The 72,089-nt window shown below is 40.1% G+C and overlaps 1 protein-coding gene and 2 long non-coding RNA genes across 9 annotated transcripts; 2 read left to right on the top strand and 1 right to left on the bottom strand.

Moving 5' to 3' along the window:
* The first annotated feature begins 22,079 nt into the window (after positions 1 to 22,079).
* Positions 22,080 to 42,083, top strand: LOC120323015. The gene is made up of 3 exons (XR_005563059.1): positions 22,080 to 22,172; positions 38,476 to 38,612; positions 39,796 to 42,083. It is a non-coding gene; the product is annotated as an uncharacterized LOC120323015 (long non-coding RNA).
* Positions 42,084 to 47,379: 5,296 nt separating this feature from the next.
* Positions 47,380 to 52,538, top strand: MYCN (MYCN proto-oncogene, bHLH transcription factor). 7 transcript variants are annotated; one of them, XM_027750760.2, is made up of 3 exons: positions 47,380 to 47,511; positions 49,893 to 50,716; positions 51,904 to 52,538. In XM_027750760.2, exons 2-3 carry the CDS (start codon positions 50,002 to 50,004, stop codon positions 52,503 to 52,505), a joined length of 1,317 nt encoding a protein of 438 aa, XP_027606561.1. In that variant the 5' UTR covers positions 47,380 to 47,511; positions 49,893 to 50,001; the 3' UTR covers positions 52,506 to 52,538. The 7 variants fall into 7 exon arrangements, with proteins under 7 accessions (XP_027606561.1, XP_027606562.1, XP_027606564.1 ...); XM_027750761.2 differs by lacking the exon at positions 47,380 to 47,511 and adding an exon at positions 47,523 to 48,431; XM_027750763.2 differs by lacking the exon at positions 47,380 to 47,511 and adding an exon at positions 48,441 to 48,650.
* A 14,591-nt stretch (positions 52,539 to 67,129) lies between these two features.
* On the bottom strand, positions 67,130 to 70,542 carry LOC120323016. The gene is made up of 2 exons (XR_005563060.1): positions 68,585 to 70,542; positions 67,130 to 68,075 (listed from the first exon to the last, which is right to left on the bottom strand). It is a non-coding gene; the product is annotated as an uncharacterized LOC120323016 (long non-coding RNA).
* Between the last annotated feature and the right edge of the window lie 1,547 nt (positions 70,543 to 72,089).

Below are 72,089 nucleotides of genomic sequence, written 5' to 3'. Positions count from 1 at the left end.
TAGTGTGGGAGGGGGACAGATATGTGGATCAGAAACTCAGAGCACCCAGGTGGCACAGAAGGAGAAACGTGACTCACATCAGCAGTACCACAACTGAAAGAGTAACTAATAAAACTTGGGGAGTTGATATACTTAGAATAGCAGAACTATCATGGGATCATTGCACCGTTCATTGCCAGTTCAACCCCCTAATGATTCCCATTTCCATCCACCTCCTGCTTCTGCCTCACTTTACACCTAAGTGCAGGGAAGAAAAAACTGGATTCATGGAAACCAGTTCCCATCCAAGGCAATGCATCTGCAAATCCCTTCAAATAGAAAAGAGTTATGGGGCCGTATGGACACCCAGGGGTCATCTAGCCTGCTGTTCCTAAAGTTTTTTAAACCCTTCTTCCAGACAACTTTTTTGAAATTATGCCAAATATCATCTAGTACAGCATTGCCATGATGGTTTTCCTTTATATCCAAATAAAATTTGGCTAGCCTGGGAAAGATCTACAATGACATTTATTTTTTCCCCATTTTGTTTTCCTGCTTTCATGCCTGAAAATATATGTGTGTGCATTTATATTTAAAAGCTTTTGACATAATTTCAAAACACTTGTGAAATCACCTTGTGATGTCTTACAGATCACCAAATGGTTCACAGATCACAGCTTGAGAAAATTGATCTACATTTAATGTCTGTATTGGGAGGAGATGAATTGCACCTTAAGGCTACCTCTACACTAACAAATTAAACATGGCCAAGAAACAGTGCTGGGCACTGGAATTCAGTCATCCCTACCAAAAAAATTGCTAAAGCAGTGTGTGGCGCAGCCTTGGCCTGCACCAGCTATCACTTTACTGCTAACTGCTGGACATAGCTCAGAGGTCAGTATGTGGGAGGAACCATTCCCAATACAACTTTTCTGCATGGCCATTCTGTTTAAGATGGTGAGAGAAACTGCAGGCAGACACTTAGTCAAGATAACCCATGCTGGTCTCACTGTCAGAGAACAAACGTGGTACCATTTGTACCACATTATATATTTTAGTTGATGCCATAAACACTTAAATGTGGTCAGATGTAATACAGACTCTCCTCCATATCAGAAGCTGTCACCACATTTTATCCTGTCACCTGTCACTACAGTGTCAGAATATTTCCTAATAGCTCAGTAGAAGTGATAGAATCTCCACCAGATTTCATAGTCTCTAGGATCAAACTGTTTAGCATAGTGTTTTCAGAAGGAATGGTCTTACCTTTAATGAGTTTAACTGAGCATTTATTTAATGAGATTTAGGAGTTGAAAGGTGTACCAGAAATGAAAATTAATTTGCTTTGATTTTAGGTTTCCAGAAATAAGTGTTATGGTCCAGGCTAGTAATATAGGCTTTTGCTTTACTTATGAACCATGATAACTTCCTCCAGAGGGTGATTCCTCCCAGACAAAGTAGACATTTCGGAGATGTACAAATACTCTAGGGAGTATTTACAGACACTTCCCATGATCATAATAAGACATGAGACCAAATTTCCATGTGAAAGAGATTTCAATCATATAGTGTGCATTTTAAACAAAAATAGTGAAAAAGAGTTTCAGAAATGAAGTGAATAACTGGAACAGAAGTGAATAACTGAAACAGAACAGACTAGTTAGGAAGGCAAAGTTATCAATGCTAAAGTGATTTTCCCCCATAAGTTGCTTTGAATTAAGGTAAAAACTGTACAGTTGTATCTCCATAGCAATGAAAGATAAACTTATATAAAAGATTGAGAAACAATGGATTTGAATCTTGACTGTGCTGCAGCATTCTACATAAAAAATGTACAATTTTATCCTTCTATACTTTGTGTTCTTCATTCTTTCAAGCATTAGTTGTTTACAGCAAGGAGTCTGTCTATATATTTGTTCAGTGAACAGTGCAATAGTGTCTCTGTGGTCAGTTCTTCCTCAAGGTGCTACAAATAAATAGCTACAAATAAATAATAACCTGTGTCTTTTCTCCCTCTGTTTTGCCTAGCTAGTGTTGCAGTCACTCCTTAACTTGGATCTTTCATCAGAAGGATTTTCTTGGATCATGCAAGACACATGGGAGAAGAAAAAAAGACAGTCTGTAACTCACTAGTTGCACAGATTTCCATCTGCTCCCAAATCACTGGTTTATGTCTTGAATACATCTCCTCTGTTGTCTTTATTTTGCAATTGGGCAGAAAACGAGATTTATCCAATTGCCAGATTAGCATGAACACAGTTCAAAAGCCCTATCAAGTTTTAGAGCAGATTATCTCAGAAAGTTCAAATGGTTACCATGCATTGTGCTGCACCTGTATTCTCCTAGAATACAAAGAACTCATGAGTTTCAGTACAAACCAACACATGATCTTGGTAAGGAAAACCCCAATTTCTACTGATATTTCCCAATGGAACTTAATGAGGAAAAGAAAACAGGACTTGGGCAGATGGTGGGGACAGGCTGAACACTGCTTATTCTGCTTCAGAATATCCATCAGACTCACTGCCAGGAGAAGTGCTCAATAAAAAAAATAGTGTTTCTGGGCTATTTTTCAAACCTTAGAATTCTTGATCTAAGCCTTCTCGCTCACAGTTATGTTCACTGGCTGGAGGCTGGGCTGCCTCATGATGGAGAAGGGGAGCAGAGACCACCACAGCCAAGAACAGATGCTCCCATTAGCAGGGGACAAATCCAAAGAGATGCCAAATGCCCTGTTGAGTTCAGTGGTAGTCAAGGTCATTCAGCATCTCAGCTGATCAAGTCCTGGGAATTTTCAGCCTTTATTTTGCACATCACCCAAAAGCAGTTAGTCTTGTTCCTTTCAGCAGGACTGCATGCCTGAGTGAGCTCTGCTCCAGCCAGGAGGGTTCTTAAAATGGCCTCAGCTGTGAAGGACTGACTCTCTGTTATTGCAATGAATGTCACCGGTGGGAAATCATGTTGTAGGAGTCTGTAAGCCATGTTCCTCCACTATATCTGGTTTGCACATATTTGAATAAATTTAGGAAGCAATTAATTTCAGCAGTAGACAGCACAACATAGACAATAAACAATAACACTCAGACATAGTAATTGTACTTGAAGACTGAAGTGAAACATGAGGATTTCCAGTCCTAGCAGTGTGGTTTCCATTTCCACAGGGCCAGCCCATGGGTTTGAAGGTGATGGTCATACTCTCTTGAACCCAGCACATATCTCTTTTCCCTCAGTTTCTTTCTGAATTCAGTTGCTTGTTTTTTTTCTTTTTGCCTTCCCACTCTGTGGTGGGGGGAAACAGTTTTCCGCTGAAGTTATAAAATTGTAAAACCCCAGGGGGTGGTGACCCTGGAAGTTTTGATGTTTTAATCAATGAGTGCTTCTGTGAAATATAAACATACCACAAGCAAACGGAAGAGAAGCTTGGTTGTAGTTTGGTAGTAGAAGTGGTAGCCATGTTGTGAATGCCATGAGGAAGGGGCTCGGAGCCCCTTGGGGCCTCTGGGCCCCCCCCAGCCCCGGCGGGGGGCTACAGAGACTTGGAACAGTGTTAAGCTGGACTATGTGTCTGTAGCTATGAGCTGGGGGTTGTATCTCCACTGTGAGCCGCAACGAGAGATGCTGAAAAGCAGCGGCAGAGACAGCAGTGAACAGAGGTTATGGCTAAAAGCCAACAGATAAGAACTGAACAGAGAAGCAGCAGAAACATCATGCAGCTGAGCAAGGAAGACACCGAGTTGTCTGAGAGAGCAGAGAGAGAGGAAGTTGGGGTAAGAACTGGAATAAAACCTCCATACCCCTCTGAGACCTCCAAAAAATGAGGGAGATGGACTCCGGCTTGAGAGGAGTCGTAGAGTGCAACATGCACCAAAGAGAAGAGTTGAAAAGCTCAAAGCGTCCTGGAAAGCTAGACCGAGACAGAGAAGGAATGCAGAGGGGGTGACCTTGGCTCCCCCCTCGCTGCTGCTGCCAAGCCTAGCAGCCTGAGACAGAGCACAGGAGCTCTGGTAGAACTCTTGAGGCAAAGGCTTTCAACTGAAAGCTGCCCAAGATGTTCTGACTCAGGGGTGAACCCTCTGAGGAAGGGACTTTCACGAAGATGCCCCCTGCACTTTGTGATATGACCGTGGTGAAGTGAGTTTTGTCCCTGCTACGCAGCCCACGGAGGAAGACCCTCGTTCGAAGACGGGTGGCTGAGGGGCTTGGATACCCCTCGTGCGTGCTGGCAGAGATCCAGCTGCTGCATGAGAAGAAGAGTGAAACAGATAAATCTGCTGCCTCAGAGACATTGCTGCTCTGAAGAAGGGATCTTTCCTTCTTCCCTCCTGGACTTTTATTTGGAGGGGAGAAGAGATTTGATCCATTGTAAATACTTATGTCATGGTAGAGATAATTAAGACTGTATATAATGTATTGTAGTATTTATTTGTATAGTCATTGTAATATATTCCCTTTCCCCCATTTAAGTCTCGTGTGGTTGTCTGGCAAACCCATCTCACATTAGGTTGAGATGTGAGAGGGGGCTTAGACTAGGGAATTGGGTTTTTTAGAGCTCTCAAACCATGACACACTCTTTCTTTGATGCCTGCTGGAGGCTGTCAGTGAGGCACTTGACCTTCCTTTGAGGGTCCAAGTATACTTGATTTCCTGTGCAGCTGGTGCCAACACTGCTTCACGGATCACTTGACAGGAGAAATCCTGAGAGCCAGCCAGCTGGCACCGTCTTTGCCAAAACCTAAAAATGTTGTCTCAAACTTTTAAGCCCCTATCTGGAGACTCATAAATCCTATGCCCATGCTTGCCCATCATGTGTAACAACATGCAGCATGCTTAATTGTGCTGGTGAGTGAAGGGGTGAGTGCTTTCCAGGGAAGTGTGCCATGGGTGCAAGAGGCCATGCACAATGTATTTTCATTGAAGCAACCTGGGAGTTACCAGTAACGTTTGTGTCTGAGCTATTTTTCCATATGGTTGTTAGGAGAGAAGATTTACTTTAAAAGAAGAGATTTGAGAAAAGTAAATGTTGTTTTTCTGTTTATTTGAGCCTGTTTACTTCCTGAATCTGGCAGCATTTTCTCTATAGTCAGCAGTGCAGTTTCCTAAGTCCTGGAAGAAATATTTTACCCTATTGTCTGATTGAGTCTTTCACACAGAGACAGGAAAGAGAATTTTCTTTTTTTTAAGTTTTTCAAAGCCTATGAAATACAAACAACAAATTATTGTTGTTATTCTTGTCTTTCCTCCTCTCCATCTTATAGCTTATTACATTTTTATCACAGTACATCTGCAGACTTTGTCTACATACAGCTGTCTAGGTGAAGCTATGCTGGTATAATCCCCAATGTAAACAGCTTTGCTCTGCTATAAGCATAGCTGTTCAATTTAACTTAAACCTCTTCTTAAGAGGTATAAACAGACCAAAAAATCAACTCTGATATTAGATTAAGGCTGATCAGTTTGAGGTTTATTTGTCTCCTACCCTCAAAATCTTTTGCATAAAGACCAGACCATATCTGAAGTTCTTTTGAGAGAAACTGTGTAAGCTTATACCACATTCTTTGGGCAAGTATAAGCTTGCCTTTGTCCACTTCCAGACTGAGAAGAAACTATCTGACTTTATAACGCGACATTTAGCCCAAGATAATAAACCTCTTTGAGGCTCAGCTCTTAATTCATTATAAGTGTGGAAGTGTCTTTTTGATATTACACTCTGAGTAGACACAATGAATTAATGCTCTTCACGGTATAAAATGTAGACATCTTTGAAATATCTTTAATTGTATCAGGATCTACTATAACAATCCTTTACAGGAACACCATCAGACCAGACAACTCCATTAGTTACGGCAGAAGATTCTTATGTCTAGCAGTAATTTATCGCTATATTCCTGTGGATGTTGACCAACTGGAACTCAAGGACAAAAAGCCACCACATACAAGTACAGTATTGTACCTGATTTGAGCTCAGTGCATGTGGGATGCTTCTGACTTCTTGAATTTGCTATGCTCAAGTGCATCCAATAAATCCAGCATCAAATACAACAGACCTGATGCTTTTGAAGTAGCTAATGCTGTAATTCATGCTGCACATAGCTGCTTCTGGGATGCTGGCAACTTTGGGTAACCGAGCAAAGTATCAGTCTGACTCGTGTCCACTCTGCACTCTTACTTCACTCAAATGTAAATCATGGAGTATCTTGAGTTGGAAGGGAACCACAAGGATCATCGAGTCCAAGTCCTGGCCCTGCACAGGACCATCCCCATGAATCACATCAGGTGCCCGAGAGCACTGTCCAAACACTTCTTGAACTCTGGCAGACTTGGTGTTATGACACTTCCCTGGAGAGCCTGTTCCAGCACCCAACCACCCTCTGGGTGAAAAATATTTCCTAATGATGATATAAACATAAAGACTTGCTGGCCAGATTCACCAGCAAACTGCACCTACTTTGTGCTGTTCTGGAATAAAACTATACAGCACACACCCATGAAAACTGAGGTACAGTTCTGTGCAGTGGTGAAAAAGGATTCAGAAAACAGTGGATGCATGTGTGTGTGTATATATATATCTTTTGTATCCTAGTAGCATTATTACACCATTCTTTCAATAACTTCTTAAGCTACCACATATTTTTCCTTTTTTTTTCCCTGCAGATGACAGGACATTGTGTTAGTAACTATGTAGCAGTTAACAGTAGATTTTGACAGACCTGGTTGCTTTCTGTCTCCTGCAAACTTATTTAATTGCTAACGGCTTACCTCTGGCTTTGCTATGACATCCCTTTTAGAGTGAGACAACAACTCTTGCAAGAGAAGAGGACCAGTGAAAATATTCCAAACATTAAAGAAGGAAGAATTTCTATTTCTCCTCACTCAAGCCTAGTAATGACTTGAACACATCAATTAAAATGTATTCAAGATCACAGTTTCTCTGCATGTGACAAAGATTGGAAATTGAAACACAGACAGTGCCTAGCTGTAAAGATATACATTCATATATATCCTATACTTTATATATGTATGTCTATATAAATGTGTGTGTGTGTGTATTCTCGAATATGGTTTGTAGTTAGAGATGCAACTGGCTTTTGTAGTTGGGTTTGGAGCTGGCTAGATTAAAAGTGTGTTAATTCAATGGCTAGTTGATGGCTAATTCAATGGCTAATTCAATGACTAGTTAATTCAATGTATATCGTGCTTCTACAAAAGGTCTCTTGTCTAATAGTGCTATCCTGCTAGTGCAGATGGTTTAACCTTGATGCCTCAGAAGAAATATGTCCTTGAGTGGATTCCTTGTCCTGTGCAGAGCAGAGGAAGCATTTTTTGGTTAATTCAAGGCTGCTTCCTCAGCTGGGATTTAACAAACAGGTACATTCATCCCAGCCTGGGTGGCTAATCTGGCTTTTGACCTATACATTTCATTGTATGCGAGGAGAATTCTCATTCAGTGATCTGCTTCTGTTTTCATTCATAGGAAACTTTCATAAATTTCAACAAGACTGGGCTCCAATTTCAGTCCTGTGTTATACCAAAAATGAGAATAAAGCAGCTTTAATCATATCTACGACAAACTTTTCTTAGCATATGACCTGGCACACCATATTTTGGGACTTGAAACAAAAGAGTGATCAGTTCTTTATAATGCACTATCTAATAGGGAATAGAGATATGACGGATTTTAGGTACCAATGCTGTGGAGAGGTAATAACCTTTATCTAATTAATCCCTTTGTTCACCTCATGTCTAATGAAGCAGCAAATTCACAGTTCAGTAGTAAATGAGAGCTAATCGAAGGCAAAATATTAATTTGTTTAACTTGTGGTAATGTCTTTTTAAGACAAAAACCTTTTATTATTGTTTGTTTTTCACTTCTTTCACAGGAAGAACAGAACTTGTAGTTAAAAACGCCCCAAAACAGGTATTCAGAACTGGCACCCTGTTAAAACTTCCTGGTTGAGCAAATCTCATAAAATCTTGGAACCTGTTTGGTATTCATTTTCTCTAGGAAAAACAAAGGTTCTTTACCTTCTCCCAGTATACATCAACTGTTTGATTCCTGTAAGACAACTGGTTTGTATGCCATCTCCAGTGAGAGGTGAGGGAATACCACTTCACACGGCCAAGTGTAATCTCTGCATGTTATGAACCCAGTTGAGAGAAAGTGTAGGTGGCACTGTTAGGGGAAAGAAGGTTGTCACCTTTTCCTTCAGGAAAGACAACCTCCTTGCACCCTGGAAATATCCAGATACTTTTAAGGCCCTCTAAGGGTAACAGCAAGCCTACCAGAGCACTGCGTACAGCACTCAAACCATTCTGGAGATTTCTTGGCATTCAGATGGTACTAAACTTAGCTACAAACCAATCTTATCCCTATTTACCTCAATAGCTAAAATTCACGTTAATTTCCAACTTTAGGATGTTGTACTTAACCCTCTTGATGTGTGGTAAATAGCCTGCCAAACTATGTCCTTGTGTATGCAAAACCATGGTAAATCATGGCAAATCTGCAGAGTTTATGATGTTACAAATGAAAGCAGGATCTATTCCTTTATACATGCAATATTATTAATAATGTTAGTAATATTAGTAATGTTATTGAAAAAACCCACACCCTCATAGAAATTGCTTTCTAGATGAAATATCTGCTGCAGAGTTGCCTCTTGTTCAGTAATGAAAGGTTCAGGGTATAATGGAAATGAATGAGAAGAAAACAGAATAGAAGAGTGGTAGTTGTCTTAGAGGAGCTGCTCTCAAAGTAGTCCCTACTACGTGTATCACCAGTGCAAATTGTTGCTTTGAGCCAGCCCTGCAGACCTTTAAGTGATGATTGTATAGTTTCTGAGCTCCATAGGTCTCTTTGAGCATAAATATTCTTTCTGAAGGACTAAACATGTGCCTCTGCTCTTCTTGGCTCGTTAGGCATAGTTCCTGACTGGGGAAAAATATTCACTGATGGGATCATTTAAATACCGTAGGCTGTAGAGCTTCAAAAAGAGAATTCATTCACAGGAGATGACACAGATTTGTAACCTTTCTTATGCCTTTTTTATGAAAATGAAATGCAAGTCTAATTTAAAATAATTAACACTCAAAAGTGAGAGTTCACTTCCAGTTAAGAATGTTCTGTTTCAGTCCTACCTTTTTTTTTTTTTTTTTTACTATTTCAGGAGCTCCTAGATTCACCTTTATATTGCTATCACCAACACGAGTATGAGCTGACCATACTAGCTTCAAATATTAGTTAAGTAAGTTTTGAAAAAAAAAGCTTAAGTTAATACATATACTACAAAGAAATTTCCAACGGTAGTTGGTTTAATTTGTTTTAATGCCACAGTCTAAAAGGAAACACTCAGCACTACCACCATGCCCTGCCAAACACTGAGACTGATTTTCTGTTGTATTTTATGCCCTTTGTGTTGCTTCAGCGCTTTTTTTTTTGTAAGAAACTAGTGAGACAATATGTTTGTAGTTAGTAACTTTCCGTTGCTACAACCTGCCTGACCCGTCAACCTGGGTGTAAGGAGTAGGACGAGCAAGTCAGGATATGGCAGAGTTCCTGCTGCTTGTTAAGAGACACAAAACAGACACTTGAGCAGTGTAATACAAAATAGAGGGTCCATAGCTAATGTTCTCACATCTCTTTTGCATCCAAGGTGCAATGGAGCTACAGTTCAAACTGTGGTAAACATAAAAACTGGAATGAACAAGATCTATCTTATTTATAAAATATTCAAGCATAATCTAAGCTGAAAGTGTGACATAAAGGTAGAGAGCAGAGTCTGGTTGATCCTGTGCATATGCAAAAGTGTAATTCAGAGGAGAGACAGTGTTGTTCTTTAGCAACATTAGATTAGACTACAGTATAAATATTTATTTCTTTATTTTGTCCAGCAGAAGAAGATTCAGTGAAGACAGGAAAAGCCAATGACAGAGGTCTGTCTAAGCCCCTCATAAGCACTCTCCTGCACCCAGGTACTTCTGTGGAATGTTTTTTCCCCATCCACAAAGCCAACTTTGGTAATCCCTCTTCCTATCAGTACTCTTAGAGCATCAGTATAAACATGCAGCCTAGCCCTAAATAACACTGCTAGCACAGCTTACTGCAGATAATAACAAAATCATCTAGTCCTAGACAAAGAATTACACTGGACTGATTTTCCTACCTCGTACACCCAAACTACACCCTTTTCCCCTAGATCTGAGATAAAATTGCCTTGAAACAGCAGCCTGACTTGGAAGGGTTAGCTGCTTTATCAACTGCACCTTACTTTGTCACACCTCTGGTTCTGCAATAGAATCATCATACCAGGCCCTGTCACAACAAGTAGAGTTTGAAATGTGAGGTTTCTTCTAGGCCAGGTGTGTAGCTAAAGAGATGTTTGCCCTGGGGACAAATCTGAAGAGGGAAAGGGAAAAAGTCAATGAAGCAGATCCATTTTCTTAGGAATTAGTAATTTTAAAAATAATTTATTAATTAATGCAATGAAAAAATCAATTTTAAATCTGGTTGTTTCTTATTTCAACCTATTTTACAATTAAAAAGGTAAAAATAGTAATTATATGGGTATTTTATTTCTTAACTAAATATATGCAGCTCATGCCAATCATCCATCCCTGCTTAACTCTTGATAGTGCAAATCATGTTTGACAGCCCTTTGTAACCAAGTTGTCTTTATTTGCAATTCCACACACACTGTCGTGGAATTAGCCAAACTGTAGAATTTCCACACTTAAATTTCAGCAATTAAAGACATAGGCTTTATCTTAATCTACTTAGCTTCTACATTTAAATTTCTTTTATTGGAGAAATCATAAATTGATTCCATCAATACAATTTTTTGCTTAGAAACCTTTTGTCCTAAGACTGGCCCGATGTGGCCCCAGTTACCTCACACATTTTCATGGTGCCATCAACAGAGTTTAGCACATTTTACTGGCGCAGGGGCTCACTGCAAAAGTGCTGTCAGACCCTTTTAGAGAACTATCCACACAACACAGTGTTATGTTAGCCTGTATCCAAAAGCAGTATGTGGTGGCAGTAACTGCATAAATAACTTTTTTACTGAAACAAAACCTTAAAAAAGATTATACCAATTTCTACTAATTAAGCTGAAAGGAAAACCTCTTGGTGTGTTTATTGCATGACACCTGCTCACAGCAAAAGGACATTGATCATATTTCCCCAACCAAAAGTGTATATTTCCATGTAAGCTTTTAGCATATCAAAAGTACATCATGTTACATAAACACAGGGTCATGTGCTCAGCCATTGACTGAAATGAAAGGAGTTACAGAGAGATGTGACTCAGTTCACAAGAGAAATGCCTTTGCTTTCATCATCACTAATGTAATAACACAACTCTCTACTTTTTTAAAATACAGAAAACAAGCAACACAAACCGCACATTTGAGGCATAAGGAAATGATTTGTCTCATAAAATATTTAATCTTCACACATCAAAGTACATGCATGCATTGCACTCCTTGTCTTCTCCAGTCATTTACAGACTCCTAAAACTGGCATTTAGAAAATAACTAACCTCTGTTATCCAGCTACAGGCACTTCACTAATCATGAAAGAAGGAAGTTCAATTAAGATTGAAATTATTGAGATTGGGAGTGATAGATGTGACAGGAAGTTTATTAAAGAAGAAGAACAAAGTTTCCTTCACCCGGCTGCAATGCAGATCTCTTATCTGTGGTACGAATCGTCACAACATTTGTATGATGTGGAGATACTTTGCCTTTTAATGTCCTAGTGACATCAGCAGGAATCCCACAAACACAATTTAATCATGACAGGAGTTTCAACTTGGAAAAAATTATACTTCTTCCTTCGAACGAGTCTTACATGAATAAGAAAAGCAATAAAATGCACAACATCCTTTTGCAGCTTTACATTTTTTAAAGTGTCAAGCTTTATGTCATGAATAACATTTCCGTCTTTCCAACGGACACTTTTGCATTACGTTTACTTGGGTAACGCAAATAAATCCCATCTCCAACATTATTCACACTTGGATTCTTGTTCTATGGCTTGGCATTTGTTTTGGAGTAGATGCATTTCAGTTCCTCTGCCGCTTGTTAACTTCACTGGAGAAAACTCTTTGCACTAGACTTGTCCCTTGCAGAGGCAGGTCTATCTGTCACAACAAGCATTCTTTGACTTCATTTAGTTTGAAGAGTTCAATCTTTAACTATGGAGCTGTTGGCGCTTTAGTTCTCAAGATCCAGCTTTATCATTTCTCTTTCTAATAGGAGTTGTTGTCATTTGCAGGTTAATGGCTTATGATTTTTTTTTCCTATACTTGCTTTTTCTTTCTACTCTTACTCTCTGTAGAATGGACTATATATCTCAAGGTCTGACATAAGAAACACAGTAATATTTCTTTGTGTCACTGCTTGATTACAAAATACTTAGAAAGTATTATAATAATACAAAAAGTAAATTTAGGAATCTAAATAAATTGAAGGTAATAAAAGAGTGAAAAGGACAACACATTCAAAGTCAGCTGACATTCTATAAAGCAGTGTTGTTCTGATTGAGAATATATATAACTGGTTTTTTTTAATTCATAATTTTTTCATTCTCCTGTTATTTGTGGGTAAGTTAGTGATCATATATCTGATCTTCAGCATTTCACTCTCATAGATTTCAAGGATAAGAATTTGCAGACTGAGTTACTTGACTTAAATAATGTCCCTAGTCAACCCTACAAGTTATCATTGTGACAATTTCTGCCTGTCTGAATAAATTCCTGACTAGCTGCAGATTATTCTATGCTCTGTGTTATGCTAAAGCAGAAGAGAGACCTAATTTCCACTCCTTTCCCTCCACAGCTGTCCTATCTATATAAAAAAAAGTAGCTAGTTGCCGTCTTCACATGTTGTGACCAGCAATGCTGGTAGAAAGAAAATCCAGAGCACGGAACCAATTGACAGAGGGTACAATTTGTTTTGTAATATGGCCAATTTGCTGTCAGCCTTTGCATTAGGAATCTGTTTATGAATATCTGGGTACAGTTGCCTGCTTGTCAGAAACTAAAAATAATTACTTTAAGAAAGGGGACAGAATTTGCAAATATTTCTCTTTGACATCTGTGGTCTCAGATGCTACTTTAGCCAAATGGGGGCTGTCAATCAATATTTGAAAAGATCCAGAGAATAGCCGAGTTAAAACAATTCCTTTTTTTTCTTTCTGAAAAGCAGGATCATAGCCGGCTAAATAAGGTCTATACTGGAGGAGAAGGGAGGGGAAGGGGGAGCATGTGCTTGTGTTGTAACATGACTCCTTACTCATCAGATGGCACTCATCATCATCACAACCACAGCCTTTCAGTGTGCTGGAATAAACTAATTATCTCACTGACAGCTCAGGTTTTAATCCCCATTTGTAAGCATTTGTCATGAGCCTTGGTCAGCCAGTTTTTAAAGATTGCCATGAATTATATATTTCTCCCTTTTTAAGACTGCCTAAATAAGGACAATTACAATGTCTTGGAATGGGTTTCAATAAACACATTTGTGCTTGCTGTCGCTGCCAGACTATGTGAATAGGACAAAGCTTTTTACAGTGCTGATTGTAAGTTAGAGTCCTAATATTCCGTTCTTCTAGAGCTGAAGACTATTCAATCCCCATGACAATATGCAGGGAGAGATCCTTCTCGTGCTGTGAATCAATGGAGCCATGCTTTTAAAAGGGTAAGATACTGGACCCACAGAATTTATTGACTTCAGTAGAGTGAATCCAAGTTCACATTTCCCTTCATTCTTCCAGTCTGAACGTACATTACATACACTTATTGGGGAACAAATAAAAGTCAGGCTTCACCTCCTTATGTCTAGGTACTTAATTGGGATGTTGAGACCCTGCCTACCCTTCGTCTAGTCTCAGTAAGGAAATTGGGGATATTTGTGTCTCAAAGGCAAGTGGCACAAAGGGCAGATCCAATGGACAAAATTTATTTTTTTTTAAGAGGGAAAACAACCTTGTAGTGAAATTTATTGTGGAATGCAATACACCTGATGGTGTGATGATTATGTGGTATTTTTCAGTAGTCACTAATATTGCACTCATTAGCATAATGCAGGGCCTTTTTCAAGGAAAAAAAATCATACTGAATAACTAAACTAAACAGCTAAAATTCCTTCATTTTTGCAGTGTCTGCTCACAGTGTACTGTTCTATAAGGTCTTACTGAATCAGTGAGGCAATCTTCTGTATGGTGTAGGTTGATATTTAATATATAGCTTCAGGAGACACTTTCAGAAAAAGTGCTATTTATTTCTTTCTTCGTGTTGTTTAGTAAATTAACAACTTGAGCCAAATTAATCACTGGTGAAATTTTGTTCACTTAAGTTGCATTAAAAATTTTGTTCACTTAAGTTGCATTAAATGTAGTTACAGTACACAGGAATTGGCTTAGGGGCTTTACATTCTAGATCTTCAGCAATCTTTCCACATAGTGTATGCTTTCCATGTGTTTTACACCCATTTTTGGACACCTGAAAGGATAACAAATAGTAGAAACAAGCTGCAGGTAGAGGTAATGTACCACATTAAAGTTGTATTAGTTATTTAGGCACCACTCCCAACAACTCATCAATAGTCAGAAACAAAGGCTGTTCTGTATCTATGAAGTAATTTTGCATTACTATTTCAGTGATAAAAGTACCATTGCTTTTCTGGTTGCCTACACAAACAACCTATGTGACACTAAGTACTTTGAGTAGAAATATATTCTAGTATATAAATGCAGTAACACTTAAAAAAAAAAGAAGAAAATATCTTAACATTCTTTTCCATTCAAACATTTTTTCAGGTTGGAACAGGTTCTTTCTATTCACATCTCAGCTGTTGTCAAGGGTAAGAGCACTTTTCATTCATTACAGGGTAAGAAGAAGGTATTTACATGTTTTTGTCAGTCAGCTTTGATAAACAGACTGTTTTATGGTATTCTCTTCAGTCCTTGAATATTATTATGAATTTTTGCTATACTGCTTCCAATTGTTCACCATCTCTTTTGCAAATGTGAACATCAAAAGCATGTCTACATTAATTTTTTTCTCAAGCTGAAAAGAAATGGGTGGGTGGTTACATACAATGAGCAGGGTCACTTGCAAAGAGAAAATCAATTCTCTGCCTATATTCTTTAGCTGTCTATCCACATATCTTTCTAGAAGTTTAGTTGTATGTTAGTAATGGTTTATAAATCATGTGTTCTATTATATGACTTTTCCTGTGCTCCAAATCTCTTCCCCACTTTGAAGGTGCTCTTCAAATTCCCTGCTTCCAGATAATTTTATGCTTATTATTATTCATTATTTATTTTGTTAATTTTTGAACTATGAGTGTAAGCTGTGTAGGAATATTGATGGACCAAGGCAGGATACAAGTCTTGAGGAGAGTCTAGGGTTGAAGGTGATGTTCAGGTTATCATTCTACATGAAGGGCGGTAGAGATCAGGAAAAGTGGTAGCTGTGAGGGTGTATTTGTTAGAAGTGGTGATCACAGGCAGGGAAATATGTTTCACTTCATCTGCACTGAATTTGATTTGTCAGATGAGGGTACACTAAAAGATGTCAGAGAGAGAAGGCAGGACATTGATTTGCACAGAAAGGTTGTATCCACACTAATACATAGAGCAGATTCAGGCACAGGTTCTGTCCCTGGAACTCACCTACCCACATTGTCAGAACATTCAGCAGTTCCTGCCAGCATTTTGACCTTGCTTTTTGACCAGAAAACAGGCTGGGAACTAGCAAAGATCAGGAACCACTCCCAAAGGGCAAATTAGATGAGACCATCCTAATGTGAAAGGAAAGAAAATGTAACACTGTGGAAGTGGTCAGACTTGGATAGTTGCCCTCAAAATGAGAGAGTGTTGAGTTTCTTTTTTTTGTGCCGATGTAGCCAAGTAATGATGTCTGGAATAGACTGGAGTATTTTTGAACACAGAGAACTCATAAGACATCTAGTAGACAATTGAACCACTCTGTGTCAATGAGAGTACCCAAGGATGCGATGCAGAAGCACTGGAGAAGCTGAAGAAGAAAGATGAAAAAACCTTCAGAGATCTTTAAACTGAGTACTTGGCACTAAAAACATTTTGGCACAGGCCAGCTTCCTTAGAAGTTTCAATTTCCCTTTCTGAGTGTACTGTTCACCTCAGTAGTTTGCAGGGCACCCTTTATTATATTTTTCAGAAATTTCATTGGTAGTGATTTACCAACTTTCTTGACATTGATGAAAATACTGAAAAAAATTATATCTAATGCAGAAATACAGACACCTGCATGAGGATTCTCTGTTGACAGCTATTTTTATGATTTGTCAATTAGCCATCTCTTAATCTGGTATTATGCTTTATTGTTAGTGTACTGTGCTGATCAATATGGCCAAGGCTGAGATGTTGTTTCAGGGAGTCCTTGTATCTTTTCTTCAGGGCTCCTCATTAGCCACCAGCATGCCTGTAATAAATGTGGATAGAACCTTCCTTAATCTTCGTTCGTGAAGCCTAGCCATGATGAGTGTATTGTGCTAGCATTAGCACAGTATTTTGAATAGCATAGTATTTTGAATAATACTATGACACAATGTGAAGGCATTCACCCTACAGGAGTCCAAATATAGCTACACAACTGTTTTCTCAAACAATCATAACCTTGTCAAAGGATCACATCAAATTCTTAGAGAAAAACTAATTTTCAGAAAATGATCTTGATCAATTATGCTCCTCATCCTTCACTCCTTTTTAGCTGAGTTCCACGTGAGTCCTCTTGCTCCCTCCCTCCTAGGATTTGTACCACATGATCTAGCCTGTGATTACTCTAATATTCTTATTCCCCTTTGATGAATAGTGGTACTACACAAACACTTTAGCAGTTTCATGAAGCTGTCATATTTTCTCTGGAAAGTTACAAGTAAATAACGTCAGGCAAGATATAGGAGGAACCAATTATTTAAGAACTCTTTGACGTAAGAAAATGATTTAAAAAATACCTTAAGGAGATGTTTATTCAAATCCTTTTTATATTCAGTTGGCTGGTGGATGGATGATGATACAAACTCTTAGATCATCATTCCAAATGCAGAAACCCCCCCCATATATATACTGAGCAATTCTGTATTTTCCTTCTAATTAATGCCTTGATCATGTCCAAGAGCTTCAACATTAGAAATTCCAATACTTTCTGCTGTTCATCTGGGTTCCTAGCATTAAGATGCAGCTCTTTGACTTCTCATTTTCCTTATCAAGTATCAATTGAGTTTGTTCATATCTCCTTCAGTTTGATTGTACATTGTATTTGCATTCTAGGGAGGATATTTGATCCCTTAGCTGTGAGTCACATAGCATCCTATTTTTACATCTCTCTCCCACTGGAAAATAGCCCAACACTCTGCTATAATAAAACTTCTACTGGACAAAGTTTTCTGCCTCCTCCCTGTCCTTGCTCATTTTCCAAAGTCCCAGCAGTCTTCCATTGTACTCTCTATAGATTAAAAACCTTGACACAATCCACATGTCAAAACCACATGAAAAGTGTAGAAGTATTAGAAAGGTAACTAAGTGATGTTTTGAAGCAAAAGAAAAGACTAGATGGTCTACATCAGTAAAGACCTTAAAATTTAAATATTAGACATTTAAATAGGGGCTCTAAATCATACTCATTACACAATTAGATTGCATGCAGAGTATCTGAACAGAAATATGTGTAATCTAATCAGGACACACCAGAAATACAATTACAATTGCTCTTTCATGTTTAAGCATCATGCCAGGTAAGCAGAAGACATTGCATCCTTTTCTCCCTTTATATTGGTTAGTAGAAATTTTGACATTGTCCTAAATGGGAAATGGAGCAGAGTCATATCCTAATACATGGTTCCCCTCTGGGGTTCAGAGTGCTATTGCCATGACTAAGCTCATTCAGCTGCATGCAGCTGTGAGAAAATCATAAAGAAGCATTTCTCCCAGAGAAAAAAGATGAAGGAGATGGCTGCTGAACAGCAAGCAAGGAGATTGATCTACATGCTAAGGTAATGTGACATCCCCTGTATCTGAAAATGTTCTGAAAATGTTTTCAGGAATCTGACATGAGGTGCCAGCAAAACTGGCTCTGCTGGCAGTTAAATGTTTATAATTGACGAAGGTCAGCTAGATTGCATGACTTTCAGTGACAGAAGAGTAAAACTCAACATATATATTAAGAGTGTTCAGAAGTAGAACATTTAAAATCCATTAGCTAAAATAATCTTTCCAGATAATTTCAACAGGCATAAACAGTAAGTGCACACTTTTAAGAGAATTTGTGCTTTCAAATTGTCTTAATGTTACAAATTTTAAAAAGCTGTAATTGTTGGGAGGGTGCTGATACATTGCAAATTGTGAACTGTTGGTACCCCTGAAGGTACTATAAAGGCACCATGATTCATAAACTTTAGCATCTTTAGGATTTTTTTTTCCACACACACAAATGCCAGGGACATCAAAGAAAGATTTTGTAAAGATGACAAATGTGATGTTATCTGAATTACTAGGAAACTGTGTTAAGAATGCACAATCTATGCTGTATCAGTATAGCTTTACATTGCTCTATTTTTGTGCAAATTTTTAGGATATAAGATGATAATAAGCACTTACTAATTTAAAATCTAATCCAAACACAATATCTTCATCCTGAAAGCTAGGTGGTTGTCTCATCAAATTTCCTTTGCTGTTTGTTCCAAAGTTTTTGAAATGAGAGCAGTATTTTGTGATGTGTTGGATATCTGATCACAGCAGTTTACCTAATGTTAAGACAAGCAGAAAACAAGGGTGTTTTTTTTTCTGTTTGTGGGGCTTTTCAACACTTGTATTGTGCTTAGGGGCAAGAAGGACTCAGATCTGGAAAAGAGAGTTCATATTTTCCTTTAATTATGCCCATGCTACCCATCTCCATTTTCCTGCCTCCTCCCCCCCATCATAGGAATACCCATGGTGATCCGAATAGTCATTTTGCATGTCTGCAAAAAACTGAAGTCACTCACAGCCACACAACTCTATTCCCAATGCCGGACAGCAGGGTGAGTGCAAGCATTTGGCATGTAAACAAGACCTCTCTGTGTATACACATATTGTAAGTATTAGGTGCTAGTGAGTTGTTTCTAGCAGACGTAAAACATCCGGATACCATTATAAGTGGGGAAAAAAAGGGTTGATGACTTACTTGGAATTAAAGTTCACCCTTTTTCCTCATCTATACAGGAGAATGCAAATCTTCTGTAGCCTGGTACAGGTTGCTAAGACTGCTTCAAAGTTGTAAGAAAGATAGTACAACTTCACAAATGCAAGAAAAGGCAGCCAAGAAGATCCATTGACCAAACACACCTCAGTTAGGCTTCATATTGTGTAGCACAGCCGCACATTTCTACGCATAGTCAGAATACAAATGCTGTCTTTGAAATGCGTGGACAAAGTCAGGCACTCCTCTGAACTTTGGAAGTGTCAACGCTGCCTTAAAAATGGCAGTTGAGTGAGATTATAAAATAATTATTCAGACCCTTTGAACACAAAATTAATTAAAACATCCAGCACTTGCATTCTCAGTCTTGTCTTATGTGGCTTTTACTGGCCACTGTGAAAGAAAGGCTGTTGACTGATCTAGAAATGCACTGAGGACCTTCTCTTAAAAACCAGAGAAAATGGTCCTTATTAGTAACTGAATTAAGCACCAGAAGTTTATCAATTGGAACATCTTTAGAGCCTGGCAGAAAACAAAAGCCAAGAAAGACGTAACAAGGAGACACTTTTAAAATTCTTAGAAAGTGAAGCTTCTATCTACTAGCTTCTGTTTGCCTATAACGGAGTGTGTAAAAATTTCTATTATAACTTCTTGTCTACATTCATCTACCTAACTTCTAATTTGAAAAGGCTATAAAAAGCAACAGATTGTATGTCTTTTCACCATCACTTTATTTGGATGAAGCTATCCTGTTTTTACTACATTTTAAATGACTTTTTTTTTTTTAGTCAGGATGATCACTACCATCAAAATTTCAGAATAATCACCCCTGTAACTTCAATGGCTCTTTGTTGCTAAAACACAGGTAAACTGCAGTCATCTTCAACACAGAAAAGGCCAGCCATCTTCCAAAGAAATGTCTGCTGAGAGTGTCCAGACCAATCTGTACAGTAGCTCCAACAGCAGCCAGCAAATTTAGAATAAAACCAGGCAAGACAGCTGGAAACCAGCCAGGTGGCAGTCCTAATTTACACATAAGCAGCAGCTCTTACATTTAATAAACCCGCATAGCTACATGGCACTGTGCCGAGATACATTAGCTGAAAGCCCACATAGCCATTTTTTTCAGTGCTAACTCTCTTTTTCGTGTCTGCTGCCTTCCAAAAAGCATATGCAGTGTTCACCAGCCTGACAGAAGCATGCCTCTTCCATAAGCAGAACTGCCATACTTGCTGCAGAGCAATGCACAGCATTACCAGCGGGATGACCTGGTTTCTCCACACTGTAATGACAGCTTTCATTGTGGTACTGCAAAGCTCCTCTGCTCTCTGAGGGAGCAAACATTTAGGAACTAATGTTTCTAATCCCAAACTCACCCACAGTTTAGGCAACTAAACTTTTTTTCAGACTGGCCTCAGACTTATAGTTTTATGTTCAAAAAGGGTGAAGAACTATAGTGGAAATAGATATTACTGCTCAAAGTCGTCACAGACAAAATAAGCACATAGAAAATGGCATGAATAGTACACTAAGAAGATATGCAAAGCTATGGCTTGGATTTTTCCTGGAGTAAGAATACAAGACTTTTACATGATTTCTATTGCCTTCCAGGATTCTGCTTATATGCATCTTACACCTTCATTTGTTCTCTGTTTTCTCTTTTTGCTGCTCTCAAAACCCCCACAGCAATGAAGAAAAAACCCAAACAAATTATTTTATGAAAAAACCCAAACAAATTATTTTATGAACACCTACGACATCAAATAATCACTTTCAAAATTATTTTCTTGGTAAAAGCAAAAACTTCTCTGAAAGACTCAGAAGCATAATGGTAAAGAGTACAGCAGACAGTAGTTCATCATTTGTAAAGGTATCTCTCACGGCTACACCACATTTATTTAGCTATACAAAGGAGAAATTTAGGCTAGAAGATCAACAACAATTTCTTTGTCTCTGGCAGGAAATAGTAATGAAACAATTTGCCAAAAGACAATTACAGGGTGATGGTAACTGCCTTCTTGTTGTCTAAGAGAAGAGATAAGAAAACAAGAGATACATTTTATGGATTTTTTCTAAGCATTCTTCACATTCCTCTATCTGCCACTGACAGTGACTTTAGGAGCTGACCAACATTCCTTTAAGGAGCAAACAGATGGCTGGCATTTAAAAGTCTCCACCCTTCTGTGTTTGGATCAGGACCAGGTTCAGTGCTGGCACAGTAAGTTATACATTGAGTAGAAAGAACACAGTGGTCAACAGGATAATGGAAACAGAAAGAATGCTTTCTAATAATATAATTTCTTCTCTGAAAGGCCGTTCTTCTTTAAGTAGTTACAATGTTTGATATCAGAAGTTGCTGTGTGATGACAGTGAGCTTAGATTTAGCTATCATTAAAGTGACACTGCTCTGAGAAATGTCTCTTGCATTGGTCTGCTTTCTTGGAACATCAAAAGTTGTATGAGACTGTGCCATGCTTCACTCACATATAGTAGGATCATACCTTGTGACTGCCCCAATCACTGTATTTGCTTTTATTCACAGGGTAAAACACTACCATTCATTCATCATACCTGTGCACATGGGTACTGACACCAAGAAATAGCAACAGTATGTAGTATGTGTATGATTTATCAGTGATATTGTAATCAGTGAAAAGAGCATGAGGACATACTCTATTAACTTGGATGGCTAAAATTACACATTTAAATGCTGCTTCAAGACATGACCACTGTTCCCACTTCCCTCTTTTAATCTAGCTGAGCTGAAGTCCACACACACAGGGGAGTACTGGTGTATAGATCTCCTGGATCAAAATGCTTATAAGGTCAATATAATAAACTTCAATATTTCTTTAGGTTGAGTGAAGATTGAATGGATGAAGAATATGCTATTTTAGTATCTGAACTCACCAAGGGATGGTTTGAGGCATCTGACTGATGACCTTTATGACCCAAAGCCATACATATATAGAGGTGAGTGTAAAGTTAAATGGCTCAATTATTGTCTTTAATATTGTTTATTTTAAAAATACATGTAGCTATGTGACAATCATAATTAAGTAATCATGGTCTCTTCTGGCTGTGGCATGACACTTTTTACATGCCAAAGTTCAGACGAATAAGTAAACAAAACATCAGCAAAATTCTGCATGGTCTATTGAATAAGATACACTATTATGACAAGTATGCTAACACTTATATTAGTATGCTTTTTTTATTTGCAAGTGCAAATAATTTTTGTGCTGGTTAACATCAAATGGAAATAGAAAAAAATTGTTAGAACACTCAAACAATTTTAGCATCGTGTAATTTTACAATATATCCTTGGGCTCACTCCTCTTGAGCTTTTTCAGACAAAATGTTACTGTAATAAAAATAGCCTAAATAAAAGATTATGAAATCAGACCCCAAATGTCAGTTCATTTCATGAGAAAAAGTGAGTAAAAAGTCCTGGACACCATAAAATATGAATTAGCTATGCAAGTAGTACTAATGACTTTGACGAAAGCCTTTTAGTCTCCCAAGTCAATATATAATTAGGCTGTTTTTATTTACTCAGGAGATAAGAACAGGTTGAAGAAACTGCTAAGGCTCTTTGGTAACTTAGACAAACTTTTGTCTACAGCCTGTCTACTTCAGAAATAGCTTTTTATGTAGTGCAGGGAAAGGCACTACATAACAGCAACTGCAGCTACAGTGGTATGTGGATCAAAAGGTAACCTGAAAGGGTTTTTGATCTGCCAAAATCTCACCTAAACTTGATATGCCCTGATTTAACAATCCGCTATACATGTGGTCTTATGGTTCTTTTTGTTGTTCACAGCCTACTATTTTCCAAGACAGGTAGATAATACAGACTGTCATGGCTGTAAAGACTGAGGCGGTGCTCTTGTAACTCTGGTTCGATTCCACAATAAATTCTGCAAGTTCAGTTTGAGCTGCACTGTGAGAAGTACAAGAGCCCTTAACTAAGCTCAGTGATACTCTGGGACACTATATCTCTCTAACAAATCAATGTTTTCCCAGGGTGTACAGTTCATCCTAAATATCATCTTGTAATTAAGATGCTCGTTGAGTTGCAAGTCCATTGATCACTTGCAATTTAGGATTTCTTGTCTTTTGTTTATATTTATAGTTCAAATTGGCTAGAAGAGAGTTTGTGTTTCATTCTATCGGTCCTACAGAACCTATTTTGGTCAGGTTGTGGGCTACATCTAGGACTTCCACAATCTTTGAGAACAGAAAAAATGACTATTAGCACAAATTATCTCAGCCTTTAGTACCTGTGATGTATCTACCAGCTGGTTATTTCAAACTATAAACCAAATGTTATTAAAAATAATCCAGATGATGGATTCTACTGGACGCAGCCTGTCAGGTAGCAGCAAGAGCAGGACGGGTGCACAAGGGAGATGAGCCAGGAGCCGGCAGTGATCACAGTACAGGCAGGGCAGTGACCATCCCGACCAGGGCACAGTCCCACAGTGTCTGAACTAGACCAGGTTGGTCGGTAACTGGTCCCATCAGCAGTCCCAGGCATAGTGAGGAAATAAGTCATGCTTGGGGTCCATCCAGTCAGGAATAGCAAGAGGCAGGACCCAAGACTGCACTGGAGACAGAGAAAACTACAGTGCAGGTCATCCAGGGTTCATCCAGTAAGTCGCGAACAGGACTGGCTAGGCACAGGCTGTCCTGAAAATTTACTGTTGCTAACTGTGTTGGGTCTGGCTGAGATGGAGTTCATTTCCCCACAGCAGCCCTCACAGTGCTGTGCTTTGCACTGAGAGCAAGAAAGGTGTTGATAACGCACCACCGTTTGGGCTATTGCTGAGCAGTGCTGGCACAGCATCGGTACTGTAACATTACTTGCCCAGTTGAGGGCAAGATCTTGTGAGTGGACACAAGTAGGCCAGCTGACCCAAACTAACCAAAAGGATATTCCATACCATACATCAGCTCAGATATAAAAGCTAAGGAAAGGAGGAGGAAAGGGGGAACATTCCTTGTTCACAGTTGCTGCCTGTTGAGAAACCACTATGTGTGCTGAAGCCCTGTTTCCTGGGACATGGCCAGATATCACTGCTGATAGGGAGTAGAGAATAAACCTTGTTATTTTCCTCTTTGCTTTTGCACATGCAAACTTTCGCCTTTGCTCTGGCAAACTGCCTTATCTCAACCCATGAGTCATTTTCCATCTTCTTCTCTCTCCCCTGTCTGGCTGGGAAGGGGAGTGATAGAGCAGCTTGGTGGGCACCTGGTGTCCAGCCAAGGTCAACCCACTACACTAACAAAAAACAGCTATTTATGCCCTTGCTCCCCAGCTGACATCTTTCAACCTACAACCTGCCCTTAGGATGTCTCTGACTCTGTCAGCATGAATACTCATAGCTGTACCTATTCATGGATATGACATCAATCCTGTGAATAACCCAAGTACCAATCATTGCTTTTTTAAGACTTACTGTACTTGTCCAGCACATACTCTGACATATAGAGCTTTCAAATCAGCTCAGAATAAGTGAGTAAATTTAGATGCCAGATTGTGATGAGCATCTTTTCTAACCATTTATCACCAGCACAGGAGTAAAACAATCCCTCTCTTTTACCTGTCATGAACTTTCTGCCTTAGATACACCACTCTTTGCAGACTAACTTCCCCTGAGATTCTGAACCAGCAACTAGTCTCAGAAGTATTATAATATGCTGGGTTAACATAACTTTTTTTAGTCTCAGCATCTGAAAATGCTGACATATTGATGGAGAAATCATACAAACATTTTTGGCCCCAGGCATGACGTCTTCAAACAGTATGACCATCTCCTGTTCTCTGGGCGGCTTTCAGGAGCATATTCAGGCAATCCATTACTTAACTACATTCCAAATTAGTTCTTCAATTAAGTGTTCTACTGTTACCCATCAATATTGTATCTGATGACTTTCCAGGGACAATAAAAACCTTTAGCAAGGTCCTTGATGTATATCAGGAAATATCTAGCAGCATTCAAGTGTTCCTAGAAGTGAGACAGGAGAGCATGGAATCTCTGGAAACTGACACAGAGACAAGTTCATCAAGGTGCAAAACACAGAAGAGAATTAAAATGTTTAAGCATGTTGTCAACATGCTTAACATCTATTAGTAGATGTTTTCAATGGTTAAAACAAAGATGGAAATTAAAAATAACAACAGTAAGAATGGTAAAAATGGTAAAATAAGGATAATTTTTTTTCTTTTTACTTCTAAATGTTTCTAAAGATAAATTATGTTTCTAGCTCACAAATTATACTTGGAAAACTGCACTTATTTGATTCAGTAGACTGTAACCGCAAATGCAGCTGTTGAAAACTGAATTGTTTATTCTATTGCTGTGCTTTCCCAGCTGTGACCAGATGTAACCGGCTGTTAACCAGTTGCTTCTCTCTGCTCATCTCCTGGCAACGTGGTGATCAACCAGCACTATAAAATGCTTATAGCTAACTAGAAATAGGAAACAGTTTAGACATTTACTTTAAATCAAATGATCTAGGGATTCAATATTTATTTATTTAAGATTATGAATCTGTTCATAGGTTGATTTTAGTACAACTAAATTGGCATTTAAAAGTATCTTATGCTTAATAATGAGCTGAAACATGTGCTCAACTGAGCACCTGTAAAATCAAAACAGGCAAAAGATACAGACAGGATGTTTTGGTGTATACACTGGTCTTGCAGTAAATGCTTTAGTATATGACCAAAAACACTCAAGGTACTGATTAAATTCCCACAGGTAATTCAATATTTGTTTCTCTGCTCTCTCCCATGTGGCACACAACTGAGTTTCCCTAGCCCATATTTAATATGCAGGCCATTTAAACATTGGATTATTATGGGCTCCTCCTAAGTTTTTCAATATCATGATAGCACCTCAGAACTTTACAAATGCCAATGAATTTATCTCACACCCCTTCTGTGAGTAAGATTTACCATTCCCTCTTTTGATGGAAGAAAGCCAAAACCATCAAAATACCATTAATTCTGGATGCACACTCTTTTTTATATTTTACATGGTAAAAATACGGACTCCAGTTAGAGCTGCAGTGCTTAGCATTTTTTTAAGTCTAGGTCCAAAAACATTGTGATTACTTGAAAATAAAGAACACAAAATTCCCTCCCTAACTTTGAAAATCTGTTTAAAAGTGACTTGCCAAGCAGAAGGAGGACTAGTGTAAAATCAATTTTTTACAGGGCACTTTCTGACTTGATCTTGAGATCTTTCTTTCTCTTCCAGCAATATTCTGCCTCTTTCAACTTTTGCAATCTGATCAGTTTTATAAAGTGCAAAATATTATTCAGAATGATTCTGTAGGAGGACATCCTTTGCTCTGTGTAAACCTGTAACTCTAGTGTAAAAATAGGACGTGTTGCCATCAAGAGAGAGCATGACATAAACAGGCAACAGCTGAACTAGGAATGTACAGTTATTTTAAAACGTGAAGTTTTCTTGTAAATTTAACGTTTCTTTAAGATGGATTTTTGGGCATAACGAGAGATCAAATCCTCAATTATCATTCATCACTGACACTGACATAGTTTATCACTTGGAGGAACTGCAATTACTACAAATAAAAGATGTGCATGCCAGCAGAATAATAGATTCTGGACCAACTGGGGAACTCCAAAGATAATTCCACATGACCCCTCTAAAGTTCACACCTCATGGTGAGGTTATTTGCTTTTGCAAATTAAACTTAGATATTACCAGCCTAAACCATCTGTATTTAGTTGTGTTATTACTGATTCTTGAAAGAATTATGAACAGAAGGCCTTTTCCACAGAAATTACAAATATGGATTTCAAAGAAAGAAACTAATTTTGTCTTTCAAGCCCAAACTAGTTTGACTAGCAATGAAGAAGGTTGACTCTTTGCAATCCTTAATGATTTCAAACCAGCCAAAAAGCATACCAAATCTCTCTCCTTCCTGAACAAGCTCATTCGGAAGCCAGCCAAAATCCATGAACGTTCATCTATGTGAAGCTAGGAAAGCAGACCTGGCATTTGCAGGATTCACACCCATATCCAGAACTGAACATACCTTAGTTGTGCTGGAAATGGTCTACTAAATATGCACAGGAAGCAGATACTCAGTTCTCATTTTAGATCTCTTTCCAGCTTAACTTTGGCAACCATAAAATCTTATTGCCTTATGGGGAAGAAATGGTATATTACTAACTCCGTGTGCAAGAGGCTTCTGGTCTTCTCTGGAATGACATATCCAACCATAATAAAAATTTCTCTCATTGCTAGAATCACATATTTTTCTGCTTGTTCCAGGATTTTACATGCAATATCAATTGAACAAATTCAATGTTAGCAAAAAAGCGCATAAAGAACAGCTGTATCTTTTCCTCTATTAACATTTTACTTCCTCATTATTATCAGCACTTAAATAAAATCTGTTGCTAAGTAAAGAATAGGAGATTGAAACAACCTCAAGAAGGCAAGAGTTATAATAATAAAATGCATTTAATTTCAGTGAAAAACATTTCAAAAGTTTTTAGCTAAGATAGAGGGGCTTTAATGGTAATGTAGATGTCCAATTAATCATTAAACCTGCAGCACGAATAATGCTTGCTATCATCTCAGATTGGACAGGACAATCTTTTTTCAGATTATTATAAGCTTTCTCAGTGATTTCATTTCCCACCAATAACCCCAGGTATCTTAGGAGCCTTTTTTGTGGTTTTGGTTAGTTGGTTGGTTTTGGGTTTTTTTGAGTTGTTCTGATTTTTTTCCCTAATGATCACAAGAAGCATGATCATGGGCATGAACTAAAGCTCACTCATAATACTCAAAAGTTTAGAAGCAGCAACTGTGATGTGGCAACGCATGTGCCACATCTGTATCATCATTAGTTGCTTTCGTCTAGACTCCACGTTCATAACTCATTTGCAATGAGCAAAGGGTCTGCATGGGTCTCCAGATTGGTTCCTACAGAATACTCTTCTCATTCCTACAGAATACCTTGTAAAGTCATGTGCTCTTTTTTTAACTCAAGGCAATCAAAGCATTCATTTCCTGGATGTATAAAATATTTTGGGTTAAGAATGTGATTAGCAAATATCCTCTTACACAGTGAATTCTCACAACAGGAAAGCACTTATCTCCATAGCAAATTCTATTCTGTGAGAACTTCCACGGAAGATGGACTGAACATGGTCAACCTACTTTAGGAAGTAACTTCTCAGTGTTCTTACATAGTGCTTTTTGAGACGTCTTTTGTAGTATAAAAATAAATCAAAATACGTATTAAAAAATAAATATATCCTTAAAGCTTACAAACCCAGGACATTTAATTGTTTGTGAATTTTCTCAGTGTAGAATTTCAGTTTCCAAACCCAGCCAAAAGCCACTTCAGATACTAAAACTTGCATCTCAGAACAGCGCTTTATCACAGTATTATGAACTTTCACAGGTCTATGGATTTTCATGATACTTCAAAATCTGATTAAAATTCATATGTTTGACAACTTGTGACTATTTGAAAAATCTTAGCATGGGATTCTTGATCTCACAGTTATGACAAAAAACTCAGAAAGTGACCTCAAAGAATAAAATCAGTGGGCAACCAAAAACTAACCCAAAGTATATTTAAACAGTTTTAGGATATCTCAGAACCATGTTGGGACTTGATTCATATTTAAATGGCTGGCACTACCAACAGTGATATTCCTTTGCATAGCAGTTCAGTTAACTGCTTTCATCTCCATCCCACTTTCTAATGCCAAAGCACAATGTTACTCTTCTACATCTGGCATTTGTAAGCCTCATTGCTGGGGCATAGACTAATGAAACAATTATTTGTTTTCTAAAGCAAGTGCATTTTCTAAAGATTGAAAAGCTGCATTATTAATTTCCTAACTTCTTTTTAGTATGCTCATAAAGAAAGACTTCTATATGTCTGCAAATACTGATACAAGAAAAGACCCTGAAACATCATAATGATAGCTAATAAAATGTAAAAGCAAAGGTTTGCTTTCCTGTTGCTTTGCATACACAGTAATAAAACTACTTCCCTAGTAGGATATAAAGTTAATATCTTTTTCTAAATTGCTTCAGCACTTGTGCTCATAAATGGTATGGTATTAAGCCTAAAGCAACATAAACATTATTTTATGGCATAGTATACCCTCGGTATGGAAATACTGTGTGCTATTCAAGAAAGAGGCTCTCTAAAACACTTTCAAAGGCTGTGGTCTTATTTGATTGATGAGTTACAAGATCACAGTGAGAGCTGTCACATTCAAAAAGCCAGGGTTGATAAGCCTTCAGGACACAGATTTAATCCTCAGGAGGAAGAACAAAAAGCTAACAGAGTAATACTGATATGCAAAAGGCAAGAAGCATCTGGCTTTATATTAATACCTATTTAAATGGTGTAGATGGAAATAGGCCAACTTTTAAAGTGATTTAGAAGAATCTTATTTTTACCATATCACTAATTACTGAACTTTGTGTATTGCTTCTGTACTTTTTAAAACTGCATTAGGCATATCTATTGAATAGATAAGTTCTTCAACAGCATATCATACCACAGTTATATTTCAGGGTGGGGTGGCACCACTATGAAGCTTGTAAGCTATAAAGCTCTACAAGGTACTTGTGAAAAAGAGGTAGCACTGCAACAGAGGAGGAATTTCAATTTGAAGGTACCGAGAGTGGAACTCAAGAGTGCTGTTGTTAATGATTACAGAATCACCACAGAGTAATGGAACTGTATTCCCTCCTGAAGCGCCTTTCTTATCCTTCCTCTCAAGGGAAGGAGGAGGCAGGGTGCCAGTTGCATAGGATGCATAACAATGGTCACACTAAAGCAGTACTAAATTACTTTCCAACTTTAGCTTCAAGCTATTCAAGGGGTAGTTAATGTTGCATAACTTGCATGGTCATCTTGGAAATGAAAAAAATGCAGTTATTATTCAGATGAATCTCACTGATATCCTTTCACATTTGCACTCCTTTGCTTGAGAGCAACTGGAATCTAAATCATGCTCTTTGACCACGATTGCTCACCCAAACATACTGTCCTGCCAAAAACCACATTGCCTTGCCAGAGGTTTTCATGCATGTTCTTTCAATATTTTAAGTAATGGCTCTTCACCAGAGAAGATGCTGGATAAGACAACTCAGCCAAACTCAAAATAATTACTACTTCTTTGAATTGCAGTAATACTTAGAAATTCCATCTGATATCAACATCACATTGCACTATGCATGTTACAGACACATTGAAGTTCAGGACAGAGCTGGAGAGTCTATTACCTGAATACAGTGAAAGTGAGACACAGAAGGAGTAAGTAATTTGATCAAGGCTACATAACAAAGCCCTGGTAAAATTTATAGGAAAGGTCAGGTGTCCTATTATAAGGTTTTAAACATTAGAATATGAACTATAACACTCATAAAAATGCAAAAAAAACCCCAACAAACAAAAAACCCCAAAAACTTTCAGACACAATAATTAAAGAAAAAACAACTTTTTAGAATAAAGATAAGTGTTTTCTTTTCCAGTGACAGAAGCCAGAATGCTTTTAACTAATTTGTTGAGGAAATATGCCACAGTGGAATTTAGTATGACTGATTAAACTATGTTAATACATTTTCCAGCTTTGGGTCTTTCCAGTCTCATTGCCCCATCTATGACCTTTCTAACTCAGGAATTACTTGTTCTGCAAACAAGCATCCATCCATGCTACAGGATATCATGGTTGAACAGAAATTATTTGAAGTGCAAGCACAAAACAAAGAGTGCATGACATTATGAAGCACACGTGTGTGTGTGTGCATTTGCTGAATATACTATCTGTGATATTATACTGCCACTATATAAAATCATGATCTAAACTGATTCTTAGAAGATTGATCCTTCTTGTTTGGACTAAGTATAACCCGTAAATCAACCCCACAGCCATCACAACCCCAATATCTTTCCTAATAAGGTGTTCCCATGCAAAGGTGCCATGTAGGGGTAAACAGCAGCTGGGAAAATCATTTACCTTTATAAGTCACATGGAAGGCTCAGTATGTTACTTCTTACTGTTGTTTCTTTTCATATATATTTCACCGCTGCAAAACCACATATACATGACAAATGTAATGCATACATGTTCCGCTTGGTGAGTGTATTCATGACTTTCCTTGGAACCGTTACTACTGGTCTGACCAAGATCTGTTTGTTGGAGAATGGTGGGTTCAACATCTGATCCTGAAAGTATCAGCAATCCTCCAAGCCTTTCTTCTTCCAGGTGACAACCATATGCTCCAATTTAGAGTGTACAGGACAGAAATAGTAGCATCAGACTGGAAAATTAGACTGTACATCTGCATCATGAATCTTTTTACCAGATTCAAGCCTCAGCTACTAAAACAGAAAAACATGTAAGCATATAAGATAGCTAAACTAGTAGGCGAGAGCAGGACAAAGCAATCTTAATGTGGATCCACACATGGGGATACAGTTTTTCTTGAAAAAATAATATAATTCCAGTTGAAGCCTGCTGATTCTTGCTGAACTATATATGGCTTTCCTAATAATATACACCAAGAAAGAGGTATTTCTCTTCTCAGTATTTTGTTATCTCATCCCTTTGTCATCCCTTGATGACTTGGTCCTGCCTTTCATTCACAAAATTGTGTAAAACAGCACCACTGCAGCAAGAAGGATGCAAGATGTCTTTGGTATCCACAAAACTAAGAAAATGGAATTGTCTTACCATCATCCTTTGAACCTCTGTGGGAATAGTTGTGTTAATTACCAAAACTTAGAGGAAATGATTCTCATTCTCACTCTCATTTAAGGTCCCTTTAAGGCTAGAGCTGACTCAGTGTAAATAAGGCTCATTAAGTTTAATGCTGATGATGTCTGGCCAGTGTTGGCCAAGGAAAGTTTTGTTTGCTCTTTCACTAGTATTTCTACTGCAGCACCTTCTGTTTTCTTCCTGAGACCAAGGCGATTGTCAGCTATTTATGGGCAAATAGTGCAACCTGAACCTACACTGGGAAGTAAGGAGCATGAAATAGCTGCTGCCCCATCCTTTCTCATTCTTATTGCTGAAGGCAAATTATTCTGAAGGGAGGAAAAAATCTGCTTTTTTTTTCCCATCACATTTTTTTTGCATTACATCACATAAACTGTTCTGAAAAAAAAGTGTAGAATTTCTACTGTGAAGTGTCTGTGGTAACAAGGTTTTTTTTTCATTCAGAATGTAAATGCTGGTAGTATCAACATCTGGAGGACTGTAGCCTTAGGCACCATTACAAGAAGCAAGAGATTTGGACAGGATACATTCAATCTTGCTTTAATGGTGTGATGCTCTGCCAAGATAAACTTCTAAGCTTTGACATATTTGATTTTGAAAAATGTTATCATCAGGTGTAAAGAGAATTCCTCTTCACTGAGGAGACTATTGTAGCAGTGTATCTGATGACATAATTACTATGTGACTACATATTTCACAAACATCTTTCTTGACCTGAATAAACAAGAAGCAACAAACATTCTTCTGATGACAACTTCATACACCAGTGGATTTAAATAACAACAAAAGGAAAGGATTCAGATTCTCACTAATGGCTCTGTAAGAGACTTATTTTCCATCAGCATGCTGAACTTTAAATCCATTGCTTCTAATTAAAGGAAGTCAGCTGCTCAAAAGCTTCTTATGCCAAGCCTCTGCATTCAGCCTTAACTCAGAATCTCTTCTCAAGTCCTCACACCATTCCAAAGTCTTCACTTTTGCCATACCTCGCTTCCCACTTTGATTAAAAAACACAAACAGTTGCGACCTCCTACTGTGATTGCTCCGATGTTGTGTGTGGCACGTTTCTCCAAAATTGTCATTATGCACATTCCTATGGACTGCTCAAAACTATTGCTGACACTGCTTAGGATTCTTTGTCCATCTTTGTCCATTTGGTTCAGCAGCAGCTTTGAAATGACCCCAGAAAACGGCTGGAAGTGAGAATGCGCTCACCGTGTACCCTGCACGAGGCTGTAATGGCAGAATAAAAAGGTCATGTCAGGGAAAAGTGAACATATAACATAGCCTTACATGTTTATCCTATGAGCCTTTAATCACCGAGCAGACATTTCTATGAAGGAGTTGGAAAAAAGAGGATGTGAAACTCAAGTAGAATTATAGGAAGCTCATCCAATGCCAAAATCTACAAAGGCAACACATAATCACAAGGATGACTAGGTACTGCTAAATTCAGTTTTGCAATGCCTAACTACTAGACAAACTCAAATTAGGATATATGCTGCTGAACACTGCTACTCTGAGGCAAACATCTACTGCCAAAGAGAACTGAAACCACTTTTCTTAGGGTTTTGTAGTATTCAGCCCCAGAGAGCTTATGGTTCAAGAGGATACTTCAAGTGGATAATACTGTGATGATTGTGAAAAAGATTCTCAGCTGGTTTAAATCAGTAGAAGTTTACCAAAATCAACAAGCTAAAAGTCAACTGCAACGATGCAAATTAAATTTTAGAATCATGTTCAAGTAGCAACGTTTTATAGTAAATCCATCAGAAACACAAATTCCACTTTTTTCTTGGACTAAAGAAAACTTGGACATTTCACTGATAAGCACACTGTACTCTCCCCCTAGTCCTGCATACTCAGCAGCAATTGTTCCTGGGATGTCATTCCAAAACCTGCTTTTCAACAACTCAGACACAGAGCTTCTCCTTTCTTGGATCATCTTTGCCTCCATAATCCACATGCATCACAGATGTAAAAAGTCAAACCTCTTATATCCAATTCAGTTTGTACCTTTTAACTATAGCATTAATGTGCCACAAGTATTTCCTAGAAGTAATTGTCATTATAATACAGGGCTCAATTCATTCACTAGAGGAAAGGTTTGCAGAACTCCTGGAAGTAGCCAGCTTCAGATAACGAGACCATTGGATTAAATATAGGTTTAGACTTCTTTTTTTTAATCTTTCCCTTTATCTCTATCCAAATACTCACTCCCTTTTGGCTGCTGTCACTAGAGCACTTCAGATTCTGGCACAGAACCAGTAAAGGAGGTATTTTCAAGAGATGGTAAATCAAGTTATTCAACGCTTTCCCTGGCTTCCTTTCTCAGAGGTTAAATATGTTTTCAAACCAGTAAAAGAAGTGAAAGTTCTTTCAAGTCTCACTTCTCACAAGGCAGGACAAGCAGAAGGGGGTTTTCCAATATTCACCACTAACAACAATGCAAGCCTGAGAAGAGCTTTTTTCCTTCTCTGAGCCACGGGATATGCACAAAGGCTTACTCATTATCTTTTCTTGTCATCTCCAAAATGACAGATACAGGGCTATCAGCATAATGGGACAAGGAATGTACACATACATCACGTTTCATTATCCACCTTTACTTTCAATTCAGATTCCTAAGCCAGTTCCAGGAAAAAATGCCAGCATTTATGTGCATATGAGAACTCTCTCTATGCTAATTTCATGAGAACAAGCTCGCACAAATAACACAGTCTTAACATGTAGTTTCTCTCTGTATGTAATAATATACTAGTTCCAAAGATGCTGAAACATATATTTTTGTAAATATATTGAAAAACCTTGTATTCATATTACAACTAACAAGCAAATGTCTGCAATGACACAATTCACAGAACAGGTAGAAATGCCATTGTATCTCAGAAGGAGCTTCAGAAACAGAGTAGACATTTTTATAACCTTGTTAAGCAGTGACACATCTTTCTATGCAATTATCCTGACGTCAGTTCAAATCCATAAGTCATACAATCAGAATAATATAGCAAAATGTACATGCAACCATCCTGATAGCTAGCCAAGCCAGACTCAGCTATTTGTCAAAATACTAGTCACCACTTCAGCATTTCACTGTGGCATGCCAAATGTACTTTTCATTTTTTACAGCAGTTGCTGACCAACACTCAGCACTTATTGTCAAACATGATGATATTCCATGAGAAGCAGTTTCAACTGCTATTCATATGCTCATTAGCTATTTTTGAAGGTCAACATATGATATTGGTAGGAAGGAAATGGGAAAAAATAGTATCACCACTACAAGTATTAAATTGGTTGTCCAAAAAAGTCTCTAAAAAGGACTTTCTATGAAAGTGGTGCTTTAGTCAAATGAAAGCAACCACAACTAATACAGAGCAGTTGAAGATACTTCTATGGCAGGACATAAGATTAAATTATATAATGAGCATTATTCATGAGGCATTATTCATTTCACCTTCAAGAAGACATCTAAAGAAAATAAAATGGATTGTGGCAAGTGTTCTCCACTGATTATGAAGGCACCCTATAATGACTACCTGAGATGTACATCTCTGCACTGTAGCCATCCCTTAAGGTGAAATGAATTCCTTTGTTTCATTCCAGCATTTATCCCTACTTTCTACATAGTAGAGCAACTCTACCTTCATTGCAGAGTATTGTTCCCCCATCATATTAGTAGAAATATACTACAAACCAAAAATCTAAAAGTTTTTTACTGGCTTAGTTATCAACATGCAATTTTCCTGAAGTTCTCAAAACACTTCACAGAGGTGCTAACCATCACTACCCCCATTTTACAAGAGAGAAAAACTGAAAGTTAACATGAAAATTTACATGACCTTGCCCATGATCTGTTACAGCTCAAAAGCTTAAACTAAAAGTAGAATCAAAATCCCAGGACACACTCTTTCATCCAGCATTTCATCCTACCTTAGAAGTAGCATCATATACCATCAGTCCAGCTCTGCTGCATACTATTCAACAAAACCGTAGGCCTGAGAAGTGGTATGGTAAGAATATGGTAAGAAAAATAAAATAGTGAATTATATTAAATATTTATTTAAAGAGCTTAAGACAAACACTACTGCTGTTTACCACATGGAATATCCACACAGCACACTGGAACAGGATGCAGTTGCCTGGCTGGCATTGGTTAAGTTTGTGTCAGAATGAAACACACTACAGCATTCTCAAAATTATGCCGAGCCCAAGTTATTAACCTTGTAAAGAGAGAAAATTTACTACCCTGAGCAGGGGGCCAGGCAAATACAGTTTATATATCTTTTGGTACTTGAGATATCCACAGTGCACTGTGCTTTGTAGATTTATCAGCCCAGTTCAGCCCAGGTGAACTGGGGATGGTCTTTATGCTCTGCTGCCCCACATAGACATATCCTAAATTCTGTGTAAAAGCAGCTAACTAAAATAATACTGCAGATCATCCTTTAAAAAAGAAAAACATTATAGACAAGGATTCCACTTTTTTTTTTAAAATTTCTGAAACAGATAAACAGTTTTAAAAATTTACTATAGGATAAGTTGGAGTATAAAACTACACCTGCACACACATACACGTGTGTACATCAACACATACACAGGTACATGCTTTGCTACTACTTCTTGTGAGTATATTAAACTACCAAAGCATGGTCTTTTTTTAATTGCTTAGAAAAGAAATATTTCAGTAATATTTTTTCCAGAGTAGGCAAAAAACGAGTCCTCAACACCATGACAGGTTGGAAGGACGATGCCTTCCAACCTTGTACCTGTACTGCTGGCCTGCCAAGAACAAGTCTTTACCAGTAGTCTGAAACCCTGGCACACGAATGTGATTTTCTGCACTGATTAATGCTGATCTAGCTGCCTGCACCCAGAATACAAGTCAAAAGAGCAGGAATGCCAGCACAGTACTAGTATGTTTGAGGCAATGATCTTGCCAAAACATTACATATTTAGCACTCTGGAACTGATGCAATGAAAACTGTTGTTAGAAGACTTGAGGAATTTCAGGATAGAAACAAAACAAAATAAATTCTCACCATTTTTCTCTGTCTAATATAAATTTCATCTCTTTCGAAATAATAAGCATTTCTGTATTCCTTTGCTAATGTGACCCATTTACTCAAAACTTCAATATTAGACATTCAATTTGAGAATATCAAGAACATTTCAGTTCTGTTAAGTAGAAATTGTTCTTAGCAATGAAATTATGTCACTGGAAAACAAATATCTGCACTACCAGTACAGAAAACCTCAATACTGTAATGGCTCATAAATATTAGATTACTGAGGAAAAAGCGTTTTACATGTGATGTCTGATCACATGAACACAGCTGTGGACTACCAGATCAGGATTACAGTTTTGGATGTTTCAGTTAACAATAAGACAAAGAAGACCTTCCTATACAATGATCAAAAGAGAAATTAACAGTCAGAATCTAAGGATATACTTGTATAACAGTGGAAACAAAACCAAATATATGTTTTTCAGTTTTCTCAGCTCTAACTCAAACAGTAATTTTTAAACTATTTTAATTAAGGGGTGCAAGGATATTCTGACTTTAACTGCCTCTTCTGCCTTGACATTACAAATTACCCAATCAAAAGTCATTAAAGACCATCAAATAATTTTTATAAAAGAAAAGGCAAAACTAGTGAGCAGTTTTAAAGGATGTTTTAAATTACGCTTTATAATATAATTCAGCCAAAACTCCATGAAATCTTTTCTTCTCTCATTCACACCCTCTTTGGGGTGGCTACAAGACTGACATGCTGTCTTGTCTCCTGTCTTGTACTGTCTTTTTTCAACTTCAACTTGGCTTGCCACATACTTGATGCTTCTTGCTCAGGTTTTTTCACTTTTTTCCCTGTAACTTCAGGAACCGATGAGTGGGGCAGCAGAACTGCCTTTATAATACCATGAGAGACAGGTTTAGATGGAAGTTGACAGGTCTAGATCTTATAGCATGTTTTCAGTTATTTCAGTAATATGTGGCAGCACCAAATCTTTAAGACATACGGACAGCCAATGCCAAAGTTACAATGCTGATCAGCCCTAAAAAAATTCAAAGCAGAGCGCTGCAATAACAGTAATCCAGCACTAAATATGGTCAGTACAGTAGATGGTTGATTATTCATTGAAGAGAAAAAAAATCGTATAATAAACCACATTTGTTATGGCACTTGCTTCTAAAACTTCCTGCTTCTGAAAGCCTGTAACACGTCACACCATTTTGCAATAATTATGTATAATAATCAGAACGAGACACCTCTTTCAACCTCCTATTGATCATGGCTCACTTCAAAGCAATTTTCTGACTTACAGGCTGTGGTTCATACAAAACTCCCTTGCATTTGCCTAGAAAAACATATGAATATATCAAATATATGAGTAGATCATAGGAGCTGCTGAAACGAATGCAAACCTGGCTCTGTTGAGTCTGGTTCCTCATCTCCAGCAATCATTTGTTTTACCAGGAAGTGAACAACTTTTTCAAGGCTCAGATGTCCATGATTTGGCAAGGAAACAACAGGAGAGTTCCACAGAAGCCCATGGGAATTAAGACCAAGTGACATTAAGGACACAGCCAGCTCTCTACGGGAGATTATGACGGGTATGCAGAGGGGGAGGAAATGGTAAGACATCCGAAGATTGTGGCATAACTCTTCATACATTTCTGCTTACAGGCAGAGATATATCAATAATTTCTGGCACATAAACAAAATTCTGATACGCTGATTTACTAAAGCAGAAATGGTAATAATAATAAAACCATTAAAACTCCATAAAGGCCTTTAACATGTCTGAAGATATTTTCATTACTGCAATAAGTGTTAAGTGTTTCCTTTGCTGTTAACAGTTTTTATGGCAAAGCTTTGAAGAATGTCTCACAGGTTATCAACAAAGGCTCTATCTATTGCATATAAAATAACAAACTAAAGAATCTAGAAAACTACTGTCAAGTTGTGGTGCAGGACTAAAGTTGGAATCACAAGAGGACAGATCTATTACTCGACTCATCTGTCACAATCTCAGTGGAAGGAAGCCATCTCAATTGACACCAGCTGAAAGTATAGGCTGATGCATCCTTATTCACTCTCTTAAGCCCACATTTTTCTTTTTTTCCCTCTTATATTCTAGTCACCAAGACCCTTCTGGCCAGCCACTAACAGTCTTTAAAGGCTAATCTTCCTGTTAGTTTGCATTTGAAAATGAATCTCATATGCAGGAAATTAAAGCCTTCCTCTCAAACATAAAGCAGATTCCAGTTGAAAACTAAAGAATTCATGCTTCAAACCACTCTCCGAGGATGTCTTTCTCTATTGGTAACATTTGGAGATGTTTGAAAAGGAGCTAATGAGGACAGGTTTATGTGACTGGTTATAATTTTACCTTCCCAGCTGCACATTTCACATTTGTCTCAGTGAATTACCTGGTAAAATATTTAATGATAATGAATGGTTAAAAGGCTTTGTAGCCAGAGAAACATTTCGAGCTAAAGTTTCAAAAATAGTTGGTAAAGTGAGCTTGCGTAAAAATGCACAAATGGCTAATTGTTCAAAATAAATTTAAAACATTTAAGCACATATAAACATAAACTGTTTTAATGCTTCAAACCACTAAATGATTAAACATATGATGAAAAACAGAGGGGGAACAGGTAGGAAAGGAACTGGGTAAGAATCAGGAAAAACTATATAAGTAGTTCATTTTACCAGCCATGTGAACAATCCCAAAGATCTTCCAGTGTTCACTGACCAAATCTTTCCTGCTGTGCAAATAAAAAAAAATTTTAGCTAAACTAGGCTTTTCGGAGAATTAAACTAATTGAGAACAACAAGTCTTCCTGATGAAGTGGCGTTTCCATGGACCGCTGCAAGGAGAAAAACTTACTCGATGAAGCCGTCAGACCTCACCAGTCCTCTTCCCACCTGCCTATTACCTGGAGCGGGTCAAGAGAAGCAGGAAGCTGCCCTTCACTGTGGTTGTCTTCTCTCCATGCTTATGAACTGCAAAATATAAGTACAAGTCTTCTGGGCTTCACTAAATTAATTTTCCAAAGAGTTCTTCTGTGGCTTTAACAGACAGTGGAGTGAGTATCGACTGAATAGGCTCAAACTCTTGACTTTCAAAGAAAAACTGAAGACCTGTGATAAGATTATTTTATAAAGATATCTAACCCTAAAAGAGGTTTGTCATATTTGCTGTGGCTGAAGAGTACAGTAAAAATTTGCATCACTGATAGCTTCAGAAGTACTGGTAGATGACAATTACCATTTATTTGCAGCACAGTAATACAGATTAGTGTCTCAGTGTGCAGAATGCAAATTACATTCACCATAATTAAAAAAAAAAAGTAAAAAGCAGCAACTGTACTGATCTACTTTTGTTAACTTTTTGAAAAAGATAAATTATTTTAACAAAACCCAAGTTCATCATCGCTCTCATATACATGAGACTGGAGAAAAGGAATGTTTGAAGGAAGACTTTCCTTTGATCAAGAGGAATCGAGTTAGAGAACACCTAGGTAAACCTGACATTCACAAGTCCATGGGCCCTGATGCGATGCATCCACAGGTGCTGAAAGAGCTAGTGGACACTACTGAGGCTGCACACAATGATCTTTGGAAGGCTGTGGTGATCAGGAGAGGTGCCTAAGGACTAAGAGAAAGTAAATGTCAGCCCAGTCTTCTAAAAGGGTGAGAAGGAGGACCCAGGGAACTATGGGCCAGTCGGTCTCACTTCAATCCCTGGAAAGGGGATGGAGGCCTTCTCTAAGCACACGGAAGACAGGAAGGGGATCAGTAGTCAGCATGGATTCACTAAAGGAAAATTATGCTTGACCAATCTGATTGCCTTCTACAATGGAACAACTACCTGGATGGGCAGAGTAGATACTGTCTGCTTTAACTTCAGCAATACAACTGTTGACTCTCACAACATCCTTGTAGGCAAACTCAGGAAGCATGGACTGGATGAGTGGAGAGTGAGGTGGACTGAGAACTGGCGGAATGGCAGATCTCAGAGAGCTGTAATCAGTGGCACAGGGTCTACTTGGAAGCCTGTCACCAGTGGTGTGCCCCAAGGTTCAATACTGGGCCCAGTATCGTTTAACTTATTCATCAGTGGCTTGGATGAAGGGGTAAATGCCTCCTCAGCAAGTTGCTGACAACACAGAGCTGGGAGGAGTGGCTGATACCTCAAGGGCTCTGCAGCCCTTCAGAAGGACGACAGGTTGAAGAGATGGGTAGAGAAGAACCATCTGAAATCTAACAAAGGTAAATGAAGAGTCCTGCATGTGGGGAAGAGTAACCCCATGCACCTGGACAGGCTGGGGATCGACCTCCCAAAAAGCAGCTCTGCGGAGAAGGATCTGGCAGGTGAGCCAGCAGTGTGCCCTGGTGGCTAGTGGTATCCTGGGGAGCATCAGGAAGGGTAATCCTGTGCCATCTACTCTGGAATGGCACTGTTTGAGCAGGGAGGTTGGACCCAATGACCCACTGTGGCCCCTTTCAACTTTAACCATTCTGTGATTGCTCTGATTATGTACCATCAAGCCATTTTTTACCTATTCACCTGTTACATAAAAAACATTTGCCATGGCTGTTGTCCTGAAATGTATGTGCTTATTGAATGTATTCATTATGTCACAGGTATTTATAAAAACAGGAATATAATAAAAGTACAACCCACAATATCTGCTGCTTAGTCACACAGAGTCTCTACTGTTCTGTCAGTGATGCTCGATGCCACTAAGCAGCAGATATTTCTGCGACAATTAAATTTAGGAAAGCTATACCTTTCTGTTGATAAAGATATACTTGCCAGAATGATAAATGCTTGTAAATGATTTTACAATTAGGATATATTTTCATGTCTATGTACACATTTAGGAGGAAGCAATTACTGTAAAAATGTGTGTGGGTTACGATATTGTAAAAGTGAATTTGTCCACAGATTTTGCATTAATAATGTTTCTTGTGGCAGCCTAACAGGCACAGTGAGGTACTTTTCCTCTACAATCATACTTGTGCACAAAGAAAAAATTTAAATGTTGAAATTAAATAAATTCAAAATTTTAAAATTCAGGTGCTTGGTTTCCTCTTGGCTTAGTCTCCTAAGGAAAACAAACATACTCAACGTAGTTATCTGTTTTTCATTCCCTGACATGAATTTTGAACTCAATAGGCCATTTCAATCTAAAGGGAAAAGGTCTACAAAACATTAAAAATCTTAAGAGTTTTCTTTAAATTTGGAGACTGGAGAGAGAGAAAAAAGTTCCTATTAATATTTCAACCAAGAAAAGTTTTAAGATCATTCTTAATTAGACATCAAAAATTCTCATAAAAAGAGACAGCTGAAACAAAGCTCTCCAAATTTGTTTCTAATACATGTCCGGTACACACAAGACAATCAAGGAGTCGGATGTAGCCAGCATGTGTTTAGGAAGGGTCCTACCTGACCAACCTGATCTCCTTTTATGACCAGGTGACCCACTTGGTGGAGGAGGGGAAGGCTGTAGATATAGTCTATGTGGACTTCAGCAAAGCCTTTGACATCATCTCCCATATTACTCTTGGAAATGCTGGCAGCCCATGGCTTTGACATGGCCAGGCACAGAGAGTGGTGGTGAATGGTGCTGCATGCAGTTGGTGGCCAGTCACAAGTGGTGTCCCCCAGGGATCAGTACTGGAGTCAGTCCTGTTTAACATCTTTATTGATGACCTTGATGAGGGGATTGAGTCTACCATTAGCAAATTCAAGGATGACACCAAGTTGGAGGGGAGTGTCAATCTGCTAGAGGGTAGAGAAGCTCTGCAGAGGGATCTGGACAGGCTGGATCGATGGACCAAATCCAACAGTAGTGAGGCTCAACAAGACCAAGTGCTAGGGCCTACACTTTGGCTCAATAACTCCAGGCAGCTCTACAGCCTTGGGGAAGAGTGGCTGTAAAGCTGCCCAGTGGAAAAGGACCCGTGGGTGCTAGTCAACAGAGGCTGAACATGAGCCAGCAGTGTGCCCAGGTAGCCAAGAAGGCCAATGGCATCCTGGCCTGTATCAGTAATAGTGTGGCCAGCAGGATTATGGAAGTGATTCTTACCCTGTACTCGGCACTGGTTAGGCCACACCTCGAGTGCTGTGTCCAGTTCTGGGCCCCTCAATTCAGGAAGGACATTGAGGTGCTGAAGCAGGTCCAGAGAAGGGCAATGAAGATGGTGAAGGGTCTGGAGCGCATGTCCTATTATGAGTGGCTGAGGGAGCCGGGGTTGTTTAGCCTGGAGAGGAAGAGGCTCAGGGGTGACCTTATTACTCTCTACAACTACCTGAAGGGAGGTTGTGGTCAGGCGGGTGTGTTGGCCCTTTCTCCTAGATACCAGCCAAAAGACAAGAGGACATATTCTTAAGCTGCACCAGGGGAGGTTTAATTTGAACATTAGAAAGAAATTCTTCACAGAAAAGGTGATTAGGTATTGGAATGGTCTGCCTAGGAAGGTGGTAGAGTCACTGTCCCTGGAGATGTTTAAAGAAAGACTGGACATGGCACTCAGTGCCATGGTCTAGTTGACAAGGTAGTGATCGGTCACAGGTTGGACTCGGTGATCTCAGAGGTCTCTTCCAACCTAATTGATTCTACAATTCTGTGATTCTATGTACACAGCCTCATTGTGAAATATTTCATTTAGTGGTCTTACCCGCAACTTTTTGAAGCCATTTTCCTTTTGTTTTGCTTCAGAATACAACCATAAGATAACAAATGCTTAGATGTTTATCTAGCCATATATAGGGCTTGAAAATCTGCTGTGAGTAGGATGTTTCCCTGAGAAAGTGCCATCAGCTTCTGCCAAATCTAAAAAATACATTTCTAGTCCTTCTGGTTTAAATGAAAGTTTTCCAATGCTCTCTGAACAGCCAGAAGGGAAGCAGAAGACGACTAGTACACAAATACCTGTCTGACCCACAACTTTTAAAGGAACCAATACATACAAAAAGCAGAAAAGGAAGAAAGCTCTTTTTCTTTCCACCAGCTATTGAAATATGATTTCTTATATATATAAGAACGCTTAAAGGTGGAGCATTCAGCCACAGTTACCCAGCTAAATCCAGCATCTCTTCTGTTTTTAGCAGCCAGGGTACTATTCTATTATTAGACTACTCTTATGAATAATATTACCTCAAAATTAGTTTTAATTAAATAGAACTAGTCCTCTGATTACTAGGTACTCCTTAAAGTGCTTCTGGATGCACAGGTGAGATTGTCTAGAGATCTCTGAAGTTACTGTAAGTGAAATAACTCAAGTTTTTCAACATCTTGGTCATGTGAAACTATACAAGCATTAGGTATTATGGCCAGTACTTGAGAGCTTTTATGTCACAAGAACATCTGTTCTTCTTTGCAGGGGTGACATCCAAAGGTCTTTGGGACTCTGCACTATTCTCTCATCTTAATAGATGACGCTGATGCACCCTGTGAGAACTTGTGAGAAAGCAATTGCTACCTCAGACTGTTACAATCAGCATACTGGGGAAATCTGTTTTTGTTACCATATGTGACACTAGGCAAGTCCCTAACCCTGTCTCACTGGAATGAGGGTAAAAGCAATAGCAGAGTCTACCTTCAGAGAAATTGGCAAGAGAAATAGTTTAGATTACACACCCTCAGCAGCTACACAGCAGGGAGCAGCACAACTCCCTTGCAAGTTTATTTAACGTATGCAGGAATAAATCTGCTCCTCTAAATCTGGCAGCTGCTGTAACTGTTATGCTAACTTTAACAGCAAAACTCCAAATACTTAATTCAATTTAGTTAAAATTTTACTACTGCTATCTAACAGGCAGTGTATTAGGACTAAGAAAGAAAAATAAAAATCCAGGTCTATGAGTGTTTATACTTATGTCCTTTCTAGTCCTACACAGAAAATTTCACATGTTTCTGCTGTTCGAGACAGAACAGGGATAAATCGTTCCAATTCTGTCACATTTTTCCAAGTGCACTCAGCACACTGGGGTATTGGCCACTTTCCCCATACCCCAATTAACAAAACTCTTTACAAAATCTTTTACACCGTAATACGGAGTCAAGAAAGTATATACATTACTTCTGACTAGTAAAGAAAATTCAGAAATATACTGAAGTTTGGGTACCTCTGAGGAAGACAACTGCACACATATCAAGTAATAATACTCTGTTTCTTTTGATCTTCTCAAGAGTTGCAGGCTGTTAGCATGAAATAAAGGTTTGTGTGGCCAGAGAAATTTGCCTCACACAGCATTTTTTAATGAATCAATAATGATAAATGGGAAAATGTTTTGTAGCCCTGACCACCAGCAACTTAGTTACATATTATGCCCCGGTATGTACCTCCAAGCCCTCAGCACAGTGCTTTTTCCAGGCTCATCATAAGGCCAAATTAAAGACCATTGGATTCACTTGTATTCTTACCACTGTATAAGCAAAAGTATCCTTTAGCCTTTTATACACTTTTTTTACACGTATTTTTCTACTTTTCCAGATAACGAATTCTTACAATGCCTTAATATATTTGCTACACAACTGTTTTATATTGGTACCCAGTTCTAGTATCAGCACATCTTAATTGCCAAGTTTTCCCAGTGAAACAACGCAATAATAAATTTACGGTAACTACAAGTAATTTCAGATTTCCATTTGCCTTGAAGCTTCTCAATACATCTCATTTCAGAGACAGATCAGAGAAAGAAAAGTTGATAAAAGAGCCAAAGTAAGCATCAGTCAAAACGCCACAAAGATTTGTGCAGTCCTACCAAAGCTTTCCATGTCTTTCTTAACTGTACAAGACAAAGCAATAGATCTGGAGTTTTAACAAGTCCTTTTATCTAAACAGAATTAGTGCTCATACATGGCAATGTTTTTCAGAGTATTGCTTTCCATTTCCTGTTTGTTGGGGGTTTTGTTTTTGTTGGTTAGATTTTTTTTGGCAATGAAAGTTACTTCAAAAGATTTGTCTTGAGTGTTAACCCTTATTAATGTTCTCATCCAGAGTACTACAAAAGATATCACACACCACAGTGGAACTTTCCTAGAAGTTGGTAGTTTTATTCCCATGCACATACATGTGGAGAAAAAGTAAAAAGGAAAATTAAAAAAGGCTGTTGAGAAAATCTAGGTGAGAATTTATAATAAATCAGGTAGCAGCCCATGTCCATTTCTACGGAAGACAAAAATGCTTACTTTAAAGGAGCAAATCATATATAACTGTTTAAATCCACAAAGGTCCTTTGATTAATGAGTATGAATAAATTGTTAACACATTCTGTGAGCCACATACTAACCGTTCACAAGCTGCAACCTGTTTAAGGCTACTGAAATGTGATGGGGGGAAATCCCAACCACCCACACCTTTTTTGTCCAGACAAATCATCCAAAAAGAAATTAATAAAGCTCGGTGCTTTCATAAGACTTCGCATCTTCAAAGAACCAAGTGCACATTTAGCTAATCAATTAATTCCCCTGTCTTGAATCCAAAGTGAATTAGAAGGATGGAGGCCAAATCATCAAAGTTCAGGCAAGCCTGATGAGCTTCATGCCACGGGGGCTGGCTGCAGCCCCGGCAGCAGCAGGTCCAGCGCTCCTCTGCTTTATGGGGCGCCGCCCCTGCCACAGCTGAGTCCATCCAAGCTGTAACTCATGGAGGGGTATCTGAAAGTCACTTCAGCGCTCCCTGCTTGAATAGTGTTCACTTGGAAGCTCTGGTACAGAGGATTCACCTTCTAGGTGCTCTTTCTGCTCTAAGCCAGGGCCAACCGAAGGCTCTTAAACAAAAATGCAACCAGCTACCTCGGTGAGGGGAAGCAAGAGGCTCACTGCCTTGGCTAGGGTCATTGCAAAGCAGTTGCCACCTTTGGTGAGCCAGCTCCACTCCAGCTGCCCGGGGTGCCCGGCCAGCCCCACCGCTGTGCCGGACACGGCGGCTGCAGGACCTCGCCGGCCCCCCAGACGGCTCCCAAGGCCGCCTCAGGGAACTGAACGGCTGGTGGAGCCTCCAAGTTTTGGCCACTGAAACGTGACACGGAGGCGAGGGGGGTATCACCACGCGGAAGAGGCAGGACCTTCCTGCCCAAAACTGCTGGAGTTGACGAGGCGAAGGTGCACACGACACCTCCCTGCCTCCCTCGGAGTTTATTCCCCCCAGCTCGCTCTCTCACTGCCGTGCCCACCGGGTTTGAAGAGCCCGGGCTCGCTCTCACCAAGGCGGGCCGGGGAGGCGGCCCCACCGCCGCCGCCGCACACAAAGCGACCGCCCGCCACCACCGGCTGCTGCGAGCGACGCCCAGTCCCCGCCTCAACCTGCAGCCTATGAGCGAGGAGGTACCGCCCCGAACGGCGGCGGGACCGGGACCGTACCAGCGCCCGCTGTCGCCCATCGCCGAGGGAAGCGCCGTGCTCTCGTCCCGTGCCGCCGCGTCCCGTCCCGTCCCGTCCTGCCCCGTCCCGTCCCGCGGCCCCGCGCCGCGGGGAAGGAAGCGCGAGAGCGGTGGGTGCCGCCGCCGGGGGAATGCGCGGGGGCGCCGGGAGCGCCGGGAGCGCCGCCGTTCGCGCCGTTCGTCCGCAAGGTGTCGCCGTCGGCAGCGGAACGCGGGCGGCTCCCGCCGTATCCCGATCCTGGTCCGGGTGCCGGTGCGGACACGGGAGCGCTGAGCGCGGGGTTGGCCGGGCCCGTCCGCCCGCCCCTCTGCCCGGGTCCGGCCCCGACAGCGCGTCCGCGGCAGCGGCGGCGTGAGAGCCCCGCTCGCCTGCGGGGAGGCCGTCGCTGCAGGGCAAGTGCTACTGATCATGTTCAGAGCCCCGAGTTGGAGTGGCTCTCTCGCCCAGCCACTTCCCTCAGCCCCGACTTGTTTATTTATTTTCAACTGCCCCGGGTGTTTGTGCGCGAGGTCGCAGCGGCGGGTGTTGGGGGAACACCGCTCCGGAGGCGACGTTTTCCCCAAGCTCGGGGCCGGGGGGCAGCGGGGAGTACAGAGTACCCAAGGGACTAGGGGGCTCAGCAGGGCCGGCCCTGGGACATCCGAGCGCCCTCCCGGAGGATAAAGAGCGAACGGGGCTTTTGGCGCCAAACGCGCGGTCCCGCCCTGCGCGCGTGGAGGGGGGGCAGGGCCGTCGCTCCCGCCTTTCTCCCCCTGTTTCCTAGCTCTCCTTCCTGAGTGTGTCAGGGTTTTTACCGATTTTTTTTTTTTATTGCCTTTTGGGGGGGGTTAATAATATCCAGCAGCTTCAAAGCGAGGCAGTGACAGTCATCTGTCTGCGAGCAGAGGGTGGATGCGGAGGCCGGGGCGGCCGCGGGGGCCGGCGGGCGGGCGCGGAAAGTGCCACAGACACCATCAGCTGCCTTTTTTTTTCTCTCCCCTTCCCCCCGCCACTCCTCCCCCTCACACACCCACCACCATCACCAAGGAGGTAAGAAGAGGAAGCTGCAGGCTCTGGGCTGCAGGACAAAACCCCAGTCAAATAAATCCAATTCTCTATCGCGTTTGAGTTGCCGAGAGGAGGATGGGGCGGGAAGGGGAGCGCAGGGGCAGAACGGAGCGTGAATGGGGTTCTCACTGAGCAGAAGGAAATCCTGGAGGATATTTGTGTTTTGGTTTGGAGCTGTCGCATTGAGATCGCCAGTGTTTTGTAGGTGCCTCTTTACTGCTTTGCATTTTAAACGGTTTAATGTATTTCCCTAGTAGAAAAATGCACAGTCCTGGAGGCGCTCAGGGGGCGGGGCGGGAGCGCAGCTGAGCCGAGCCGGGCGCGTTTCTCGGCGTTTCATCATAAGGCTTTTCAAGGATTTTTTCTTCCCCCTCTTTTGGTCTCCGTTTCAGCGTCAGCTGTTGTGAACCCAGCAGAACGATTTCCTTTCGCGGTACCTTTACCAAACTGAATGGAAACGCTGACTGGCTTCTTTGGACTTTAAGCCTTTTTTTGTTTTTGGGATTTTGTGTGTGTGTGTGTGTGTTTTTTTAATGTCTGATGCAACGGAGCTCTCGGCAGAGGAATGGGGCAGTGGTTGAATGGCCGCGGGTAGTGAGTGGGGGTCTGGCCGAGGTAAGGGCAGCACCGTACATTCCCCGGAGTGAGAGAGCTGGAGAGCTGGTGTGTTTGCGGGAGGTTTGAGTGCATGAAGTGGCAAAATGAGCAGAGTTGTTGTCCTTGCAACCTCGCTGTTGCAGGAAAAAGGGGGAGAAAAACTTCCCGTGCCTTCTTGGCAAATCAGGAGGCTTTGTTGGTGGCGCCGGGGTGGTTTTAATGCATTTTGTGCGTGAGATTATTACATAAGGTTGATAATTTCTGTTGCTGCTGGATTTCCCCTCCTCTCCCCCCTCCCCCCGTGGTTTGTGTGCGGATTTCGCTGGCTCGCTTTGAGTGAGTGAACTGGCGATTTGCGAAGTTGCAAAGAGCCCCTCCGCCCCCTTTTTTGCATCCTTCTCCTCTCCCCTTTGCACTGCTCCGCAGATGACAAAAGGAGTAAACTTCCTCTACTTTTGCTGGCATATTAAGAAGCCTTTCTGGAGAGATTACGGTATCAAAGCCACGCATCTGTCTGTAGTTACTCTGCAGTTTTGAGCGTTTGAAGCGGTTTGGGGAGAGCAGGCGAGGGCTATGAGTACAGGCTGGGTTTGTGTCCCCGCGGAGCGGCGGGGCAGGCTCTGCACGGGGGAGCACTACCTGAGCGCTTTGCTTTCAATATCTTGAGTCGGGAGGAAAGGTATGAGATGCATTTTTTTCCTCAACTTGCTGAAGGCTCCCTCTGCCTTGCTATTGATGGTGGGATTATTATTTTTTTCCCTTCCGTTAGGAGGGAGTCACGGTCTTGGCTGCTTCTTAATTCGTATTTTAATTGTGGTGTTTTTTTTTTTTTTTTTTTTGGTTTAGTTTCAGGTCTTGGGAGAACCTCTTTTCTTCTTCCTCTTGGTGGAAATACCCATAAAACCTGTCTTTGAAACCATTGCCCGACCCAGGGATCAGCAAAAAGAGACCCGTAATGCCAGGAATGGTCAGTAAAAACCCAGATCTCGAGTTCGACTCTTTGCAGCCCTGTTTCTATCCAGACGAAGATGATTTTTATTTGTGCGGGCCGGACTCCGCTCCCCCCGGCGAGGACATCTGGAAAAAGTTTGAGCTACTGCCCACCCCTCCCCTGTCTCCCAGCCGGGCCGGGCTCCAGGAGCACCCTCCGGGGTGGGGCCCGGTGGCGTGGGGAGGGGCGGCCCTGGGGGGCTGCCGCCCCACCGATCCCCTGGACTGGGCGTCCGAGCTACTCCTGCTGCCCCCCGAGGCCGACCTGTGGGGCGGCGCGGACGGAGGGGACTTCTTCGAGACGGGGCCCGGCATGACCAACAATCTCAACTCCATCATCATCCAGGACTGCATGTGGAGCGGCTTCTCCGCCCGCGAGAAGCTGGAGCGGGCGCTCACCGAGAAGCTGCAGAGCAAGGCGCTCGCCGCCGCCGCCCCGCCGCCACCCCCGGGGCCCGCGGGCGGCCCCGCCGCCGGGAGCGGCCGCGCGGAGCTGGGCGGCGCCGTGCCCGAGTGCGTAGACCCGGCCGTGGTGTTCCCCTTCCCCGTCAACAAGCGGGAGGCGCCGGCGGCGGCGCCGGCGGGCGGTGGGGCTCCGCGGGGCGGCCGCTCGCCGCGCCCCGCCGGGGACAGCCGGGCCAGCAGCAGCAGCTCCGGGGACGACACGCTCAGCGACTCGGGTAAGCGCTCCATCACCGGACGGTGGGGACGGGGGGGGAGGCTCCGGGCCCCCGCCAGCTGCCCCGCGGCGGGAGGGGGCGGCTGCGCCCCGATGGCGGCCCCCGGCGGGGCGGGGCGGCCGGCAGGCGGCAGCAGGGGCGGCCCAGCGCCGGGGCCCCCGCGGGGGCGGCGGACACGGCCCGGGGGCAGCGCCCGCCAGCCCCTTGTGCTGTGCAGGCAGGTCTGGGGGGCGGCGGGGCTGAAGCGTCACTGGGGAGCCGGCCCGCCCCGGGGGAGCTGCGCGGTGCCGGGGAGCCCCGGGCTCCCTCACCGTGTCCTGCCCCCCGTGGGGCGGAGGGGGCGGTGCGGGCCGCCACTGCCACCCTGGGCACGGGGTTTATGGGGGTGACCGTGTGCATGTGCCCTCAGGCACGATCTGGAAAGACTTGGAGCCGGGCTAGTGACCCCTTAGAGCATCGCTTGTACTGACAGAGCCCAAAATGCCCAAAACGTCCCCTGTCCGTGCACGCAGAGGAGTCCACTTGGACTGAAATGCGGTTCGGCTTGTGTGGATGAGCTGGTCCCTATGACCCCAACCACAAACTTGGTGATCCGTCCCGGGTTTCAGAGCCTGCTGTCCCTTTAATGTCTGGTTTGACAGCTTTGGGTGAGGAAGCACTTCCAACAGCTGTCTTCTTGGCAGTGCACCAAGCGCCGGCTTAAAGGGTCCCCGGCTGGAACAGCTTCACCTTCTGCCTCAGAACAAACCCAGCGATTGTTTCGTTTTCCGGCTGCTTTTCTACCAAGCAGGGGCTGTGTTGTGGCTCTGTGCTTGACTTTTGTGTCGCAGCTCGACGATTCCATTCAAAATACATACATTCTGCCTAAAAATTCTTTTCTGCCTCTGTGATTATGTGGGTGGTAGCCCTGCTTTGATTAAAAATCAGACGTGTTTAAAAAAACCCACCTCATTAAACTTAAAAAGTTTTCAGAAATCACTATTCTTTGCTCATTTCGTGTGCATTACGTTACTTTTACAGATCTCTATCTGACTACATATGGTGGGCACACCCTGGTTTTGCCATCAGTTATTTTATTACTGCTTTTACTGGATATATTTTGTCAATAAATACATCTGGATTCATACTTGGTCGGAGTATTTTCAGCCAGAATAACATCTAATTTATTTTCCATTTTTTATTACCAGAAGATGATGAAGATGAGGAGAAAGAGGATGAAGAAGAAGAAATAGATGTTGTTACAGTGGACAAAAGACGCTCCTCCATCAACAAGGCTGTTACCACCCTTACTATTACAGTGCGTACTAAAAATACTACTTTTCCATCAGTCACGACACAGCAGAATGGACTGATTTTAAAGCGTTGCGCACCAATTCACCAGCAGCATAATTATGCCGCTCCTTCTCCATACATGGAGCCTGAAGAAGCTCCACCGCAGAAAAAGTTAAAAACCGAGGTGCCCCGTCCGGTGAAACCCATGATCCAACCAAAGCCTAAGAGTTCAAGTCCTCGAAACTCTGATTCAGAGGATAGTGAACGTCGACGCAACCATAACATCCTGGAGCGTCAACGACGTAATGATCTACGGTCAAGTTTCCTTACACTAAGGGACCATATTCCAGAACTGGTTAAAAATGAGAAAGCTGTGAAAGTTGTGATCTTGAAAAAAGCCACTGAATATGTTCATTCTCTTCAGGAAGAGGAGCAAAAATTATTGCTAGAAAAGGAAAAATTGCAAGCCAGACAACAACAATTGCTAAAGAAAATAGAATACAAGAGGACTTGCTAAACTTTTTTTTTGTTTTGGTTCTTTTTTTTTTTTTTTTTTTTTTTTTTTTTTTTTTTTTTTTTTTTTTTATTTTTTTTTTTTTTTTTTTATTTTTTTTTTTTTGTATTTTTTTTTTTTTTTTTTGTTTTGGTTTTTTTTTTTTTTTTTTTTTGGCTGACCAGGACAGTCATTGCCACTTTGCACATTTTTGATTCTTTTAAAAAAATTGTTGTTTTTTGACGTTAAGAATGTTGGTTTTAATTTCAATCCAGTCCCTGAAGTAATCGACAAACTATATTATCCGGGTACGGAGCAAATGGATGTTCTTGCAAGGAGTTTATTGCAAGACTACCAAACAACAAAGAACTGCCCTTGTTTTTCTTCTTAAGAACTGTAGATGGTGGGGATTTTTTTTGTTTAATTGTTGTGAGCATTTGGAGCTGCTGATGACATCTAGTTGAGTTTTAAAATGTTCATTTCTAAGTTTTATGGTGCTTATGTTCTAACAGATGTTACTTTAGGGGTTGGCATTTTGTACCCCTGTGGGAATTTCTGTAAATACCATCTACACACTTGCCTTTTGTACATGTCTTGGGTTATGAGAGGTGGCTTTTGCTGCCAGTATTAGACTGGAAGTTCATACCTAAGTACTGTAATACCTCAATGTTTGAGGAGCATGTTTTTGTATACAAATATATTGTTAATCTCTGTTATGTACTGTACTAATTCTTACATTGCCTGTATACTTTAGTATGATGCTGATACATAACTAAATTTGATACTTATATTTTCGTATGAAAATGGGTTGTGAAAGTTTTGAGTAGATATTACTTTATCACTTTTTTGAACTAAGAAACTTTTGTAAAGAAATTTACTATATATGCCTTTTCCTAGCCTGTTTCTTCCAGTTAATGTATTTGTTAATGTTTGGTGCATAGAACTGGGTAACTGCAAAGTTCTGTGTTTGATTTCTTCCAACGATGTACATTTAGTGCTGCGTCTTATAGCACTTTGAAATACCTCATGTTTATGAAAATAAATAGCGATTACATGATGTGCCATTTACTATTTTTCTTTTAAATAAAATCTTTAACTTTGCAATGTTGATTAAATACAAAAACATGGTCCTGTATCCTGGACATTTCAACTTGCAAACCACAGGTGATGCTTTACGAAAAGTCAGCTAGGCAGGACATTTCCATTTTTGGTTAAAATCAATTGTAATAAGAACAATTTTCCTGTTATTTCATACCTGTGATGTCAGGATCATCCAAGGGGACCAGACATCACAGGTAATGGAATGACTTACAAAGACTTCTGGAATACCCACTGTAACCAAAGAATTGGGAGGGATCAGAAACAACAGGGCTAGCATGCTTCTGATAAGGGACTGGCCTCATTGTGGCACACAGGTGGATGGGTATATGATGGAGGTACACTTGCCAAAGCACAGAAAGTGAAATATTGGTAGTAAACAAAGATTTTCCTTGGTTTCTATTCTTTGCATTACAAAAGGTTTGAAGCTGTCCCATCATTGCATGGAGGAAGTACTGTTCTTGTTGGTAGCTAAAGATCCTGTTTGTTACTACTTGTGTTAAGTCAGTAAAATTAAAAATCCCAAGGAAGATACAGAGCCATGAAGTGTGTGTCAAATGAACATGAAACTTGGCAGGTGGTTGTCTCAAGAGGTGGCATTTGGTGTGACAGGAGCAAGATGTGAAAGTCCATGTTTGGTCATTGGGTTAAACACCATGGGACCAAGGAGTTGCCTGTACAGGTATTTGTGACATTGTCTTTCCTCACTCTGACTCTGAAAAAGAAGGTATGAATTAATGACCAAATGGCCAGTAAGTCCCTTGAGGATCCACTTGCAAGAAACTAGTCTGGGACATCTGCCCCTACTTGAGCCACAAAGGAAGTTGCTTGGTGATGGAGGTACAGAAATCTCAGGTTTGCTATGAGGGAACAGTAAGTGCAGTGTGGGGGCAAAATCACCGCAGTAATGGGTGTGCCATATGTCCATCTCTATAGTTTGTTACGTATTCATAAACCTCTGTGTTCTTGGGCCCCAGCCAGTTTCTGTACCATGACCATTGGGGACTGTTCAGTCCAGTAAATCCAGATCTTCAACAGGCAAAAATTGGTGTGACATTGGATTCAGCTAGGCCTACACAAGTTTATGGCATTTGAAGACTGAATAGACTTGAGATCTAAATTCAGACTTGACCACAGTCATTCCATATATAAAATCTTTATTTTCATTCCCTTGATGTGTACTTTATCATGCTGCTTCCACTTTCCCAGTACAGTGAAAAAACCAATAAAAGACAGCCTAAGCAGAGACAATTGGTCTGGACAATCACAGGGTACATTTATTTGTACTAGCTAAACCAATTTTCAAACCGCATTTTATTAGCCAACTGTGGTACTGTTTTCAAGCAAGGTATAAGTCACATACATCGTCGTGAAGAAGGAAACCTTCCCTTCCCTTCCCTTCCCAAACCTTCCCAAACCTTCCCTTCCCAAACCTTCCCTTCCCAAACCTTCCCAAACCTTCCCTTCCCAAACCTTCCCAAACCTTCCCTTCCCTAACCTTCCCTTCCCAAACCTTCCCAAACCCTTCCCTAACCTTCCCTTCCCAAACCTTCCCTTCCCTAACCTTCCCTTCCCAAACCTTCCCAAACCTTCCCTTCCCAAACCTCCCTTCCCCTCCCCTCCCCTCTCGTTCCCCTTCCCCCTGCTGAAGAACTTCTGGTCTAAGTCCTCCACTCAGAGCAAACTCTGGGTCAGATCACGTTGCTCAGGGTCATGCAACCAAGACTTGAATATCTTAAAGAATTGAGATTCCACAGCCTCTTCGGACAACACACGTGGTTTTGACTACCATGACTGACACAAATTTTCGTACTATCTGCTTGGAATTTTCCTTGTTGCAAACCTTGTCCGTTGCCTCCTGCCTTTTTGTGTTTTAACCTCCTGGAAGAGTCTGGCTCCACCTTGTCTGTAACCTCCCATTAGGCAATTGAAGACAGCAATTACTTCTTTCTCTTCTTGAAACAACCCAGTTCTGTCTTGTATTGTGGTAGCCAAGCGTTTAGAGTATAATAAAGGTGTCAAATACTCAGATTTGTTTGGATATTCAACACAAATCCCATCTGAAAGCCTCTATTTCGATGTGGGAGTCTTGGCCTGATTCTTTAGAAATCGGTTATAAACATCCAACTGATGTCCATGGAGACAGAATCTGGCCCCATAACGCTCCCATATACTGTACTGTTTGCTGCTCTGTGCTGTACTAGGAGTACTCTGGGGTTGTCTTTTTTTTTTTCTTCTTTTAAATGACTTCATGGAGTTAAGAGGTTTGTTTTCATATTGTCAAGGACAAATGTTTTTGGTAAAAAAAACACCTCAGTTGTAGGATGTTAGTAAGTTACAGTTGTTAAATAGAAGATTTCTTTTGTATTTACATGATAAAAAGAATTGAGAATGGTAGGAAAGATAGCTTTTGAAAAGAAGAAGTAAACAATGAATTGTGTAATATTTTCTGAAGAATCAGTACAGTATCCAGAAGGCTACATAGAGAAGGACATAGAAACATAGCTGCAGCTGTAACAAAAGATCCTTCTGCATGCCTATCTAGAGTGGGGAGTCAGTCAAATGATGAATTGAGACAATATTACTTTTTTTTTTCTTTTTTTTAATATACATATGTACATTTACATAACAAATGCAAACATATCTGTCTAGAGAATCAGTTAGAAAATATGGCAAGTACCTAATAGCTGCTTATTACAAAGTAGGTATTGCTGATTCCCAAAGGGAAAACTTAATTAAATTGATCTCAGTGTTATCTGATCTGTTATAAAAATTCTCAAGTTTTTTTCATACAAGACAGAATTTGCTGATGGAATCAGGTGGTTTTATCCAAAATCACATATCCTAGAGGATGGTCTCCTTCCCCTTTTCTGTTTATTTTCTTAAAAACACCACTAAGAACGCAAGGGACTTGTAACACCAAAGTGAAATGATTCCTCCATAAACTAGTATAAGTAAAACACCAGCGGGAGAGCTTAAAAAGGTGAAATGTGTTAATAGTGTCATTACCACTTGGTCACCTGTAGCCATGAATGCAAAGGAAAGTGCATTTCTCAACCCCCACGCTGCTGTTAGAGCAACTTATCACCAGGTCTTGGCTGAACTGCTTGAGATTTCATGAAGTATGAAAGTTGCTTCTCGTAAGTATACTGATAAACCAAGCTAGAACAAAATTACTTTAAATGGATCCCATTCTTAAGCTTGAATTTCCTGGCTTGTGGCTGGTTTAAATCAGAAGATGTAATTTTGTTTAAAATATTCATTTTGAGATAGCTAATGACTTTTTAATCTACCATTGCCAAATGCCACGTGATCTATAGCTGGGTTACTTCTTGTGTCCATTTTCCCTTTCCCTTTTCGCCTTTCCTGTCTCTTCTCTCAGGAATCCAAACCCATCAAACTTAAAGGGATCTGAGGTGTCACAGCAAGTCCTTTAAATTAAGTAGGGATTTCAGTAGAAACAGGAGATACACAGCACTTCCAGAAATCTCACAGGAAAATAATGGTATAACACATGGAAGAGAAGCTGATGGTAGGGCCAACACAATGGTTTTTTCTCAGCACTTCTGGCTACTCCTGGAGCATTGACAGGCAGAGCGCCAGCTTTGCCTGAACAATTGTCTGAATTCAGAGCCCTTGGTCTGTGCCAAGACAAGATTTAACTTCTGCTGGGCTACCCTTTCAATCTGCTGCCCTACACTATTTTTTTGCTACCTATCTGCTTGTACTGACCTTGCATGGAGGCTTGGCCACAGTAAACCAGGGATTTTGCTGCTGGGTTGCATGAGGTGGTAATTTCTGCTGCCTGCAGACCTGTGATTCGCATTCAACTTCATGTCTCTAGCGGCCAAATTCTTCTTTTGATGAGATTATTGATATTTTTACTCAATAGTTGACTCAGGGAAGATAAAATGAATTCTCGATCTCTGAACCATGAAGATTCCTTGCATGTGTGTTGTATGTATAGATTAACATACATGCTGTGTGCATACAAGGGATTCCATAAGTGCTGATTTATGAACCCTGCTAAATAAAGCCATTTTAACTGAGTAAATTACAAGGCTGTCCATTTGGCCTTTTGAAGGAAAAGCAAACATAGATATTTTGTTTCCTGTATTTATGATCACAGTATGACACACCTAAATAATGCAGAAATTAAAAAATAAAGTACCTACAATGTAAGTACAATTAATGGCATTTTTTTTTAACTCCATGGTGAAATGAATGGGTGTGTGAACTTTTCAGACTTCAAATTTATCAGACTTATAACTGAATTATGACCTATTTGTTACTGATCTCTGAACTATTGAGTTACATTTTGTATGCATAATCATTGTTAGGCTCCATATATGCTATTACAGCTGCTCTATTTGTGAACATATAATTTGCCATCTTTTAGTGCTTCCATCTGACATTATTTAGATAAGTGGAGACACTTACATTTTATGGTAAAATAAGATTATATAATTTTTCTTAGGCTGTGCTCCCAGTTTCCCAACCTCATTTTTCTGCTTTAAGTGTTTACAGCTATCTTGTATACTGCATGCATTTAGGGAGAGGAACTGTCTTCTGTGTTATCTGTCTGAAGCTGAGGTTAGATTGTGACCCTGTGAGTGGCTGTATCAATCATTATAAAATTATAACAAGAGTCCTGTTGTCTAATAGCTACATATAGCTTAATTTTCTATTAGGGGTAGGATGAGTCATGTTGTCTACATCTGTCTAGTTTCACCTTCTAATCTACAAGCTTTACAAGCATTACAGAGTTTTAAGCACCTATCTGCTTAGCTTCCTAATGCTCCTTATGTAGTCACCAGACTGATGCAGGTTCTTCCCAGAGGACAGTTTAGAGATCTACACTGGGCTCTAAACTGGAACAGGCCTAAACACTGCTCTGTACCTTGAGGAAAGAATGATTACAGCATTCCAGGGGTGATTATATGAACTATGTTAAGGGCTGCTTTATTGCTGCTGGGAACCATCAGGTTTCTTGATCCATAGCTGATCTTACTTACCATATGAAATTTAAAGCAATGATCTGGAGAAAACTGCAAGTTAATAGATTTGTTACTTAGAATAAAGCAGTAGATGAATGTATAGTTCAATTAACTGGCATAGACATTTTAGTTCCAATTTAATAAAATATTTCAATGGCACTTATCTCCATTTTGCTTCCTAACACCATCAAAAATGAATACATAGTGTTTTAGCATTCAATGATTTCACTTCCTCACAGAACAAATCAGTGTAATTAGAATATTATTTGGATGGATATTTTTAGTATCTGTATACAAATAGTATTTTTCTTCTGCAATACATGGCAAAAACTTTAGGCATAACCTTGTTTCTTCAATATGATATAGATTTAATAAAAAGTATATTGTAATTAATATTGTAATCAATCTAATTCTAGTATGTAATTAATATTGTGACTCACGGTGTAGGAGATGAAGGAAATATCCAATATCATATACACAGTTCAGTGTTGGCTAGAAGCTGAGAATTCTCATAAAACATTTTTAAAACCACTTAGATAATTTCTTCTTCTAAATTCCTAAGATCAATCTTAAACCATCCCTGAAATATTGTATGAATTTGCTTTTTAGTATAGAAATTATCTCTATCTTCTAAAACTGTGATTAGATTTGGCAATTTATTATTTTTGGAGCAATTTGACACTTTTTTTTTTTTTTTTTTTGAGCAAATGGTCAGAAAGGAACAATGTTGCAGAAAGGAAATTGCACTGTTCAGTCACCCTCAGAATTTGGTCCCACAGAGCTAGAAGATAATATTTACATTACTAAATCAGGTGCTAAAATGAGAATGGTGACATAGAACAGCCTGTCCTTGGAAGTGGCAATGCCTTTTTATTTTTAAACAGATGTTTAGAGGTTCATGGTTGATATTTCTCCACTCCAAGAAATTTGGAACATGTTTGGTTGATCACTTTAGAATTGCATGTACTCTTAAGTAAGAGATAGAAAATTCTTAGTGTAAAACAAAGTCTAACAGGAAAGCACTCTGTGCTGGGTTAGGAACTGGCGGGAGGGCCGAGCACAGAGAGTGGTGGTAAACGGTGCTGCATCCAGGTGGCAGCTGGTCACTAGTGGTGTCCCCCAGGGATTGGTGTTGGTCCCAGTCATGTTTGATATCTTTATTGATAATTTAGATGAGGGGATTGAGTCCACCATCAGAAAATTTGCAGATGGCATTAAGCTGGGGGGACTGTCAATCAGCTGGAAGGCAGGAGGGCTCTGCAGAGGGACCTGGACAGGTTGGAGAGTTGGGCTGATTCCAACAGGATGAGGTTCAAGAAGGCCAAGTGCCGGGTCCTGCACCTTGGCCACATCAACCCCCTACAGCGCTACAGGCTGGGGACAGAGTGGCTGGAGAGCAGCCAGGCAGAAAGGGACGTGGGAGTTTGGATTGACAGGAAGGTGAACATGAGCCAGCAGTGTGCCCAGGTGGCCAAGAAGGCCAGTGGCATCCTGGCCTGGATCAGGAACAGTGTGGCCAACAGGTCTAAGGAAGTGATTCTTCCTCTGTACTCAGCACTGGTGAGGCCACACCTGGAGGGCTGTGTCCAGTTCTGGGCCCCTCAGTTCAGGAAGGATATTGAGGTGCTGGAGCAGGTGGAGAGAAGAGCAACGAAGCCGGTGAAGGGAGCATAAGTCCTATGAGGAGAGGCTGAGGGAGCTGGGGTTGTTCAGCCTGGAGAAGAAGATGCTCAGGGGAGACCTCATCACTCTCTACAACTCCCTGACAGGAGGTTGTAGCCAGGTGGGGGTTGGTCTCTTCTCCCAGGCAACTATCAGTAAGACAAGAGGATATAGTCTTAAGTTCTGCCAGGGGCGGTTTAGGTTAGATATTAGGAAGAAATTCTTTACAGAGAGGGTAATCAGGCATTGGAATGGGCTGCCTAGGGAAGTGGTGGATTCTCCATCCCTGGAGGTTTTTAAGATGAGACTGGATGTGGCACTTAGTGCCATGGCCTAGTAACCGCATCAGTAGCAGATCAAAGGTTGGACTTTATGATCTCAAAGGTCCCTTCCAACCTGGCTGATTCGATGGTTCTATGATTCAACAATGCTCAGTTTTATCTAGAACTTGGGTCATCAAAAATGTAGTGTAAACTGTGTTTCTGAGGCCTTCTTGCTTCTCATTTTCTCATACAATGATTAGTTTTGGTCAGGGTTCCAAGGCAACATTTCTGAGTCACATCTTTAATAATTATGATTACAAACATTTCTCTAAAAGCTCTACTTCAGGCCAAACAAGCCTGGGTAAACCACAATGTGCTTCAACTCTGATGTATTATTTCTCAGGTGTACGTGATAATATTAGACATATCATAGCATTGTGAAGCCATATCTTTATGAACACTTCTTTCAAATATATGCTAATGCTGCTAGTGAAGCTATGCAGTGATGTAATGTATTTCAGTAATTTTTATTATGTTCAGCATTTAAAGATTTTTACGCTGATCTGATTTATTACTTGTCTTTTCTTTTGCTTTCCTTAGCTGAGTAGCCATGCAGAGGCAAGGGGGATTCCTCTGACCAAATATCAACTCTCTTTAGTCAATAAAGAAAACAGGTCTTTTTAGTGCACAATTAATTTTATCCTTAAATAAATATTGAAAATAACACAAATGAATCTCACCCTGGAAGTACTCATTCTTGTTGTGGATTACAGAGAAGCCTTGGGTGACCAGATTGGGGTACCAATATTGTTGGTGTCTAAGGTGGGATTCAGTTTAAGATACCTAAATCTGGATGTCTGTTTGTAGATATCTAACTGAAAGCATGATACATTGGTGCTATTATAGTCAGTGGAGTCTGGAGAGGGATTCAGTGTAGATGTCTATTTTAGGATGAACTGGATTAATTCTCAAGGTTCAGTTCTCTGTACTGATTATCTCTCCACTGGCTATAGAAGGAACTCCAGGTATATAGTGAATATATAAACACCTATTAACACCCAATTAACACCAATGCCTTAAGCTACAAGTTGACTCCTACTACTCCTGTCTTCCACTCATTTTATTTCACTTATACATCCTAAAGGTCTTTCTTGAACTAGTCAAGTAATCTTAAACCCAGTTCTGTCTAGTTCATCTTTCCTGCAACACTAAATATCCTTTTTCCTTTCATCGTCTCTTATAGCATCTCCATATCTTCAGCATCCTTGGATTTCTTTTATCCTTTCACACGTCCTGTTTATCATCAATGTATAGCAATATCCATCATTGCCAGAAAATTGCTTGCACTACTGATAAAATTCCCTAAAACATCTCTCGTGTTACCATATTGCATGGTGGGCAGGACCTTATTTTCTCCTTCTCACTCCTACACAAAGCTCATTTACGGGGCATGTTGATACATTTCAGATGGTGATATACTGACAACATTCTAAATTAAATTAAATGATAGCACATATCACTTTTTTTTCAATGTAAAAAAACCAACAATCCCACAGGAGAAAACCAGAAAGTAGATGAACATTTAGAAAAATGACTAGTAACTTTTACATCTAGATCTGTTATTAGACCTCTTATAATTCTAACCATTTCAATGTTTCCCTTCACTTGTTTCTACAATCTTAGTCCAGTAGTTCTTATATTTCTTTGTTTCTTTAAAAAAATAATTTCTTTTCACAGCTCCTTTGGTCTTCAATAACTGTTCCATATCACTCTATGCTAATTCCTCCTTTCATTCAAGCACTTAAATGAGTCACATCTTTTTTTATGCTTTACAGTCTCATCTCTCCTACTAGTCTTGATTATGTCTCAATGTATTTTTTTATTTAATTCTAAAATACAGAGTTCCATTCTGTGAGTTGCTGAACACTTGCTGAGTAGTTACAGGTCTGTTGACTTCAGTAGGAGTGTATAAAGTAAGAATTCCAGACCTTCTAAGACTTTTAAATGAAAACTGTAGGTATGCCAAGTTAAATTGTGCTGTATTTTATATTTTTTCCCATTCACTATTAACCTAGGAGCAGTTAAGTTACCATGAACTCCTTTGGTAAGGAAAATTATACCTTTCTTTTCTGTTTCTGGTGTTGACAGTATGCAATAAACTGGAAACTTTGGTTATGTAAACACCAGTGAAAATAAATACTAATTAGAAGTGGTCAAGAGTAAGGCATCTCGCCATCTATCCTACTGGAAATTTTTAAAATTTACATTAAAAAAACATGTAGAAGTTTTTCTTCATTGTTAATAATAAATGACAATAAAATAAAACAAATATTGGATGGCTAGTTTATTTCTTATCAGAACTCTTTAATTTTGAACTTTCAGGAATCAGTCCAGCAAGCGTCAGAGTCAATAAATACTTCCTGTACTGATCTGTGTCACTCTACAACTGTGTAAGAGTGTCTTTGGTCTATACTGTGTGCATTATCACTTCTGCTCCCAGACAGGAGATCCAAGCTCACTCCAGAAGAAAAGTCCCTGCTTTTTCTTTCATTGGCTGGGGAATAATGAACCAAGAAGGGATTTTACTTGTGCATTTGTTCTGGTTGCCGGGAAAACTGAGCTGCTATAAAGCAGTGTAGCACCTTGGGAGTCAATGGATTATGCCATTTGAGGAGCTGGAGTTGAAATAAATTGAGAAACTTGATTATAACTGTGCCATTGTATATCTGGAAAAGTATTTGAAGTCCCTCAGTGTTTCATTGTGACCACACGTAGATATGATTTTTAATGCCCTAAACCCCCTTAATCAAGATCTTAGTTTTAAAAATTGTTATTAAACATCTTTGCAGAAAGTATTTTTATATTTGATATACCACAATTGTCACCTATATTTCAGCAAATATGCACTGTGATTAAAGGGTATAATCTCTCAAGAGAGGTTTATAATCATTTTAATTACCCTGGACTTAATAAAAAGACTTAAGGGATTTAATAAAAGGGCATTAAGAGATTGCCAAAGGGTTATATATATATATTTTTATAAGAAAAATTGTAAAGCTTCTGTGGCTTTGAGGTGGGAAGACTTAGTGGGAAAAGAGGAGGAGGTGAGCAAAAGTCAAGATGAGGATTAGTGTCAATTAAACTTCCCTTTGAACCTCCTAACTTGCATATGCAGAACCTGACACAGCTGAAAATATTTGCAATTTCCTGGGCCACACAGACCAGAGAGGTTGCTTTACAGCTCAATGACCTACAGGAAACTGCAAGAGAGTGAAAGGAAGGTATAAACCCAGACAATTTCTTCTAGCTCAGTGCTAAGGTATTTTAGCTCTAGTCCATGGGAGAAGGTTTGAGTGGATGAGGGAATTTTGAGAGTCAGTACATTAATTTCTCAGGGCTCAAATATTTTGTTTGGTTTTGATCTGCCTTTGATCAAAACTAAACAAATTATCTGCCCTAATCCTCATCTCCTGCTCTTAAGTTTCAGGTTAGCATAGAACTAGGTGTTTTTCTATCTTTCTGGAATATAATAAATGTAATCAGAGAAGAGAAGATGAAAGAGAACCAACAATCTCCAGACAGGAAATTCTATAGCTCTTACAAAACAAAGCAAAATCCAACATGCAAACACCTAGAACATTGCCTCACTTCACCCTTATACTGAATTGGACCTCAAGACTTATCCAGAAAGATAAGGTGGAGATCCAAATGTAGATACCTGAACATAAACCAGCACAAGTTCCCTTGAAGGTTTCATTGGCTGGAAGTAAAATGAGTTGCTTAGGTTTTCCAGTTGGGGTTAACACATATTTCTAATGTGTTTTCCATTTCTTAACACTAGAGTCTTTCAATGCTGGGATAAATCTCTTCTGGTTATGGGTGTTCCTGTAAGCCTAAGGGATAGACATTCTGCACTAGAAGCACAGAGGAGTGCCTTGGGGCTTATAATGCCTGTTTTCTTCTCTACAGAATTCTGCATAGGAACAGACTTCTTGAACAACTTTATATGACCATGTATAAGATTTGCATTTTGTAACTCTTTCCCCTTCCCTCTGTCCCCAGAGACTACACCTCTGGTGTGCAGAGAAACCTAGTGTTGAAGTCAGCCTTCAGAAATGAAAATTAAAATACAAGAGAATGCAAGAGAAGCAAATCTGTGCCCACCTTTATCAATGAAAATGCCACTAAACCTTCAGATACATGGGGCAATGTAAGATTATTTTAAAAAATCAAGGCCAGCGTCTGCTCATATATACCTGTGCGTATCTCTGCTTTCTTACTTTACACCTCTTTATTTGTAAGTGAAAGCTACAGAAATTTGGCCAAAGGCACTCAGCTCCTTCTATATTCTGTAAAATGCAAGGGGATGTTCTTTAAGTCTACACTAAACAAGTGATAAGTTTGAAAAATACTTTTTCTCTAGTATGAAGGCATGAGGATAGCTGAGAGACTATGTATGATTAACTCATGCTCTGTTCATTGATCAGAGCATAACTGTTTCCTCATTTTTTTGTGACATGCTAAAAATGCAGGGCAGTAGCCATTTAAAAATTATTTTTGGCAAGCAGTTATTGGAGATGGCAAGAAAAATGTAGTAGCAGAAAAACTTGTATATTTTTCAGAAAACTGTTATGCCTAATCAGTTCTTGTAGCAGAAACAATCTAAAATGGATTTTGAGAATTTTGAGCAGGTTCATGCAACCACACTAGCTTTGTTCTGAACTCCATGAAGTTATAATTCAAACAAACACTACCAAGAACAACATATGCATTATTCTGTTAACGAATGAAACCAAGAGGGTTTTAATGCTTCTGTTGAAAAGAGATTGATTCACTGCAGAATAATTCAAGACATTGTTTCTGCTCTTGGCAGAAACAAACAAACAAACATGCAAACAAATAAATTCCTAGGCATATAACCTGCAAAACAAACCAGTTTGTTTGTTTGTTTGTTTGTTTGTTTGTTTTTAACACTGAGAGCTTCTCATAAATAGTAAGGCTGGTTTTGATTTTTTTTTCCCTTTGGCTAAGAGTTAAGGGCCTATACAGTGGAAATATAACATATGGATTGTAAACCTTCAGAGGAAGGAACTGTGCTTTCCTCTATTGTGGACAGCACTCAGCTCTACTGAGTTTCTGTGTCTCTGACAAGGTTCTCCAGGTCTGTCTACATTGCAAAAATGCACAAAAAATCAGTCATATCTATACACTGACAGGTTAAAGCAGTAGGAGCTTTACCACTGTTAATATTTCATGTTCCGTATTAGCTAACTCCAATTGCCTTGTCTGTCTTGGTTGCTGGTCAAGGCCAGGGCTGAGGAGTGGCAGTGGCTGCTGCTCACCTAACTTCTGGCTGATGCGGTTCCACCCTCCCTGGCAGTCAGTAGTTAGATTGGTTTAAATTGCTGTGCAACCGCAGTTTAAATTATCTAGCCTGGGTTAGGTAACTTAAGTTAAGAACACACCTTTCTTTGTGGTTTGTTTCAGCATGACTTTCATGTTGGTTTTATGTTTCCCACTAACACAGAGATTGGTATGGAAAGTGCATGTACTCAGAGGAACACTACTGGGTTCCACCGGAGATTTAGCCTTTAGCTACAACAGGCACAGCCCTAAGTCCTGAGAAAATTCCATATACTCCGTGACTCATTTCTGCATACCTTGCCCAGGCAAAGCTTCCACTTAATAGGATATTTTTTAAAAGAGTTAGACTAGCAGTTACACAGGATATAGCCGTCAGATTGTCAGATCAAGAAAAATCAGTTGGTGTTTGGGGGCAGTTAGGGGGTACTACACAGAGTTTTCATTGCATAGGCAGTGGAAAATATTCTTTTTAACAGTATTAGTCTTTTTAAAAAAGGTGTGTAAAAATGCACGGGCCTTATTGTTAAAGTTTTTCATCATTTTGGTTCTGCTTTGTATAAAGCGCTTAAGCCCATGCTGTATGTTAAATACATAGGCAGTACTATGAACTTGAATTTCATTTCATTAAATTTAAGCACATGCTTAAATGATTTGCTGGACTGAGGCCAGAATGCTTGCTGAATCAAACTGAAATACAGCTATGTCTGTTCTTCCTCCTTAAACAAACAAGCACTAAATGAAATACAATAAAATAACATTCCCAGAGAAATCTTGTGCCACAGAAAGAACTTCTCCATTGTTGTATTAGTAATTTGCCTAATGTTCAGTATCTGCAGTGTTCATACAAGTGTAAAGCAGTGCTAATTAGGTAAGCTTTATGATTTTATCCTCATGTTATACTGGGCTTAGTTTTGTAGAGGAAGAAAGCAAAATTAAACTAAGTAAGAAAACAAAAGCTGTAAATGTCATTTGAAATTGCTTGACTCAAACTAACTAATGATATTGCAGTCTTTACAGTGGAATCTTGAAAAAATCTGGATTCACTTCCTCAGTGAATAGCATGCAATTCAGGACATGCAAAGCAAGACTCACCTCACAGAGCTACAGATGCTTCATCAAAGCTATTGAGTTAATGTCTATTTCTTGCATAAACTGTAAAATGAGAATAATGCTAGTTTTCAGATACTACAAGGTAAATGTGTTGATTTTTCAAACATGGTGAAAAATATCCATCTGTTTCCTATTCTAAGTAAAGCCCAGTCAGTATATTTTGATTTTTATTGTGCTATGTTACTAGGAGTGTTACATATAAAGTATTGACAAATGAACCAGGGTAAGAGAGTAGAAAGATTGTAAAAGAATTAATAACAATTGGACAGTAACAAAAATAATACCAAGTACCTGCAACAAATGAAACAGCAGGAATATTTTTTACTTTATTGGATTAAGGATCAGGTCCCAAATTGCTATGAGCTGTTTCTTTGGGGAAGGCAGTGTTACTATTTTCCTCCACCTAAATAGGTAATGCAGTGCAGGTTTTACCAAAAACTTTTACATGTACATCCCCATACCCAAGCAGAACAGCATTTTTAGGGCCTCTCACACTAGGCTGTAGGCCTGCAGTAAATCTGTGATGTTCCACTGACCATGCTGGAGTCATGCGTACTCTTCCACGGACAAGCTTCCTTGGTATTTCAGATTGTCCAATGCTCCACAGTGTTCTGCTCCCTCCTGCACTGAGGGAGACAGGCAAGGTAGAATGACCTACTGACTTGTGCCAAGCTATTGAAGAATAAGATATCATGGCTTCAAAGTAGAAGCGTTTTGTTCCCAATCCTGTGCTCAAACTTTCCCTCCTCCTATCTTATTGTCTTTCTTCCCTGATTTTCTGTCAAAGAAACAAAATAGCTTTAAAAACCTTCTTCAGACTATGACCAATCCTGAATTTTCTGCACTAAAGTTGTGAGTTTCCCAATAGTCTCTTCAGTTTCTCAGCTGAGATGTGAAGCCCAGACATATTTCCATGGACTCAGCCCTGGATACAATAGTCGTCTTGTCTAGATGCAGAGAGCATGATTGTGCCCTGACAAAAAGGTCTGGTTTATACATTTTCAGAAATGCAAGATTTTTTGGTTTGCTTTGAACTTCTTAATCCTATTTCTTTTTCCTTTCTCTTCGTAATGTTGTTATTGTACTACAAATAATTAGACCTGCAGAAATTAAGAATGTAATTAAAAAAATTAACCAGGGAAAGACCAACTGAGCCTGTCCCAGTTCCCACCAAAGCCCTATTGATTTAGCTTTTGGATCTGTCAGATTATGTATGAGCTAGCAAGAGAAAGAGGCCCAGGGCGCTGACATTGGCAGTGGCCTGAGATTGTCCCCACAGTTACATGGCCAGCATGCATCCTGGCAGGGCTTTGACAGGGATAGTGGTCTAGGACAGCTTGGATAGAGAGCACTCCCAGTAAGGAGGCTGGATGTGGAGGTAAGGGGGCGTAGCTGCCATGTCATGCTAGTTTTTGACTTGGGTCCAGAGATAGTCCACTGAAATCACTGTAATAAATATTACCAAAAATTTTCATGCCCTAAGGGACAGAGTCTTTCAATTTCAGTCTTTAAGATATTTTTACAGCAACCAGACCCACCCAAATTTAGATGTCTTTTAACAGATTTTTTTTTACGACAAGTAACTTCGTTAATTGCAGCTCAGACTCACGTGTGGTGCCAATAAGAGTTTTTCCAAGGTCAAAGGATGTCTCCTGCTGTCCTGGCATTTGGACATTTTCTGGTCCCATTTAACATACAGAGCCAGGTATGAAATCCAACCTCCGGTTTTGCCTTTCAGCTCTGTCTCTTTTTCCCTGCATTGCTCCGGAGCTGTCTTCCTCATTCTTTTTGGTTCTTTTATGCAACAGGAATGCAGCCAGACAAGGCTGTAACATCTTACCTTATTCCTTCCATTTTTTTCAGAACTGGGTCTCAGATGTAAAATGGACATATAGTCAATGAATTACTTGCCCAATTGAAAGATTCTGTGCAGTGACCTGTGCATGGTATCTCTTGATTAGCACTTTTTTCTGCAGACAGTGAAGTTTGTTCAGTCCAGAACATTCCTAAGAGCATTACTACATTTTATAAATCATAGTCATAATACATATTCATTGCACATATATTATATCAAACTCAAAAGATCTATCTCTCATTTGTATCTTCACAGGGCGACACATGACATATTACCAATAGGGATGACATACCTGGCATTTGGAATATTTTACGTAATTACTTCCCCCCATGCCTTAGGGTAAGCTCATGTCATCTTGCATACACACATACACACATTCCTGCAGAAAAGGAGTAGACAATTCCATATGGTCTTTTATCATCACACAAGAATATTTGTACTTTGTGACACACAATTAGTTTAGAGACACTTGGTAACTCAATGTAGTTATATAAGGACACACATTTCTGCTGGGGAACCGATTCTCAAGAGGTTTTGAGGAAAGCATGAATGTTTCTTGGCTGTGTAATAAAAATCAATTGCTCCTAAAACTTGTGAGATATTCCACAGAGAACTTGTACAAGAAGAGACATTGGTCCCAAAGGCATCATTTTGCATGGAAAAAGGGCTGTGTTATAAGAATCTGTGTTTTCTGAAGACTTTGCAGGCTGATAGAGGCAGAAGAGATGACTGTATTCCAGGGAAGTGCTTCTTTTCTCTATAAAGTTTCCCCAAAATCCAAACTTGCTGTCTGAATAGTGAGTGGGGTTTGTCATCAGGGTGAAATGATGTAGGAAAATACTTCAGCTTGATGGGAAAATGCTTCAGTAAATTAGTGTTGGACTTAATAGGAGAGGATAGGGGTTTTTATTTGCGTATAGAGACTGCTGCTGTATTTGTTCAAGTTTATGACTGTGTCCACTCCTCTTATAAAGATTTCCTTGTTTGTGCACAGCTGTAGAGGTCTTAAAAGTGGGAGAAATTCTTCCAGCTGCAAGTGCATGTGAGAGAAGCTGCCTTTGCATTATGCAGTCAAGCAACCTCAGGACAGCTCAGTTACTTGTCAAGAGGGTTTCAAGGTGTGTTAAATCCATGCCTTTTCTTGGGAGGATGTGGGGAGAATAGTTACATTTGAAAGCAGAATCAGGTGTAAAACTGAGAGGACTGTCCCCAGGGAGGGACAGAAACCCCTCCATCTCCCAGAATGATGAGGTACAAACTGAAGTCTACTCTCTGACACATAGACCCAGGGAAGTGTTGGAATCACTGCCCCTGGAAGCATTCAAAAAAGCATGTGGCACTTAGTGACTTGGTTTAGTGGTGAACATGATAATGATGGGTCAACAGTTGCATTTGATGATCTTAGAGGTCTTTTCCAACTGTAACTCTTCTATGGTTATATGATGATGGAGATCGAAAACTGTGACAGGAGAGACTCAACAAATGTCCACTCACATCCAGCTGCCATTATTTTAACGCGGTATCACCTGGCCTTTACTGGGGTCAGTACCTGGGTGGCTGGGGAGGCAGGACCAAAATGGAGCCTGGAGGGGTGCTGTGGGATGTAACGCCTTTTTCTGTGCCTTTTTGTGTATTTTAGGGTGCACTTTTTTTTGGAGGGGGAGGGGGGAGTGTGGGTGGGCCGCGGGCACTCTCCCTCCGTAGGGCCCTCTCGCTCCACACCGGCTGGATTTCCAGCCCATTGTCCCGGCGTTGCCGCGGCGACGGGAGCAGCTGCCGGCGGCGGGGCCTTGGCGGCGGCCCCGGGCGCCCGCGGCCGGTGTGGGCTGTGTTTACCAACACCGTCACATGGTCCCGGGACAGGGACCCTCCCTCTGGAAGCCATCCGTGCTCATGGACACGCTGAATAACTTTGTTCCTCGCCCCGCGGCGTCCCTCTCGGCACTCGGGGTTCTCCCCAGCGTGGGGTATTACACTGTCAGTAGGGCCCGTGGGGCTGGAGGAGGCAGCGTCCCACTGCCGCGGGGTTGCTTAATGTGCGCTTTTGCTGGCGTGTTGTTCCTCTCGCAAATTTACAGCAGGAGATTGCTGCTGAGCTGACCTTGCTTCCTCCGTCCGGGGGTAATGAATGCTTCTATTTAAACGCTCTGCCTCCACAGCCCCTGCGCTTCGGTTTTTCAAAGAGTAGCAGAGTACCCAGGGGAAGCCCTTTGTTGCCTGGATGTGAAACCTGAATATGGGCTCTCCTCTTGGAAGCTTGAGGCAGAAAATAACAGCTGAGAATAGATTTATGGGGTTTAATTTTGCCTAAATCATGTCACAGAGATAGAAAATATGGATCAGATCCTGAGCTGTGTAAATCAGTATAATCCCATGAAGAAATGATGCTTACATGGGCCCAGGAGCTGACCATTGCTCCTTAAAATGCAGACGAGCATCATCCAGCAGTATCAAGGAGTGGTTTAAGGCAATGAAGTTTCCTGATAGGCAGCACATAATCACTTAAATTAAAGTACGCCAAATACAGGAATGTCAGAGAATCCTTAAATATACGCAACCACTTTAGGATCAATATATTCCATATTTTTTGTTCTGTGTACATATTGCTTCACAGTTTGAATGGTCAGCTCCAGGAATATAAAGCCTTCTAGTTTAAAATGGATATATTAACACAAACATGGAAAAGAGCAGTATCATCTAATTATCAGTAGCACATCATGGAGCTAGTCCTGAGAAAGCCTGCTCTTCAGAAATAGTATGCTGTAAATGGGTCAAAAATATAAAATAAGGAATCACAGAGTTAAATACGGATCCTATTGAATTTCAGTCTTCAGTAAAATGTCTCATGAAAAATTCATATTCATGTTATTAATCCCATTTCACTATCCCTAAACTGATAAAGAAGTATAGTAATATTTTGTAACTGTAATCAATTATACCAAGAAATATTCCAAGAAAGAATCAAAAGGTTACACTAACATTTTAAAAAAACTTTTAGGATCTCTTCTGAAATGTAACAAGAATAATAATAGGAGATACTAGAAAAGTGAAACCCCGGATTAATTTCCACTGTCTGTCCTGTAATCCCACTCCACTTCCTCTCTCTCCTATTGGGGGTAAATGTGTATTGTTTTAGTTGTGGATGTGAATTCAAATGGCATTTTGAATGTAGGGTCACTTGTTTATTGCCTTAGTCTGGTGGTACACTCAGTACTCTACAGTGGCCAGACAGACCATTAGACAAGATGATTCACACTTT

Source organism: Pipra filicauda, unplaced genomic scaffold (assembly GCF_003945595.2).
Source record: "Pipra filicauda isolate LSUMZ 115617 unplaced genomic scaffold, ASM394559v2 scaffold184_size3518187_pilon, whole genome shotgun sequence".
NCBI classification, from domain to species: Eukaryota; Metazoa; Chordata; class Aves; order Passeriformes; family Pipridae; genus Pipra; species Pipra filicauda.
Note: the sequence above shows the minus strand (reverse complement) of the source record. Positions and strands in the feature narration are given on the sequence as shown.

Coding starts and splice junctions, on each gene's coding strand:
- MYCN (XM_027750760.2), top strand. CDS start 50,002: ATGCCAGGAATGGTCAGTAAAAACCCAGATCTCGAGTTCGACTCTTTG. Junction 50,717..51,903: donor CGACACGCTCAGCGACTCGG/GTAAGCGCTCCA, acceptor TTTTATTACCAG/AAGATGATGAAGATGAGGAG.